Below are 60,948 nucleotides of genomic sequence, written 5' to 3' on the forward strand. Positions count from 1 at the left end.
TCAGAACCAGATATACTCATGTATTTTAAATGTTCAAATGCGTGCAATTTGATTTTTTTTTTCATTTTACACACGGAAAACATTTTACAAACAATTCTGAATATCATAATAAATTATGTCGTTTTTAATTTAAATAAACAAAGATTAAGGAAAGAAAAATTCGAGATGTTCAATACTTCAATTTCGTGGTCAATACTTGAACATGGTATAGTAAAATCAATGATTTTAATAACTTAACCGTAAATGCTCTATTCCTTTTGCTCTTTAAAACTGAATACTTTCATCTGTCCAATTTTACATTCTTACAATGATTTCTTAAGTAGAACAGCTGGAATGGGTCTTGGGTCTTCAAAAAAAAAAAAATACCTAGATTATATCTAGGTCACACTTACCACTTTTGTAATTTTGAGCAAGGCAACGTATTGCACGTATTTTCCATAAGTGATGCATTCCAACGTGGGAAATTCCTACCTTTGAATACTCTTAATGCTGTTAAAAACATCGAAACAAGAACAGATATGATGATTCATATGTGTTATAATATTTAACACTAATAACTTGCCTTGTGCTCTTATTCACAATTATTCAAAACATCTGCAATATTAGAATGTATATTTGTATAAACTTTGTTACGAGATAGCTTTTAGATGAATGCAGACGTGTGGTGGCCAATTAAGCAGATGTAATATTGTAACAGTGTCACTCTGGGTGCGATGCATTTCCCACAATAAAAAAGTGACCCTGACCAAGACATTTTGCACAGCCAGTCAGTACGGTGGCAATGAGATTTGCATACGAACAGAATCCGTTTTATTGCGACTGCCCGGCCACCCGTTTGATGGTTGGCTTCGGAAAAGGCCAACCCGATATTGCCGTGGGCAATGTCGTTTGAAGCAAACGAACAGCAAAGTGTGATGGATTTTGATGAAGAAGGCTCATCCCAACAGGGTAGTAAGCTGTTATCGTCGGAGGAAGTGAGTTCACTTTCGATCATTTCCTAGCATCGATTTTTTTATCTTTTTTCGACGTTTCAAAGCCTTCGAGGGCCAACGAGTTCGGTGTGCACTTTCTGGCAGCGAAAGGTTTGGCTTCGCTTCCGAAAATGGGCTTCTCGGCTTGTCAGGCCTTCCCGTGGTGCTTTTCGACCGCTGGTCGTTAACCTTGCCCACGGGTACGAAAGGCAACATTCGAATATCCGTTCCGTTCCCTTCTGATCGCCGGTCTGGTAGTGGTTTTGTGCGTCTAACATGGCCATTTTTGCGAGCTCGTTCACTCGACGGCTCGTTCCTTTAGCACAGCATCAGATCCGATTCCGATAGTGAACGGGGCAATCTGATCTGATCGGATAGGTATTGGCAGCCATGAAATTATGCTGCCATCAAGTGTCCGTTTGTTTTTGGAGGAAGTGAAAAACAATCTTCAATAAGGTATCGAAACGAAAACAAAAAAAAAAAACAACAGCCAAAACCCGTACCATACGCTTACCGCAGCTAATTAACTAACAGCAGGTGTCGGGGCTGGGACGAACGAGAAAAATGAGTCATGTGACCTACAAATCAAATATTGTAGCCCCAAAAACCAGCCCCTAAGCCGCAGCTAATTTGAATATTTCCCTGTTCGCCAGCAGGGAGAAGGGATCGTGCGGTCAAATCAGTGTTTGGTAATGGCCGTTTTGCTTCCAAAGCGTACTACCGGAAGTTAAACGGTGCGGCACCTTTTGCGTATTCTGAGGAAGTGAAGGAAAAGGTCGCGGCGTCGATTACATAAATTAACGACAGTCGTGTACCGGCCCGGTTCTTCTGTTGTGTCTCGTAGCATAGCATCACCGTCCAGCGGACGCGGCAGCTTCTCGATTAGCACAGCGATCGATCACAGCAATAAGCAGTTAACAAAGTGCGCAACCCTTACTTAGCGCATCATTTTGCGCTTAAGCGTACTCTGCCGTCTTTTCTCCCTGTTTACCAGCTTCGCACATCCCGCACATTGGAGGCGCTTTGAAACGCTTGATGAGGGGTAAGGATCTAACGCATGCTAAACGACTCACGCGATGTACTTCCTTAAACGGTAGAAACAGGGTTAAGTCGTGTCGGTGACATTGGCTGGAGGATTGTCTGAGTCTGCTCATCAGTAGGTCGGCGAGTATGTGGGTTTGCACATTGAAACGAATTGCAATTCAGTGTCTTAATAATATCTTGAATTGTTCGTGTGAAACAAATACATGGAATGGAAACTATATATGACTTACACAACACAACCTTGCTAACGTCCATAATAATTTAAATTTTATATCAATTTTATAGAATTTTTAAAATTTTATACCTTAAACTTATGTTCAATAAATTATAATAAACTTTTATGTAGTAATACGCAATATTACAATTTTGTTCGTTCCGTTCTCTAGAAATATCTCTTTTTATAATCATTTACGTAGATTATTTTGAAGCTCTTGCAATTTTATCGATTAGATTTTAAAAAATACATTAACACTACATATTTAAATAAGATAAAAACTAAAATCAAAATAATTGACGAAGAATTACTTTAAAAGTAGTTAATGTTTTATGCAACAAATATTCTTAGTGGTGTCCGACATGCCGTAAAAATCATAAGGTCATTCAACGGGGACTATTGGGACTAGCATTATTCCTGCTTGCCATAACTAAATTAGCTAATGAAGGTAACAAACACCTCGTCGTATGATGCAACACTGACCAAACAGTTACCATGTAAAACTATGACGCACACACAGCGCATTATTTTTGACCAGCTAATGTGCGCCTGGCAATGTAATGCTCTCTTTTTCCACCCATTGTGCGTTCATTGTCCTTCGGATGATAGGCAGTACCGTTCGAAGGTGGTTTCGAACGCAATGTTGTCCTGCGGGCAGAATGTGCAAGTGATAAGACACGTCGTGCCTAAACGAAATGGTATCGAATTCATTTCCGCGCCAGTGAAACGGGTGTAGATTTTCATCCAATTTAACACACTTGTGATGCAACGCTTAGAAACATCGGTGGAAAGTATTTTGAATACAAAAGTATGCCATTTAAATTTGTCGTTTATAGAAACATTTATCAGTCAGAAAATGAGTTTTGCAAGGAAAATCGCAAGGTGTAAAATAATCATATTACAGGGTGTAACAGTTTCGGAGTTAACAGTTAACGTAGGGAGCTTTAAATCATTATTTATATTCTTCCTGCATTAAGTTTAATTCGTACAAAATGAATCAACAAATTATCAGTGGCCTAGAAATTGATTTGACACGTTCTACACAAACAGCCAAATAATCACGTGCCCCATTTCACGGCATAATGTACCGCAAAAACGTACCGCACACACACACACTTTAGCTCCAATCGAAACCATTCACTTTCTGCCAAACATAAGGTCAAAGTCAACCGGACCACGTTAACTTGTTGGTTGGGTGTACCGGCTTTCTGTGCACCGCCGTTGTGATATTATTTCCTTTTATCTTTTGTTGCCCACCCTTTATAACCTGTGCTTGACAGATGCGGTTTTGAAGCAGTTCGATTCGGACGGTATCCACAATGCCCCATTGACATACTATACAGTGCCCGAGTTACGAAACAAGGGACGCATGCGTAAAACGAGTACTCTCGAGTCGTCTGATTCTTTTTACGTGCGATCAGTGATGTGATCCCTGGACCTGTGAACAGAGGATACAGCAACGGTTCGTTTGTTGGATATTGCAAAACGCATGTCGCCTGAAAAAGCACTTAGCATATAGTTTGATTAATTGTCTTAAAAGGGTTTTTGTACTGTATTGTACTGTAAATTTTCAAACTCCCGACCTTTCTAGCGAATGCTGTCCCAGCTTCCAACACAAATCATTAAATCAGAAGACAGATTTAAAAAGCTCTGTTCTTCTTTTCTGAACGAAGTGTTCGTTTCGGGTGTGACAAGTAGTTCACACGTTTTCCAAATCTCGTCATTAGCAAATATCACGCCCCCCACTCGTGAGCTTGTTTGCCAAAGACTGCGAAGCGGAAATTTGCACCTAGCAATCACAAATTACTACACACATGACCCGCTGCTGAACGGAAGCAATTGAAATTTTGCTGGTTAAATTGCGGGTTAGCGTGAACCTAATAAGTGGTTTCATGAAAATGATCCTTTTAACATGAGTCGTGCGCATAAAGCCAGATGTTCTTAGCGTATGCGCACCATTTATGGTTTAACTATCTTCAGCAGAACAGGAACTCTTCCTTCCTGCAGAGATCTGTACCGAAATCTCATCAAAAACGGCAGAAGGCCATTGTATAAAAACTTTTTCCTTGCAAACATGCTGCCCAACAAAAACAAACGATAGCCTGTGTTCGTCTGCCATGTAGTTCCTTCCAAAAAGGCTCACTGAACTTTCCAGGGTCAGCTGGGTGAAGTGATTGCTTTCAGTGTCACTCGGCGTAGCCTGTTCCGAGACTGGAAGGGGTTCGTACAATAGGGCTCTCTATGTCTCGGCGGAACATAAACAGTAAGAGCGAATTAACGATCGGATCTTTCGCGTGAACTGTTGTTATTTTGAGATCAGATCTTCAAACGCAATCTTAAAACTTCCTTTTACGATGAAGAAGATTGACATTGAAGAACACACTTGTAATTAAACTAGAGACTAGAATTTGCGATAAACTATTCCTACCATCAGCCCAGTTACAGACTTTGATCGTCCTCGACGCGTTCGATACCAATTTGTAGTTTGTTGTATATTTCCCGAAGGAGTTAAGGGATCCTGCAATCCGTACACGTTACACCAAGTTCTAAAGCTTGCTATAGAATAAATGGAGTCAGTAACGTGCGCCAAACGAAACAAACCACAACGCATATGGATACCAGTCAAGTGAATTGACACACTGACCTTCAATAGTCTCCTTATAGAGCGCCCCACTGTAGTATCTGTCTGGTAAGCAAAAGCAGGACGCTTGGCAGCAGTGTTGATGGAGAGCGATCACGTTAAATAAACGAAAAAACGAACAAAGCTAAAGGCGCAATCCTCGAAGCTCCTCTATGGCACGCCTTTCATATGAAACCTCCCATGTACTATGACGATGGTTCGTTAAAGGTTTTCTGGTCACGAAGCTAAGGGATGGAACAGGTACGAAATTAATAGTACGCACACGTTTGGCCCCAACAAACCTTTGATGATCATGAACCCAACCGGTCTCTTGATGACCGACACTGTGGTTATGAAGGAAAAAGGATGAACTAATTTCTTCTCTTCTCTTTCGTCCTTAAGGCGAAATTGTACTGGAAATTGAAGGTAAAAAGAAAACTGTTGCATCAATAATGCACAGTGGGGAGGATTCAATCTTAATGCACGCGGAAAAAAAGCGAAAGGCATGCCAGAATCTGCAACTAGACGCGCGGCTCTAGAACCTACAAACCACTTTTCACTTGTTGCTGATCTTACCAAAGGCTGTTCATTTAAATTCGGCTTGTCATGACCAGACGACCTTTCGGCCAGTAATGTTTGTAGATTGTGTTTTACACTGATACTATCCTTGGCATTTGATCTTGTTAAGTTTTTGCTAGCGACGAATAGTTAGCTGACGTGTTGCCGCACTATAATATGGCATCATACGCAAGGGATAATATTTATTGGTAAAATATGATCATAATTTGTAATTGTTCAAAAATCAGAAACAAACCAAATTCCTCCATTGCATTGCAAAAATCAAATTTAAAAGAAATATTTCGTCTTGACTATGCGAATGTTCATAATGTGAATAGAAAACAAAAAATAAGTAGTTTGCTAAAAGGCTTGTCTTGAATATCAACATTCAGGGTGGAATTTCTGTTCTTAATCGATCGGAAATAATTCAATGAAGGGAGTAAACAATTATGCAGCAACCTTGGGCTAATATACTGTTGGAGTAGGAGGAAAGTCAAAGCCACAACCACTAAATTGTCATCTAGCAGTTATACTCCAACGAAAGTTTATCGTTTAATCGACGAGATACAACATTCTGTTAACAGTAATATTACGTAAGATGCAAATTACAACAAATAAATAAAAAAAAACACACCAGGCAAAGCCTTCAACCTTCAGCTAATTGACACAGTTACACAGTTTGCAATATTATATCCCGAACGGTCTGCTAATTCAATGCCTACTACACGTTTTTTCTCAACGAACTTCCACACTAGCATTTCAATTCACTGTTTTTTTCTCATGTATCTAAACTTAGTTGTCATTTCGTGCTGGATGGAAGGTAGAGTTTTTTGTTTGTTTGTTTGTTTGTTTTGCTCTCTTCAAATCAGCGCAACAGATACCGGTAAAGGTTAATGCTTGAACGTTGCACGTCTAACCACCATTAGGCTCGCATGCCTGTCACGCACGCATGTGCCAAGTTCAAGTGCAAACGTTTCATCAATCAGGGCAAAAGGCATGAGTGGGGTGAGGAGTAAAAAATCAAAACTTTAAAACCACTACGGTACGGTGAATGGCGGTCACGTGCGACTTCGTGGCGGCCCACCACCAGCTGTCAAAGCATCACTTCCGATAGTAAGCGCACCGTGTTGCCTCCCTAATCGACTGACCCCGATTTCGAATCGGCCCCGGGAAGGACTTCCACAACTTCCGGTATTGGTTGATAGGGAAAGATTGATGTAATGGTAATCAGCAGGGAAGTGCCATAAGCTCCACATTCCAAAAACGCTCGCTAACAGCACACGACGTGTGGTGCGTGGGGACACCTCCAGGAAAAGCCTTTAGGGGGCCAATGTCAGACCCCATCCGTTTGGCAGTGTTGGTGGTGAGCAAAAAAGGACAGGGAGCCGAGCGAACGGTTCGCATTCTCGGCGATGACTACTGCGGTGACTATTCGATGGTGAATTAATCCATCCATTGCCACCGCTCGAGGACAGCCGGAATTTGCGACGTGCACATTGCGTGTGCATTTTTTATCTCCCGTGGAAAGGAACGCGGGGCGGGTAGAGATACACACCGATGGGACGGGCGCGGTGTGCGTAAGGGCGCCCATTTGACGTATTCATTATGTCGTCTAGGGGTAAGCAACAACCGCATGCCGGTACACTTGACCGCATTCGAGTCCTTCGAGGAAGTGAGCAGTGAAAGAGCAATAACGGGGCGGAGGGAAGAAAGAACTCTCCACCAGCGACGGTGAAAGAAAAGTGAGTTGCAAGTGTTTTATTTATAGTAGAAAATCAAAGAGCAAAAATGGGCATCACTCTTACGGCTCAAGAGAATGAGATCCGCGAGGACATTTTGATAGGCGAAACAAGGGAAAAGCAACAGCATTTACGGGAAGGGTGGTAGTACTAGATCGGAAGAAACACACCAGTTGCGAACAGATGTTGATCGAGGCTACTACCTCTCACACGTGTTACGTGCTTTGTGGTGGAAACTGTGCGTCGTGTATGTACTACTTCTACCCGGCTACCCGCCAAAGTACTCCAGCGACAGCTGTCAAGTGATGCACCAGTAGATGATCCGACGGTGAGCAATGCCCCATATTAAGTTCCACTCTGGGGGTGGTCTCGTCATCATCACGATCCTCATCGATCGATGCAAACCTTCATGCGGTGCAACATCATTTATCGTTCACGCTCGAATTAGTTTGCAAATCGATTGTGGCCGCGATGAACACCCGCTGTCGTCACCACCAGCCCACCATGGATTGTTGAGATCTCAACGAGTACAACTGCTCCGATCCCCGTCGGCGGGCGAATGATGATTTATTTACATATCGTGCCAAGATTTAGGCGACGAGATGGGAAACGAGCCCCGGATTGTCGTCGTGCAGTGCGTTTGGTGTGATGTGTGAGGTTAGCAGGCGGTTAGCTACGTTTAATGCCCGATTGCTGCAGTGAAACGCATAAGTAAATATTTACCAACTTGGTTCCTTGGCTTGCAGTTCCGCCGTGGGAGCTTCTCGCGCTGGTTTCACTATCTGTGTACGTCGTGCGACGCTGGCCCAGTTTGCTTGCATTGTGCACGGGCACTGCAGAGGCAAATGAGATGCATCATCGTCGATCATCAACCACTAAAGTTGTGCACTGATACCGGCACGCGGAGGTAGGTGACGGTAATTGCCATTTGATGACAGCATTAGTGACATAAATAAATAATTTTGAAGCACCTTGCACTTGCACTTGCTCGCGTCTTGAGCTTCCCTTTCGGCAACACTGTATGCTAAGTGAGTGGCACACGAGCTGGGAGGTCTTACGCTAGTAGGGTTATTCGGCGCACTGCAGTCCGCTAAGCTTAGATTTTACCCACGAGGCCAGATTGGGGTGGTTCAACCTTGTGCCATATTTAACATATATGTTTTACGGCGTGTCCTCCCCGCGATAAGGATGGTACTATGTGCTTCCTGTACCCGACAAAGCAAACTGATTTGAAAGTATCGCTTGGTGCTCAACTTAGCTTAGCGTGTAAGCATAAAACAAGACTGTTTTGAGTACGATCTCTTGGGTAGTTTGACCTGAGATAGATAGTTTTGTAATACATCGTAAGTAATTTTCATATTATGACTATGTAAGTGAGTAATAAAAATTAGGTGCACGTAGCTGGGTAGTTGGTTAACATAGTTTTGATCGTATTGTAACCCTGTAGAATAATAAATCATATAGTTTCAACTTCACATTAATGACTAAGTAACACGTGTTAAAAACTATCTCAAACCATCAATTGCTGGAAACAGATGTCACAATAGTACACGGAGCTTGTCAGAAATTCTAAATCACAACACAACAGCTCTTAACCTCAACTCTCGCCAGCTTACCGTCGTCGTAGAAGTTCAAGGTAAGCGAGGAGGGGAGCTTAGTAAACTGGTCAGTTCCGTCGTTGCTTACCGATCGACTCCTACCAGACGTAAAACCAAACACGAACGATAGAGCTAGCGATAGTCTACGGTGGCAAAGGCTACAGAGATGGGGGCTGGCGTGGCACAAGATGTGATGTTGTCATGCAATCGGTGTGCGGAAGCGACCAGTGAACGCCATCGTGCGACTTCATCTCGCCGAAACAATACTTTGCCGACCGGAGCTCATTGCCACCGGGCGAGAACATTCTAAACATTCCCTGTTGGGTCACGCGGGCTGGCTAGCATCTCGCCGCCACCGATAAGCGGCTGCCAGTGTGACGAGTTTAATGTCCGCAACGGTAACTGTTGCCTAGCCGTTGGAGCGTTCGTGGGGCCTAGAGGAAGTTGTCCTCCAGCAGTGGGTCTTCCCCGTCTAAAGGGGGGAGGAATGTTTTTAGCATAAATCGTTCATTCGCATCGTTTTACCTTGAACTTACGCAGCACAGACGTGGCTTCAGCCTCTTGGTGGAAGCAGGAAGTAGGCATGTCGGTGTCTAAAGATGGATGAAGGTTTCGGCAACCTGTCTGAGACTCAGGTTGCTCCAGAAGTCATGTGCTAAATTATGGCATTTTGACGATCCAATCTGTTAGATGAAGACTCTATTATTGTTTATAGTTTAGCATTTCTAGGTAGGTACAAGTTGTAGTCGAAAATATACAGTGAATAACCCTGCCATCGTTCTTGCTTTTTCCAATATTATTTCTACTCGGATCGCTTAAGTTAGTGCACATTCTGTATGAGTCTTTTTATCCGCTGTATGTAATTTATTTTGCAATGCAGTTTAACATCCAACAAAGCCGACACTAATTGTTTCTGACAGGTGTTGGTCAGCGAGCGTGTCGGGTGTAGCGTGGGTTTTCCCGCATTTCCATTCGATCTGATCTCACTCAGTCAATGTCATGGCCATTCCCGGTGGGAAGTGCACGTGATTCTCTCTATATTAGAAGAATCCTTCGTCCATGAATGAGTAGCATCGCGTCCTTTCCCTCGTTTGGATGCATTTATTTCAGTTTGAACCTGGATGCACAACAGAAAAGAAAGGGTTTTCCTGTACGTGGCACCCCCTTGACATAGATCTCCAATGGCAACCGGCTCGTACATCTCATCCACCCCTTTTCACGGTGGCAAGTGAGCTTAACGTTCACTATCATTCTCTCACACAGCGAGAACATCGTGTCAGGGGTGAGTCATTTTATTGCCCATCGTAAATCAAAAGGTGCGCAAACACTGCACATTCGCCGACAGGTCTCTGCGCTAAGGTCTTTCTCTAAGGTGTCATACGCCAGGCGCCAGGGGGAATTGGTGTGCGCATGTACCATTGTGAATTGTTAGGCAAAGTTGTAAATTTCCCATTCTCCAGGTCCCCGAGAGACAACAGAGAAAGGACATCAGTACAACGTCTTTCAGCCGCTGTTCTTTGTTGTCGCTAGAGGTCAGGGCGAGTCCTGGTTTACCGCTTCCAGTTCCAACTTGAGACTTACGGAAGCTCATCGCGTTGTTTTGTCGGCCCTTTTACATACACCCACTTCCGAGTTTGTAAGGTTGGACAAACTTTTTAGCACCAGCATGCTGATAAACTTCCAAAGCCAGATTTCATTCGGAGGCCATAGTTTGGTTATTCTGATAAAAACGAAAAAAAATAATATACGTTTAGCAGTTCCGATAAGCCAACGAACAGTCAATCAGGTTTAGGAAAGGCAAACGGGGGTGTGCGGTCCGTTCGGGAGGTTGCAACCCTGCTGCTACACACATCACCTGCTGCGATCGATTAGAGGGCTGGGAGAACCTTGGCCAGGGTTACTCACGTGGTGCAGAGGTGACATAAGCGCCGTTCGTGTGTGCATCGTGCCCCTAACTAAGTCGATAGCGGACGGCATCGTTTGGGTGTGCTCTCAGGGTACGATGCTTCACCATACACGCGCTTTTGTATAACCAGACGTTAGAGAACTGCAGTACATTGCGGTTGCAAGGAGGCGCTAGTTTTCATCGCTTTCCTTTTATGGACATTTATTTAATGCAGGTCTATGGCGGATATTCTTCCCCTGGCAGGCTGCTCGAGTTACATTTTAAGGCAAAACACGTGAAAAATTATTATTAGACTTCACACCTTTGCTAAGTCTTTCTAAGTCGCGACTAGCAAATGCAGGGCAGTGTGGTCGGTGTGTGTGTGCAAGGCAAACATAGCTAGTTTCAATTGTATGTATCAATCTTGCCTTTCCTTATTTCGAGAAGTGAGCTGAAAATGACGGCTTTTACTTATGAAATAAAAACAGAAAATTGTGATAAGTAATGTATACGAGGTAGACAAGGTCAAAACACATGACATGCATCATAATTGGAATGATTAGATCGTACACCGTGAATGCAAATCAATCAATAAGCGAACTATAATGATTGACCATCGTCCTCGACATTCACGAGCATGGTGATGAATCGTGACGAAACGTCCAGCGCTTGGGCCCCAAAACGGTGCTCTAGTCCTCTTGATTTTTTAAAGAAAAACTAAATCGACAATTTTTTCACTGAGATACACGCTTTGCTCACTACAACTAGGATACAAACACCGTGAGAGATCAACAAGAGGACAGACTAAAGTAAAAAAACGGGTTTGGGGCTACTAAATATAGATTAAAATATATTATTGTTATGTACAAGAAAAAACAGTTCCACAAAAACATATATTCGTAATATTATTAATTGGATTCATACTTTATAAGTCTAGTATATTTAACTCAGTACTATTAGTTTAAGATTCTTTACATAGTAGAATCTTGAATAAGGCAAATAAAATTAAACTTTCAATAAATGCGGGTATTTAAAATTAAATGATAACAAAATTTCTGAAGTTATTTAAAAATTTCGTTGATAAAAAATATTTAAATAGTCGGTATATTTACTACACAAATACTGTACTACTACTAAAATAACAGCAACCTACTTGATTGTTAGCTATCTAAAAAAAATCATAAATAAATGTTGTAAAACTGTATGCGAATGACAAATTCTTATCTCCCCTCCAATAATCGTTCAGGTGTATCAAATTTAAAAATAGACTGACACACATTAGAACCCAACTTGTTATAAACGCACTGCGATGAACGTCGAAACCGGTTCCATCTAACACCGGATCCAGCTGGACGGAATAGCCGAGCACCCGTTGGGGCAGAAGTCAGGCGAGGGGGTTGTTTTTGTTTACAGTGTTGTCACCCCCACGGAATCTCCACGTGGCTGGACCGTGGTACACGCGTAATCAGCTGTTTACGAAAAAAGGGCAACCCCAAACGGAGGCGAAGGCGCCAAAATTGGGGAGGTTTTTAAGTGTGTGCTTTGGTAGTTGAATGATGCTTTGGCGTGTGTATGTATTTTTATGTAATGCTCCTTCAACTAGAAACATTCTTCACTAATGGCCGGGGGCGAATCATCTCCCCGTGATTCTACGGCGCAGCAGGAAGTTACTGCATGTTTGTACTACATCGATCAGGCATACTTGTTTGACCATGGCGCTTCGCTTTTTTTGTGCTGTATGCGTCAGGCGTCGGGAGTTTGGTTTCGTTTGTTTTTGTTACTTTGGGCCGATTTTCGGCAAAACGTGACTCACCTTGTCGAATGGAGCACATTACTTCCTTTGTAAAGGGAGACACTCCATGGAGTTACGTTGTATGATTATTCCTGTACGTTTTACTCTTAAAAGTTTCCTTCCCTCATACGAGTAAACAAGTTGACGAATAAAAATGTAAAGTTGTTTTCGTGCCGTTTTACGTGGCAGCATATGAAGCGTGCAAAGCAGTTGTTTACTGTCGAGTGGAAAGTTCCCAATTTTAAGAGTTGTTTACGGATATCGCGGCAAAGTGAGATACCATGTGAAAGATACTAGAATACTAAGGGAACATAAGGGTTTGAGAGGATACTAGTTGTAAAATGGAGCTCTGGGGTGTGACATTTTTGCGGTGTTTCAAATGTTTCAATAGTTATCCTATCAAAGGTTTTCTCTGAGAGTTAACGAAGTTCTGTTTGCTGTTTACCATCGAGGTAGAAAGTACCATCACTAATGGGAAATTGAAATTTAATGTTCTCCCTCCCTTAAGTCAACCCTATCGCGACGACATGAGTTAGATGTGTTTCGTAGCTCATTTAAGGCATTTTTTGGTATTGTCGCCTCCATATAGGCAGACGTGCATACACTACATTCCCTTTTTGTCTCGAATCTCGGGCATGATCAGTTTTGAATGTGCGCATTGTTTTTTGTAGGAAGATTGTAGATTATAATGCTCTACCTCTTGACCTAGGTGCAAGAACGAAGCTATGTTGAAGATCATGCAACAATTATTTAACACTATATCATTTTATAGAGTGGATGATTGAATTGGCCCTTAGAAGAATTGATCAGTCTAGTCACCACAGTCCACGTAACAGAGTTCCAATAAAACATTTTCAATAAAACCCACTTTGTGCCTAGGAGTCTCACTCTCATGTAGTCTTTTATTATTTTCAAATTAAAATATCGCTTGTTGGCTTGTTGGTTGTTCGCTTATTTTGCGATAAAACGATATTTGTGTTGCAATTACGAAATCATTGCATGTAATATTGCTTGTGAAAATATGAGAATCATGACTTTTATTAGTTTTAACTTAATAACTAACAACTTAAAATAACATTTAAAGAACAGTGTTTCTTTTTTACGAATAATTATAGCTATTTTCTTTCTCGCGATACACGCATTTTCTTCCCTTGTGTGAGCTTGTTTTATAGAAAACATCGAACGGTTTTGAGTTTTCGTTTCACTTGTGCACTTGCAATGCGCATCTATATGCAGCCATTGTGCTCGGCAGTGCAGCGAGGTGATTTCGGTGAGATTGCCAGCTTGAATCTTACTAAAAGTTTTTGCGATCATCATCCGCTCTCTGTGTGTGCGCGATCGTACACCCATACAATTTGATGCAACGCTGCGCTTTTTTTTCGTTAATGCCCAAAACTTGGGAATTCCACACCAAAATTGGCTTAATTGATTTTAATGTGTATCGCATCGCATTGCACGGTTTCGATGAACGTTAACTGAAACAATGAAGTAACTAACATAAAAATGAACATTGCAAAGAGACAGATAAACAGGTAGAGAGCAAGAAATAAAACAAACTAACGTGCTAGCGGTAACCTGGTACTGGCTTGGGATGGGGATACAAATTTCCACAACTTCACCACGGTTTTTCCACGCTGGGGATTTTTTATGGCCACGCCGGTTGCCGGTGCCATTGACCTCAGCTATTTTGCTGGGAGTTTGACAACCGTTGGTTGGTCGGGGGAGATGGCGATCGCGGAGGTTAGTGAGTTGTTTTTCGCTCAGCTGACTTTTCACGATCTAGCCACGCGATTTCGGGGTAGGATGGTGTATACCCACACACCATCACCCGGTGCACCCGGTGCGTTGCGGCACCGAGCATCCCGAGCTTCTCGAGTGATCGGTCGCAAGTATGTTAGGAAAGTTTGACTTATTTTCTCTCAGCTGACTGAACTGGGGGAAAGGTTCGTTTCTTCCGGATGGTTGCACACCACCAGCAAACAGCACCAGAAACCGCTGACTGACTGACTGACTGCGTTCGGGTGGCCTCTTTCTCGATTCGAATGGACGGAGATTTCGGTGGTAGTGCTTTACGATCGCAATCAATGCGCATTTCTATTTAGGTTTTCAATAATCTCGATTTTCCTCGATTATTATTCATTTTTGTTTTATTTTTCAAATTCAATTTTCAATGAACTATAATCCTACGGTTATCGATTTAATCGTGCCATTTTCCTTCATTTCTTGATCAACCATTTATTTTACGCTTCATTTTCGGGCGCAACTGTCATCTACATTACTAATAGTTTACCGAAAACTTCATGAGATTTGACAAACAGATATTGGAAACATGCAGCTACGGTAGATTTGGTCGGGGTTTGTGGTTTGTTGACAGTAAAGCTGATATGATTCGAGGTTATGCTAGCGTTCGAGATAATTGTACGTTGTTTTATCAGTTGTACGTGTTGAACTCGGACAAGCGATGAGTGAATTATCTTTGGGATCTTGTTTGCACAGTTATAATTAAACTGTTTACAACAAGTCTGGCGTTAAAAAATTAAAGCGTTTGCTTTTGGTAAGTAGTTGAACAACAAATCAACAAATTGTATACATTTGGAAAATTTGTTATCGCACTTATGACACTTTCGTTGTAAGTGACACAAGTTATAGGAAGATAAAAGTGTGTATAACTTTGTTTACTCGGTTACTATGATAAAATTACCCATAGGTTTAAAACGTCATAACATTTATTTAACTAGTAACAACCATTGCATCAGCCAATCAGTACAAAACAAACGCAACCGATCGATAAATCACCATAAGTACGCACTCGTTCTGTTTTCGGTAACGATCAAAGCTGGCCACTTTCTGCGTCCTCTACGTTCCCCATATATCCCCATAACTAGCTTCGGCCTGGTGGGTCATCCAAATGCTTCGCCACTGCATTGTCATCTCTCCCTGCCTTCTTGAGGCCGGTGACATTATGCAAAAATAAACCGATTCACGACGAAGTGTAACAAACAAAATCGAGACGTAAGGCACTTTTTGTAGGGCTTCCCACCGTGAGTGGTCTGACCGAGGCCTAAACCAATCGGAACACCGATGGCACATGCCGCCAAGTCCCAGCTCATGCCTATTAGGGAGCTGGGCTCCTTGGCCGATATTGTTGCACAAGAGCCCGATGCGGATTAGGGACTCAGAAGCGTGATCGATCGGCTCTTTCGGCACCACATCATCAAGCACGGACGAGTGGGCCCGTCCCGCTCGCTAGAGTGTTGCGTACGGTCAGGTGATTTTTCGCAGTACCTCTCGTTGACCATAAATGGACATTGACCGGACGACGCCTGCTGGCTCCGGTGGATAAGCCTACAGTGTGGAAAAGTACCCTTGTCATGTTCCATGGTTTTCCCGCAATGACTAATCGGTGCGTTGGCGTAGTGTCCGATCACTGGCTAGGAGCGAGGCGTAAAAATAAATACGTTTGAATTGTCCCTCCTTACCATTAACAGCAAATCCTTGAGTCGTGTTCGAGTTCGATTTTCACATGGTCGCGGCAGAATATTTTCACCACCGCAGAGTTATACATTTATATTTATAAAACATGCATCGGGAAACGGACACGAGCTGGAGACGTTCATAATTATCGTAGTTTTATGTAACGAGTAGTTTGGAATGCAAACTGGAATGGAATGTCGAAATGATTGTGGGTTAAATTGAATTATATTACATTGATTATCATTTACGTTAAGAACTCAATAATTTCGTTACAAATTTGTACTTAAATTATTTTATGCACCCTTACTACAATGATATACAGTGAAACAAAATACATATGGGCAATATTTTAGTTCACTATCAGATAATGTCTTATTTAAATACATTCAACCAGTAACAGTATAACGAGCTTTATCTATTGATTCTTCTATATCGACCCAAATTCCTCAAGACGTCTAGGCTTACTAATGCTGAATTTTTTTAAATTTTATTTACTCATAGCCGGATAGTCAGTCTGACGTACGGAGGATTGATCCATATGGGATTTTGGACCGATCCTATCGTGTGAAGACCGGCGCCACTAGCAATACACTACCGGACCGTTCAATTGCAGAAGTGAAAAACTAGCTATGTTTGCACTTTATTCCATAAACTTGTTGTGAAACGAAAAATAAAAAGAAATTTTGCTCAAATAATCAATTGTTGCAGAATTAGTTTCATGCATGTGTCATTGATTCGTAGAGCCGCCACACTTTTTTTAGAATGATGAAGAAAATTAAGCAAAGCTTCATGAGCAATCGAAATTCGTAACATGCGTCGCTGTAAGGAGTATTTGAGTAGATTTGATTGAATTGTATTGATAGAATTGACGAATTGAATTGAATTGTATAAGGCATTTAGAGCATAATATTGTAATGGTTTACTGGGTCCCAGTCTGAACTTTAAATCCAGTTTGTTAGTCAAAATTGTGTAACTGTTTATTTGCAGTTCGTTGAGCTGAGCTCATTCCTAGTTCTGTTTATTCACTTTAACCAGTTCATTTATCATTGTAGTTTAATTTCCTAACCGTGTAACTTAACAGTTCAAACGAATGCTAGATTTTCTGCATCATCTCGAGAATAAGCCCTTCAGACAAAAACATTGTCATTCTACAGCTTCGATCCGTTATTCGAAGGACAAAAGGTGGATGGCTTTGCTAGCGCCGTAGCGGTAGATGATTAGCTACCACCGTAAAACACCACCACCAAACAAACCCTCATTAGCCATCAGTTGATTGACCTGTCCGGCAAAGGGCAAGGGCTCGCGATCGCGCACAAGGCTATATTTCATGGCGATTTCATTTCGCGTCGGCAGTGTCACTCGAGACGCACTTAGTGGCGTTGCAGCACGCTCCAGTAGGCGAATGAATGAATGATGTTTACGGAACTGAGCAGCAAAGGAAAACTAATTGTCTCGAATCGAGGTGCCGTTTAGCGCAGAGCAAAAGCACGGTCGGTTGTTATTGTCGAGAGTTTTGGTGAGAAACCGTATACACTCACTGCCTAATGGTTTACAACAAATTAAACAAATTGCTGTTGAAGTTGTACCTTCGTTTCCAATCGTTCAATAACTTGCAATGTTTTATTCAATTTTCCTCAAAGCTTCATCCTGTTTTATTGTAGTCCTCGGATAAAAGTTCAGCAATAGTAGAATATGTTACAGCAGTAATTTGATACGAAACTAAACTCTTCCACCTTTAGCTAACTTTACCACTTTCATGGTGAGCATACCTTCAAACGACTTCCTACGTAGCGCTGTGGCCTTATCCCTTATCCAGCCCACAACTATTGAATGACGAGCGATCAATGCTCCCTCGCTAACTAGGCGTCGCGTGCCGTTTAGTAAATAGGCACATGCAACGGACAGAATGGTTTGTGTGTAGCTCTGCTGCCTGTAAAACTGGCAATTGTATGCTAAGATACGTAGAGAGATTAGCGAGGAATTTTAAAATGAAAATCTGATAATGCATTTTTTCTAAACTGTAAAATAAACTAAAACTGTTTCCTCATCATGAAAATGATTTTCAACAGGTGTAATAGATTTGATACAGTATTTTTTCCGTGCAGAATAATCAATAAAACCAAAAGTTTAAAAAAAACAAATCCAATAGTTACAATCCACAGCAATATTCCGCAGATCGAGCAGCATGACACGAATCGTTTACACATGTGGATTTTTTATAATTACCGTTGCAATTGCACGATCTGGCCGTTGTTTGTGCTCGGACCAGGAAGTAACCGTGCAGTGCGCACAAATCTCACGGCACTACCGCCATGGTATGCAACCTGAAACCGTGAAACTAACTGTGAAACTAGTGCTATGAGCGTCAGCTGTAATGGTTCGGTAGGAAGCGGTGGATGCGGATGGGAGTTCACACATGAGAGGCATGCATGCTCGAGGCACATAGTTGGCCTCTCGGAGATCGCTGACATTGAATTTTTTCCACCAGCTAAACTTGAAGCCGGTACCGAATGGGTCTCCTCCAGTCGAGATGCAAATCTTGACTGGCAGTTTTTCCACCTCATTTTCTTCGGCCATCCATTCGCTAACCCTAGAAGGGGGTGGTATCTGGGGCTCTCCGATACCTTCCAGCAATAGACACAGAGAGGTGTTGCAGAGAGGACGGAAGCTTGCGGAGAATAGTGTCTGTATAGTGTGAAGTCGATTGGTGTGATTGTCCAGCTTCACGGTCAAATCTACCGTTACCGTTAGCCGACCGAGCCACGTGCAATATGGCGCTTGCCGGCGTTACCAGTGGCGCTAACAATTGTTCAAGCATAATTACTGACATTTGGAGCGTTGATTGAAGATTGCAAGAGAAATTAAAGATAAATTAATTATCATCTCACTTAATGTAGAAACTTCTATGTGCAAGTGATATTACATATAATACAACATTTTTGAGATTGACCAATTTGTTTCGGGATTTTTGTTTTAATTCTTTTGTTTATTTTTTTGTATTCTTCGGTGTGTTGTTACAATTTTGTAGTTAAATTTAATTTTTTGATCTTTTACAATGCTCAGCGCATTCTGTCTGCTTCGCAGGTTCAACAATTATTTTAATTGCCTAACTTGAGCTTGGGAGCTTGGAGTTTACTTAAGGGTTGATGCAAATTTAGGTGGGAATCTTGGATAGGCACGGTAGCTCCTTATGTTATATTCACTTATTAGTATAAAAAAGTTATCCAGTATAGATTGCTTGCACAACAACAAGACATATAATTATGCGGTTCACCAAAGGTTACAATAAAAAAAAAAAGATTTTTAGTGGCTTCCTAATAGTACAAAAACTAAGTGTGAAATGAATCACCTAACCCTATGTTCCCTGTTCTTTTACACCTTTCGGGGACGGATTGCTATCTATTGCAAAACCTGGGTATCGTACTTGGGGAGGATGTAGTTTCCGGAGTGTCGGGATGCAAGAATGCAACATCTTCCGTAGAGGACCTGCGTTGATCGATGTTGTGATGTATTGAGGTTGGCTTTTGACGAACGAATGAGAGGCAAGCGACAAAGAATGTACCCTCTTCCGTAGGGGAGAAGTTTTATCAATCGGCGATAATGTCGTCCAGCTCCGCTGATCGGATGATATACAGACGAGAGCTTATCGGATGAGAGCCAAGGAATGTTGATATGATCACAAGTGCAATGTAGTTAAGTAATACATAGGATCGCCAGAAAGCTAGTCTTAAACACTTGGTTAATCGTCATATTCAAATAATTTAAATTACATATGTCATTGTATGTTTCAGTTTTTTTAATAATATGGTTATTAGCGCTATATGCTTTGGATGTAAAATCAGGTCGTAAAAATTGTTATGGTCACAGCTGTCCACCTGTAGCTAGAAAGTAAATTTTGTGAAGAATATACGGTACGTCAATAATTCCTGTACAATTTCAATCTAATAAAATATTTACAAATCGGTGATCATTTTTCCTTCAATGAAGATTGCCTAGAATAAATGGATGTTGCTGAATATGGAAGAGAGCAGTCCTGGACCGAGTTTCCTGAAAACAGATTGCTGGCCTAGCTAGTCCTGTACGGGTGGGCCAAGAAGCAGAAACTATAAGATGAACTGCATAAAAGAAACTTACTTATCCGGTGCAGTAACTTCTTCGCAGTTTTGGATCAACGCGATCGCTTCATCTCAGATTGGACTCTTCGGGCTCCTCAGAACCTGATTCATGAAATTCGATGAACAATGGTGAGCTCATCGTACAGCTCGTAAAGCTCGATAGTGTGGCAGCTTCTCCACTGTCCTTCCACACATTAATCACAAAAATCCTGATCCTCCTAGGAATTTTCCTCTCCAACTAATCAAAAATAGTACAAATTACATCGCCAAAAAACACTTCACAAGATAAGTAATCTGATTTCAGCTTTGCAAATAGAAATTCAATTCTAAGATGCGTTGCATACAGATTTTCCCGAAATTCTTAGAATTTTCAAAGCTCAGAGTCTCTCGATAAATCAACAAACAACGTATAGAATCAAAAAGTAAACAAAATGATTGGCTAACTGTGGCTCGGTAATACATTGTTATTATTTAAGAAGCATTCGGAATTTCAGCACACTGATCTCTCTGCAGTTGTATTCAGCTTCGTAGCATTTAGGCTTGCGTAAAAGTATTAGTAGAGAACTAATTGCCTTTGAGTTTTTGATTTAAAATTTATATTAAGTTTGCCAATTTGTAGTGCAATTAGAAAGCTATAGTAAAGATCATTAAAGTTTATTTCAAATAATGGTGTTATTCCTTCCACATATATGTTTCATTCACAGTTTGCACACTCTCCAATGTTGAATGCATTAAATCGCTATGCGAAGAAATAATATCAAATTTCAAAAAACGAGAAAACATGGCAAACTTGGCAACTCCCCAATAAATTGCTCGTGATCAAGTAATTACCGAACATGATCGTTAATTGTGGATGGAAGTGTGCTTTTTAAAACCTTTTTTTTCTTTTGCTCACCCCTATCGCGTTTCTATGGAAACGTTGTACGGTATGGTGGTTGTCTGCTCACAAAGAGCGAAAACAAACGGTACACGTGTATCGCTGCCCTTTTTGCAAAGTGGACTCCTATATTGCGAATGCCAAACGCTTGTATCAAAACCAAAAACTTCAACATACCGCACGAACCCGAAAAAATCGGAAGCACGCAAAACACAACCATCGACGCGTAACAAGTGAAAAGCCATGCCGGGAGTTTCGTTTTCATTTACGTCTCGCCGGGTGGAGTACTTGGCGGCCCTCTTTTGAAATGGTGCTGCGTTTTATTATTTTGCATTCCCAACCCGCACGGAGACTTAGGTTTTTCGACGATGGATTTGAATGGAGCATTTTTTTTTGCTTTGTTTTGTCTGATGCTCTCTTTGTTGCTTGTCGTTTGCAAAGTTTCCGAAGCAACGGACGAAGAAGAAAGTGTTCGACTAGTTAAGCCGACGTAACACAGGAAAAACTTAAACCAACCTACCATCTCCTGTAGTGTTTCTATCTTTTCTGTTAATGTGTCGATCTATCTTTCCCCTTTTGGCCCACCAATTTAACTGAGGATCTACTGGTTGTCCTTTCTTTTGTGCACATGCACACTCTACGCAGTGAATTGCTCTCTGCCTTCGCAAAGCAAAAGTAAAACAACTAACATTATACGCTGCTAGCTAGTGGAGAGCAATGGCCAGGTCCGGTAATGAACCATTTCGCGCTTCGCTTCGGTTTCGGATTTTCTCGTTCTGTTCCGGTGATTTGTTAGTTAAAACACTATGCTATATCATGAGGGTGATCAGGCGGCTCGGGGTGTTGAATGAATCGGCCGAATTGATGTGTGTTTCGCGCTATTCGACGAGCGGAATTGGCAGTAAAGTTAAGAAAGGAAGAAAGTTATGTACAAACTAGCACACACAAAGTGAGCAACAAAAAAAAACAACGAACGATCCCAGGAAACGGTCCGTCGCTTCTGATGCTCGCAACGTGGCGCTTTACCCTATGTCGACGGTGGCCTAATGTTCGCTTTTATGTTTAACTTTCGCTACTTGTTGTGTTATGCAACCGCCAGCCAGAACTGCTGCATCAAAGTTAATGATCATCAGTCGGCATTTGAGCGGATGATGGATTTATCCCACATTTATCAAACTCATACTGTTTAGCGCACGTAAACAAACCCCCTATGATGGTTACAGTTGTAGTATGTGGTGAGTGCGACATTACTTGCGCAATGGTAAATTGCAAACGACAGCCACATTTCAGCAACGATGCACCAAGAAACGGAGCATACGGGATCATATAGTAGATAGGTTGTTGATACTTTATTTCAGTGTGATAGGTATAATGGTTCGTAGGGGTTATTGCTCCCATTTACAACCCCTTTTTCATAGTGACACCCTTATATTGACAGTGATGTTTAGCAGAGTCTCATCCGGTATTTAATCTCAATATGGTTTTAATAAAGAAATTGAAAATTTTAAACATTTAAAGATTTTTGACAGTCATGTAAAACATTCTTGTATGTTGTGTCGTAGCGACGATGCTGGCCAGATTGGATCACACCAATAACGAAATACTTTTTTGGGCGACAAAATAAAATGATCCCAGCTACGCAACTTTGAAACAACGTCGTCGTTAGAATGGTTAAAGAATTATTATACAGACCCAAAAAACTTCTAGAGATGGTCAAATATTTTTCTATTCGTTACGTAACAATGTTAATCATCATCAACATCAATGCAATCGAGTGGCTTAAGGAACTTGAAACATAATAATTTATCAGTGCAAGAAAAGCGTTAAAATCATGCACTAAAAACTCACGAACGAAATATATTAATTGTTAATTTTATAACATCAAACTAAATCTGAATCTGAAGGTAACAGGTTCTACTACAAAACATTTTAACGACATTAACGGGACTCATCCAGAACCTACCGGAGAAAAGAAAAGACTGGAAAATTATTTAGGGTGGAAGAGACTTATTTTATCGAAGTCTAAGCATTCAAATCTTGACATACTAATTGTAAAACTTGGTTTTATATGGACTGCTAGTAACGATACCGAAGCTGAAACTTGCTGAAATAACAAGCTATCATAAAGCAAGGACGCTTCTAATAACTGAAAATTAAAAAAAAGTAACTTTGGAGAAGATTTATGATTCCTTGTCTCCCACAGTAAATCATAGTTATAAATGCAACATGAATAGCAAAAACAACTATCGTACAACGCCAACAACAGCGGAGAACGTATAGATGTCCTTCGGTGTTGCAAAATCACGTTGCTTAAAGTATCATAATCTCAACGATCACTAAACCACTTCCCCGAGAAAAAAATAGCAAACCCTAAAAAAACAATGCTAAAACCACACAAGGTACGTCACGCAACCAATTCATACGGACGTGGATGGCCTTGCTGTGTCAAAAATTATAAAAAAAGACTTCAAATTTTGTATCCGTTCGTCAGTCACGCGAATTTGAAACTAGTTTGACAGAGCGGAGGAAACGTTCAATATGGGCCGGTCACGTGATGCTGAGGATTCTGCCAAACGAAGCCAGTGTGTCAAAAGGGGCTAGATTGGTGCGTTCTTAAGGGGCGCTCAAACTTGTTCCCAATGATGCAGACACCTGATACAATAGTTAAACCCAGTCGGGGTTTCTGCTTTTTGTAGCGGATGTAACGTGCAATACCATCCCGCTTGTTGCAACTCCTCCATCTTTCACACCTCGACGACAGGATCGATGTGTCAATGCTGTGCGGCGTACGAATGTTTTGGGCACTATGCCAAAATTGTTAGTGGGTGGTGGTGGGCAACGTTTTTAGTCGTTTTTCATGTTTGGTTGCTGCTGTCAGTAGGCTTAGTATCTATTCAGCGCACTATGTGAATAATTTCACTAATAGATTAATTGAAATAAAAGCAAATAAAGGGATTTTTTCATTTAAATGCGTCAGAAGAAATATAATACAGCAAACAGTCGTATTATTGAAATATGCATCTCATAAAACACACTTTAATTTCTTTTTTTTAAATAACTAAATTCAGTAGATTGAATTAATTTAGATAAAATTAATGTTTAATTTTGGTCATTGATCAACATGAGCAAATCATTTCTACATGACAATTTAACTAAACATGATCAGATAATTATAGTGTGGTTAGTTTGCTCGTTGTCAACTTCCGGCCAGGGTATTTAAAATATTTTATTCATATATAATAAAATAAAACATATATTAACTCTAGCATTATTTTAAAACTATCATAATTTTCTAGAGACATTTCCAAAATGTTTCGTATTTTTGATCTTCTACAAGGCGGCAATATTACACAGTACTAAATGTTAGAAAGTACATACTGCACCATGTTCTAACCATGATGCGATTGTGGTTGCCAGCTGAGATTGGCAAATGCGAGCGCACTTTTTTGTCAAGGTAATTCGAACTTGAACTACTTTCAATGTCCCTGAGTATTGCCGGGGCAAGAATTACCAAGTGGGGGAGGTGTTACTGTATGGTTTCCCTTGCATCTCTTCCCATCATCGCCTCCGACGCCAACGAGTGTGGTTTTCTATCATAAGAAGGGTCTCTGCCGGCGGACGGTGTCGCGATTAATTTTGTGACCTAATTTTTTCTTTCGCACTCCATAATTTGCCCCACACCACCACACTGCGCCGACCATTCTTCCCCAACCCAAACGGTAAATGATGATGAGTGGATAAACGCTGCTCGCGAAATACACGTTGGCGAGTGGACGATACCTTTTTCACTTTCGCTGATCGCCTTTGAACGGCTCGTGTCAAAAGGGGACATTATAAATAAATACTGAAAGATGAGCCGGTTGGTGCGAATGAATGTGTTTATTTCGGTGGCATTTATAATTAAGGACGATTATTTTAATTCATGTTGACATTGGTAGAATTAATGAAATGGAAATCAAACAGCATAGAGGAAAAGTGTGCCTCGTTATGTGGATGAATAATTCCTCTGCCGATGCTTGTAAAAAATAATTAATATGCATTATTACGGCTTGTTATAAGGTAAACCGGAAATTAAATCTTAAATTAAACGGTTTGCAACAATTTATTAGGTTGGTAATGCATGTAATTTCATCAATTTCAATCTAGCTGTGCTTTACAAACACAATTATCTTCCTTTAAAACAATCACCACCCCTGAACAGCAGATCGAAAGTGGGTGAAAGAAAATACTCAGCTACACAGGGAGACACCCCCACGATGGTAGCAAATGTCTGTCGCTGTATGAGGCGGGAGTCATAAATAACTATAGACTTATCGCTGTTTGTTATCTGCATGCTCAACCACACGGTCTGAATACCTACACGGTATTCGAATTTATTTCGCCAGCAAAAGGCTATAAGATTTAATGTAAACGATCGACAAACCGTCCGATCACAGTACGTGCTGACTCAATGAACCGGCTTAGTGTCAGCTCGTGTCAGCAGAGGTTAAAGTGGTGGTTCCCAATAAATCCATCGCCCATCGAAGGAAGCTTCAGATCTGCAGCAAAGGTTACTCCTGTTCAGGAGAGTGCAATTAATGCATTTAACGTATCAGCGACCATCGAGCTGGTGAACTCTATTAATTTCGAAGAATAATTTGTTAGGTGTTGTTTATTCAATACCGTTTACAAAAACGAATGCATCATGCGAAGAACATGTTTGTAATAAAAAAATATATATTTTTAAGAATATTGAAGGTACTCATACTAGTAAAAATGCAACAATGTTGTAAGTCTATTTAAATACGTTATTCTCTGAATATTTCCATTTTTTATTTAATGTGATTTACTATAATGAACTCGAAAAAACCAACAACAGATCATGGCAGAAATTCAATGAAGTGCATTTTACAAAGTCCTCATATTAAGTGCAGAAACCTTCGCTATACTGCGATGTGGGGTTTACATTGACAGCGCAGATGCCAATCATACTTATCACTTCAATGCATCCCACCCAGAAATGCTCGCGATCGGCTGGGAAAGGGATAGAAAGGGTATACGCATGTCCATCTATTGGGGCGAAGTGAACACAGGGTACCCGCAGTCAAGGTTGGTTTGACATGCTCTCGCGACCGGAAATGGCGGAAGCTGCAAAGGGCTATCGCGCGTCGAGTCGTGGCGGTCACTGCCGTCTTGGTGTATCAGCACAAGGTTCCCGGCTGTACTTCACCAAACCCGACGCATGGAACACGCCTTATAAAGTGCTGTAACCGCATGCATGCCCCAACGCCGAGACGAGCGATTCAAGCGACACACCAACCTACCGACCTACCGACCCACAGCGGTCTACCCGGCGCGACGCAACCGGCGATCCGCAACCATGCCGATTGGGTGCATGGGACTTGCTGAAGGTGAACTTCCTTCGACCGATGCCATTCGCGTTACCAGTGTCGCCCCGAGGGTTAGGAAGTGCATCGTAGAGCTCGGTCCCGCTCGTATTTGCTTCCTTTATCCTACCCATTCGCTAATCTACGATACCCGTCTTTCCGGTTGGGATGAGGAGAACACTGCTGCCACACTATCGGCTACTACTTCTGACCATTTCAAACTGCTGTAGTCGGCGAAAGACCTTCACGAGGATCAGCACAAGTCTACTCTCGTGACAGACCTTTTCCTTTATGTTTGCGGAATCATGCGAATTGTTTTTTTACTTTCGTGCTGCCCAGACGGTAGCTGAGGACCAGAGACAACCGTTCCTCTCTAATTGGTTGCATAAATCTAAAGAAGCCAGGGAGGGCCAATATTATAACAGGAAAAAATGTCACTACTTGTAATTGGAGAGTGGTTTCCAGATCTTGGGCCACCTTGGGCAACAGTGTTCGGATCAGTGACACTCGTCCTTGACTTCAGATGAGAACATGCCGTAAATTTCTTCCGTTCTCAATCATGTAAGAAAACCGATTTGCCGTGGATAGAAGTTTTAAACTTTATGCACGAACTTTAAACAAAAACTTATAAGATGTATTCCAAGTGAAAAACAAATTAGCGAACTGTATAAAGTAATACGGGATTTAATGGAATATACAATAGTTTTTTACTGGAGCGTTCCGTTGGTTTAGTGCTAGCGATGCCGGTCTTCGCACGACAGGAATGATATCGAATCTCATCCGGATCGCAATATTCGCAACTGAGGATTATCGCCAGAAGAACTTTGAGCAATGTGAGCTACTCTTGTGAAAATTGCACAAACAATTACCTTCAATTTTATTACCTCTAACCGCCATCAAAACTCAACCTTGGTTGAGAGCCACCTACTACCGATATCAAAGCTACATTGGCGTTACTCCTTACCATTGCTGAATGATATTTTGCGGTACATAAATTGTAAAATTTAAACCCTTACGCACTAAAAGCACTCGAATGAAGTCATTACATTTGAAACCGATATCCAAATAGTGGTCGCGATCCTGTTTCCGAACGGACGCCGCCCGAACGTTCAGCATAAAGGGTGGAACGATGGCGGTAGTGCATTAGCTCATTGCGTCCTACGCGAAAGTTTTTGCATTTTCCAAGCGCCACCACATGCGGGCGGTGTGTGTATATGCTCCCCATATGCCGAACGTGGTATGCGGCAGATTGGCCCCCTGTTGACCACCCGTCATCATCGATGCGGACTTACACGCCACAAACGCATTTACGCATAGATGATGAAAACCGGTCGTACTGTTTCAACCTCCATGCCAAACATTTCGTTTTCAAATGTGCGTTTTAAAAGCCAAATAGCTTACGGAGCTAGGGGATTGGCTTTAGGGTGATGTGAAGGGATTGTACATGCAGCCGAAGAATGCGTCGGAATGGTGCAATAGATAAAATAATGTTTGAGGTTTATGTTTTGTAGTTGGTCGTTTAGCATGAGCTTGGCCTATGAAATCTAGCATTCCAATAAAGTAGTAAATTATCGATAGGGCGTTAAATCTATATTGGACATATTGATTCATATTAGCAAATTATGCTAACCAAATATTATCACATCTTAGATTCTTACACTGTGTTGGCAATTTCACATATTAAAGCCATTGCATAAACGCTAATTCTTTGGTGACTTCACGTGATTTCTCGTGCACCCGTAAATACTAATAAAATTATACTGAAATACTAATATTTTAATATACCCCAAAACATAAATACGAGCGAATATACTACTATTTTATTTACATAATTGACAATCCACATGCGCTTCAAGTTACTACTATAGTCATTCATAATTCTTAAACGAAAACTGTGACTGTGTGTGAAACCAAACGAATGTCTCATCCCACCCCGCTTTCACGTATTCATTCAACGAAATCGGGTAGAGATTGCACTTTCTAGTAGATGGCTTCTAGTGTTACACTTTTTCGGGTGCATTTGGTTCGCACTATCCCTAATCGTATTAAAAATGAGTTCATTGCTGACGTCAGCGACGGTGAGTTTCGTGCGTGCAATGTACATCCGGATAATTTTATTAAGCCCTAGCCCTACGAGAATCAAAGCACGGTAACACGTTCTATGTTTGAATGTGAGTTGCATCAGGGACGTGCACAGTATTTTATTCTAGAATAGTACATGCTTTACGCAAATGTAGAAAGCTAATTTGAATTTAGATTACATCACACGTTGAAGTTCAGAATATAAGCTAAGGCATGAAACATAAATGAAGCAAGAAGGTAGCTTAATAGGACGCATCGACGCCTTCACACCACCTCAATTTGGACCTACCACGCTTCCTCTGTCCACGTGGATGACCCAAAAGGACTTTACGGGCTGGGTAGTCCGGTGTCATTCTTATGACGTGACCAGTCCACCGGAGCCTGGCGAGTCTAATCCGCTGTACGACATTTCACTTATTTAGAAAATTCAATTTTTGTTTTATAAGAATGTGTTTTTGTTTTAATCAGTTTGAGCATGACTATTAATTACTCTTAAGGATATTAATTAATTAATGAGACATTGAAAAAGATAGAGACATTGATTTGATTTGATTTGCGAGTAATTTTACATGGTTGTTTTTTTTAAATTCCACACAATTTCACGTTTTTTGGCAATTTTACGCCATTCTGTAGCGAAATAAATTGTTTTCATGAGATTTACGGTCTGACTTTTCTTACGGAAATAAAAAAAACTCGTATTAAAGATGCTTCCAAATATATTAGCATGCTTTGAAGATGTTTTTGTATAGTTGTAAAATGCAGCTATCATGTTTTAATCTTCTTCTTGATAAAACAAACAAATGATAGAATGAATAATGCAATCAACAATACTCTATTACTTATCCATTTATCTTTGCTTGAACTGTTCCAAAGGTTATGAATGTTTAACTGTACTACTTACTGTAGTAGAATAATACTTACAATGCTTAGGAGGGATTAATTTGATCTTCTTTATCTCTGATCAATATTGGTACTGCTTTCAGATTGAGTTATAAGGTGCAAACAGACAGTGGAAAAATGAATTCATTTTTGGTTAAACAATATGTATATATATTTCTCACGTGTTTGAGTTCATTCATGTTCATTCATACACTTCTGCTCGTTCTCGTTCACTTCGTTTTTGCCGTTTTTCTTTCCCTAAGAGCCATTCCGCTGGATTTTGGTTAAACTGATTCAAATCCCTACGAAGCGCTAATTGTTCATACGAAGCATTTGTTCGTTACCCTTATTATCAATGACTTATGCTCCTATGTACGTTAAAAAAACGATTCTCCGGATCTGATGATTAGGTTGTGTGAAGCAAATTGTTAAATGCCGAATAGGACGATTCTAGATCAAAGAGAAGCTGACGGACTTGGGACTCCGTAAGATCGTCGGATGCCTGCATCGTGTTCAGCGTTGCAAGCCAATTGGAGACCTTCTCCTTTCCTTCAAAATTATCCGGAATCAGTGAAAGTCGGTTCATTGTGTCCAGCAAATCGCGTAGCTCCGGTTGCAGATCATCCATCGCGCGGATCTCGAGCCGCAGCTTATCCATTAGCGTAATGAACATTGACACTATGTCAGCAATACATTTGCTCGTGTTGCCCTTGTCGTCCCGGATGGTAATTGGACGATCCTCCCTTATGCGTTCCAGTGCAGCTGGACAGTCGAGTCGAAACTTTTTAACAAACGAATCGATCGTAGGAAACTCATCGCCTTGCACGATCTTGAATGCTACCTTATATTGGACCAGCAGCTTCGAGCAGGCAGCGGTGTACTCCTGAGGCGTAATGCAATCCCGGATGTAAGCTTTCTCGAGGTTTTGCAGCGTGGACACAAGGGCAAACAGATCCGCCATATTATCATACTTTTCACGTTCTCTTGCCTGGCGGTAGAGTTTAACCTCTTCGTAGAGTTCTGGGCGATTATCCTGCATATTTGGTGAAGGTAGTTTCTTCTCTCTACTTGTGTTTTCTTTGTACTTGTTGGCTAGCCTTCAATCACAACAGGATAATTCCTCATTCACGACGAAAACGTCAATGACAAATATAGTTCAGACTGTCTGCGACGGTAAACCATACAACACAACAAATATATTAACTATTAACTTAAGAACAATGAACGAAATTTGTGAATTTCACAGCACTACGGCGATGCTTTTGCCTTGAAATCGCAAATTTGTTTATGGATTTGCATTGACTCATCCTACTGTCACCACGACAGCGGTTTGACGTTTCTTTTTGTAGGGTTGTCAAACACCCAACATGGCACCGGCAATGTTTACATTTTGTTCAGTACGCGATCTTGGTGCGGTCGGCAAACATGGATGGTTTGCAAGCGATTAATTCTAAACTAACGCTGCAATCAGCGGCGGTGCAACTCGAGAAGGTTTTAAAAATATCTCAGAAAACGAATAATCGGGCAGTAAGCGATGGTGAAATTGAACTGTTAAAACAACTCTGCAAATCGAACAACATACGAATATGCCAGCTGGCGAATGAAGCAATATTGCACCTCACCGCGAACGGTCATGTGGAACTTGGCCAAGTAATAGGAATATTGATGACGCTGCTTCCAAACACCAACGATGGACAATTTACCGTACTCAGTGGAACAGTTTATGAATTGCTGTTAATGGATCTACGCCGACGATGCTTAAACACAGGAACCAATAGTAGTTATGTTTGTCAATTCGATATAAGACCACCTCAGCATCCGGTTATTCTTCTCATCGATAAATCCAACGTAGGATGTACGGGAACCATCACCGATCTCATTGTGGAAACATTGAACCATCAGGAGGATGTGATTCGAACAAATAGTATCGAATTTTTGCGCCCCGTGCTGTTGCACATTTTTGTCAACGTGTGCCATTACGCTGAATTCCAAACGTTGTGGAAACTTCTTATTGAAAAATCTTTGCAAGATTCCGAAGCAAAATCGATCGTTTTCGAGATTCTGGCTTGGAGTAGACATTCAACAGCACAACAAACACGTTTCACAGTTAGTCTTCTGACGGATGCCATGGAAATAATCCTGCATGAAAATCGAGGTGACATCAAGCTCCAGCTAGCAATCGTGTTTTACTTAGCGGCAGTCCTTAAGGATTATATACAATACAATTATGACCCAAGCCGATGCTTCGATTTGTTGCAAAAAGTTAGCAATGCTGCCGTGGCATGTGATCCTCCTCCGAAACTTGACGTACTGCTCACGATCGCTGCTGATATGCTATCGATCGTATCTCCACTAAAATTGTACGAACTGTTAAAAATAATCCAAACCATCCTTCCTATTTGCGGAAAAAATAGCAGAATGCTAACCAAAGAGGCCATGATTCAATTATTAGGGCAGCCATCGTACACAATGAAACATCTGGCACTCTGTGACACAATACTAAAACATATTGAAAAAGACCTTTCGCCAGATGAATCCAAAGAGGTAACGAACTTGAAATCCGGTGTCACGGGAATGGTGTTCTTTCATGCCGAATTAGCAAAGTGGACGATTGTTTGCAATTGGTGGAATTCTTCCGAATCAGCCATCGATGAATATCTTCAACGGAACGGACCATCCAGCATTAGATTTTCGCACATTTTAAGTCAACTACACAGGTCGATTTTTATTTCAACTTCTCACGACGAAGACGTTTGGAAAACGAATTTTGAGCATTTGGTAAAACTGATGAAACATAGTGAAGTGCAGGTGGCACAAAGTATGGTTCCGCTTCTATACGCATTAGCTCAACACAAAGACGCTCAGCGAAGATTGCATGTGCTGCAAACTGTCGCATCTATGGGTGCAAAGGAAAATTTGATCGGCATACTGAAAGCTCTTACAAAAGATTTGGATCGTGCCCTTTGTTTAGATTTGTATCTGAGACTGTGGAAAGCGGAACCGCGAACATATCCACTGTTGTACGACCTGCTGAAGGATACCAGCCGTCGGTCTAATGAAGACCGTTGGGAACATACGGTTGCTCGTGCGTATACAATTCGTGAAGTGTGCCTTATAAAGTAAGTTGAAAGTATAAGTTGCTCCTTTTAATCAAAAGCAATAATATATGTTTTTGTTTATATCCTCTTCCAGTCCTCAGCAGCACGGAGAAGATTTGGTAAACCTCTTTTCCGAGGTCCTTAGCAATTCCAACAACAGCGAAAATGAAGTTGCTATCTGTCTATCGCTTGATGCAATCTCAAGTTTGTGCGAAAACCATGTCGTCGACATTGTGTCGACCTGGAAGGTTTTAGGATTTCGTTTCGCAAACGAACGACGTCCAAAGGTCGTTAAAAGCTTGTGTCAGTTTTTTGCTAATGTTCCGCATATAAAAATAACCACACCAGAACAGGAACGATTGGTAAATCACATCATTGGTACACTCTGGCACTACGTCATCGATTACGAAGATCGTGAAATCATAGAAGCAGCCTTGGGTACATTAAAACACTTCCATCCGGAGACGCTAACGTTTCGTCAGATTCCTGAAGCATTTCGACAAGGTATGGAACTTTCAGAACCAAACGAGGATTGCAATTCTATAGCAGATACAGCGGGTTCAGTTCCGCCCGAATGTTGGATCCAGCTTCTTCAGTATACTAATCACTGTGCCATCGAAGCGGTCGGTGATCTTTTAAGCCATTATATCACCCTCGAAATAGAAAGCTACCGTGGTGGAGTCTATCAAACGCCTGCAGGCCGTCCAGAACCGTCCAACTTAAAGTACCTACCGAGGGCGAGCATTTTGTCGACGATCGTAAACCATCTGATATTACAGAGCACCAAATTTACGAAATGCGACAGCACTGCCGAACTAGTATTGGTTCAGATGCTTCGAATTGTTGCAAAACCATATCCCAAGCCTATTCCGCCATTAAATTGGTGTTTTCTGCATGACTATTTCCACCATTGTTTCGAAATGCGTGATGCCTGCCTGCAGATAGCGATCAAACAGATGCCGCTCTCCGGAACTGCGAAGAGGCTGGTGGAAAACTATCTGAATGAATTGTGCGAAACAATTATGCTGGAAGAGGATCTTTTAAAAATCTATACATCAATCGCGGAAATCACCGAAGGTGTAGAAGCAGACATCTATAAGCGATTTGTGCATCTCTCGCTACAATATCTGGCCGAACGTGCAGAGGACAAAGTGTTTGCGGACAATAAACCTTTCATACAAACGATGGCGCTGATTGCAAATGCATTGCAAAGGAAGAAGTATGAAAATGAGGATAATTTTTATCATCTATGCATGACAGTGGGAAACTTTTTCATGCGTTTCGACCTGAGATCGGAGGTAGGTGCACCCATAAGAATTGATGTTTGATTATTACGATTCATTTAACACGTTTCATCAAACGCTTCCTTTTAGGTGTTCAAAAAATATATCGAAGCAGTTGTATTCCTTCCCGAACAACATCTCACCGGCTTGCTTAAACCGAGTACCTGGACTGGAGATATGGATGTAAAGAAGTTGGAAAAATCTGTTTATCTGCAGTTGGCCTTTTACCAGAATAATCCCACCGCAAAATCGTTACATTTTTCAAGTCTTTCCGATATTGTACCTACGGTTGCAAAACATTCCCGAGCGGATAGTTCAATAGGTACATTCTTTTTACAAGAATGGTTCAGCTTTGTCGAACTGTTCGCATGCAACGACGAGGATCAACCGGACGGAAAAGCTTTGATTGGGTTTATCGCTGAATTGATTGGTCTGATCCAATGCACTCTGACGACTACGGGAGATTGTATGGAACATGGTTCCCTTTTTATGCTGGATGTAATGATGACTGCAGTTATTAGTTTCTCTGGTTATGGTGGATTGTACGGAGCAAACATGTTGGCAAACGATAAATGTTTGCGTTTGACACAATTTCCACTAGCATTGATTACCGTATTCGAACAAAATGCTTGGCGTGAAATCGAGATAAAGGTAGGTGACAGTATTTCAAAACTATGACGTACTCCATATTTAACGTTACCATTCTTTTCATTTAAAAGGTCTATGAATTTCTGCATCATTTGTATGGTATTGCGACGCTGCCAAACGACTACGCAGGTTGTCTGAAAGATGCGCTGATATGCTGTAAAAAACAACCGTATTTTCAACAGCCCAAAACTTTGTCCAAATTCATCACTTTAAGACGACTAAAATGAGACGCACATGCTTTGTTTTGTTTTTACACTCCGTTTTAATGATCACCTACCCGTGTATGTTTTGCACTTTTAATAAAATAACGTAACAGAAATAACGTTTGATAGAATAGAGCTACAGGCTTTACACTTGAGGATTGCCTAGAAAAAACATGTTTTTATATTGTAAGCGTTTTTCCTTTTTTTAAATAGCTTTTTAATTCTATATACGTTTTGCAAGCCTTACTTCTCTTACACAACTTTCGTCACAGGTAGGTCATAAACTCCTATTCAAAATGTATGACCTACCAGGGAAGGTGGTTATAGAAGCACGGATGTAGTTTTGGCCATTGAAATGTAGGTAAATACAAGAAATATAAAAATGGAATGTTTCATGATCTATGCATATTAATTGAAATCGAAAAGAAAGAACATAAACAACCAACAGGAAAACATTCTTGTACGTTACAGATTCATAACAACTACATTCAGAGGCATATGAAGCAAAAAGCAGAAGATTCTAAAATAAATAAAAAAGATTAATACAACGATCCTAACTCGCACAGAGTTATGCTTGCAACCGTAAACAAACAAGATGCAAACTACACCGGCCCTCGCGCAAAGGTCGCAATATGTGAAATCAAGAAGTCACGCATACATAACAAAACGGCGAAAGATAATGAACCTGCTGTTAACGCACTACACGGTAATCGGTCTTTCGACAGTCGCAAAGTGGTCTTCAGTCGAGCATTAATTGTAGAACTACGAACGTGCAATGACGAACAGCAAAAACGGAGATATCCTAATAGAAGCCGCACCACAACGACTAGAATCTGTTTATAAGGAAATATTTACTGACGAAGCATTGCAATTTTTGGCGCAGCTTGTATCACAATTTGACCCAGAAGTTGACCAGGTGAGTTAAGCTAAGCGTAATTCTACGAAAGGTAAACACGGCACATACTTATCAGGAATGCTGTGTCATATTTCATATTTTATCCTCCAGTTGTTACAAAATCGTGTGAAGCGTAAATTATTGATTCAAGAGGGCAAATGGACTCCTGAGTTCTGCAACCACAGTGAATCTTTAGAATGGACAATCGATGCTTTGCCAGAACGATTGCGCAATAGAAAACTCGATCTTGGTGATGTGAGTCCAGCCAACACGGTTCACTTTACCGATTGTTTGTACGCGAACGTTCAGGGAATACAGGTAAGGAGAACTGAAACCATTGCGCATTAAACGTATATGTAATGGACATTAATATAGAAATGTTTCTCTTAGGTTGATTTTGACGATGGACACTGTCCTACCTGGCGTAATACGGTGCAAGGTCTATTTAATGTAACGCGAGCAGTACATGGCAAGCTACAGGGTGCCCCAGCAAATGTGCAGGCGTATCCTTTGCTAATGTTGCGCCCAAGGGCACTGAACATGATCGAGCATCACTGTATTGTAAATGGAAAAGAAGTAATTGGCCCACTGTTTGACTTTGCTATGCTCATGTACCACAATGCTCGTGAGATGGCAAACCTTGGTATAGGGCCTTACTTATACCTTTCAAAGGTAATATAAGTAGAAAAGAAAGATTTACTCGCGATGGAAATATGTCCTTTAAAAAATCGATGTGGAAAATCGATTGTTTTAATCTTGCTTATAGATAGAAGATCCGACTGAAACGAAGCTATGGAACAAAATCTTCACCTGGACCGAGAATCAACTAAGCTTGCCAAAGGGAACGATCAAAGCTTGCGTATTGATTGAAAATATTCTCGCAGCGTACTGCATGGAGGACATCCTACACTCGATCAGGGATCATGCGATCGGACTGAACTGTGGAATATGGGACTATAGTGCGAGCATCATTGCTAAGTTTGGTTGGAAAAGCGAATTTCTTCTTCCCGATCGCAACAAATATGTCAACATGGGTCAACCGTTTTTAAGAAAGTACATGCGGTTACTGATCAACATATGCCATAAAAGAGGAGCATTGGCAACCGGTGGTATGGCTGCGAAAATTTTACCAAGAGGAAAGGAAAAATCTGTATTGTGAGTAACAAACTGCAAGTGATGGGTAAAGAATGTAGCCGGCATGTTTTAATTCTTGCTTTTTCAGAACTGATGAAGATATAATAGAAAGCGTTAAAATGGCCAAATCGGTCGAAATTGATACCGGCATAGACGGGTTCATGATTTACGATTTACGGATGGTTGATGCCATCAATGATCTATGGGACAGTAAACTTCACTGCGAGAATCAGCTTAATATTTTGCCCAACATCAACCGCATCACAGCCGATAGTTTGCTACAGATTCCGCAAGGAGGTGTAACGATCGAAGGTTTGAAGTAAGTACACGGGAGTGTCCATTGCCTATTTCCAATTGTGAATCGAGATTTTTTTGTTTTGCAGCAATAATATTACGGTGGCCCTTCTATTCATTTATCATTGGCTGACGGGAAGTGGCGTGTTCTTCTTGAACGGATCAGTAGAAGATTCAGCGACAGCGGAAATTTCACGATCCCAGCTGTGGCAATGGATCCGCATGGGAGCCGCATTGGAGGACCGAGAAAACACTATCGTCACGCGCATGTTAGTTTATCAAATGATGGACAAAATTATCTCAGCAGCTTACCGTGCATGGTGCATTACGCCTGCCGATCGTAAACGATTGCTTTCCGCGAAGTACATGCTGCTGGACATTATTTCTTCGCGACATTACATCGAATACATCACTACGCACCTTAACGATAGTCACAAATTTCGAACACTACACAATAAAAACGACGGTCTGATGGCTAAGTTATGAACACAGAACCATTCGTACAAAAAATGAATCATTACAACCGAGTAGTTGAGAGGCGGTAAAGGAGTTTTAAAAAATCAAAACAAAGCAACGCACAGTTGCACAAGTTGTCAAATCGGATGGCCGGTATTTGTTTATGTGCGTCCTCCGATAGCAAACGTCACCCGCAAGCGTCAAAACTACACCCCTGGGGTTGAAAAGTTATTATTTTTCTATTTTCTTTCGTGTGTGGGCTGGAAATTTGCCGTGCCGTAGCAGGTGTTTGCCATATTTGTGCTATCAGGGGTGAATTTTTCGTGCGTTCTGGACACTCGTGGTACATGTAACCGTGGATGTGATATTTCAGTGTTTAATTTGCGTACAGAGGCTACATAAAGCGTTAAATTTAACGCGCCCATACATGGATGTTCCATAGGTCGGTGATCGCTTTGTTGTGTGTTGTTTGATTGTACGCAGGAAGTGGATAAACGCTGTGGCTAGCTTTCTCCATCGCAAGTAGCTCCGTTTCGATACTGGTGCTTGAAAAGTTTGTAGGTCTTATCGTCACGCTGCTATTGACTGTTTTAACGCAAGAAAATGGAACACATCAACACGCCAAAGGTAAGAATCCATCGCTTTATCAACTGTGGGTGGCGAACCGTGATACGTCCTTGCATTGAGCATTCAGCAAAGTTTGCTTGATACAACGTCTAGATAACAATCCTGTGCACTCCAAATAGTTGGGAGATGAAATAAAAATAGACTCGATCGATCGATATATGTACAGCAGCCCTTGCTGACGTGCTAATTGGCAGGAGAGGCGGAATACACAACGCATGCAAGCTCGTGTGCGTACGTACAGCTGTGGAAAACCTGTTTAAACGTTACTGCTGCACTTTTGTTGCATCGCCGAGCCCAGTTTGTGGTGCAAATTTTCCTGCAGCGCCCACAAGCAAAAAAACCCTCGGCTGTTTACCTTTTCTTTATCGATTGCTTTGCATGCGATTGGCCAACATATGGAGTTACGGCAAGAGTTCAGCTTACTTCAAGGAAATGATTTATTACTTTTCCTATTTTTATTGTAAGTTTCTAATTCAAGTCAATCCTGACAACTGTTGCATGCAATGGGGCAAATAAATCATTTTGAATATATCATTCCTTCGTAAAGATGCATTTGATGTTCCGTTGAATTGCAAATTTTGTTTCAATCTGTGTGTGTGTATGTGTGTAATCTACCGTTCCGTAGATTAGAAACGTACAAAACAAATTGTTTACAATGTAACAGCACCAAGGGCATTGATGTTGAATGTACCTTCTTCTTCATCAGCAGAACAACCTCAGAAGGTCTAGGATCTACCGGTTTAGGCTATCTTTCACTTTATTTATCCGTAGCTGGATGGTGTCTAAGTTCTGCATACAGAGGATTGGTCCGGATTTTGGACTGATCCTGTCGTGTGAACACCGGCACCGCGACCCATACACTACTAGCCCGCCCCTGGATCCACCTTTAATGCAATTATAATATGTGCTATGACTCAAAAGTTTCGAAGTTCAAATGCCAACATGAAGCACTTCGACTATGAGGATCAGGAAATGATGAGTATGCAATTTATGAATGAGCTACACTGTGCATTTGATTCTTATCTCAGAAGATTAAATAAACCAAACAGCAATAATCGCATTTGGGATGCCAGCGTTTTGTTGTTTTTTTTTTGTTTTTTCACATTTCCTGGTCGGGAAGATAACATTTTAATGGCATATAGATATTCTTGTTTGGTGAGGGTTATTGAGATATTAATCGAATTTGACCTTGAGTTGGGAGTCCAAACTCTAAACCCCCTTCGTTATACTACAAACAGTATTTATTTGATTGCTTCATTTATATTTTTCATTACTGTTTAGATAGAGGCTAATATGTCTAAAAAATAAATAAAAAGAAATAATGTTAAAAATGTATCATGAGTCAAATTATTTAAGCTATTGTTTTGATCTACGCGTTTCATAATGATTGTTACGCAAAAATATTATTTTATCGTGCCTCATTGTATGCAGAGCTGGATAACTCCGTTTTCCATGTTTTTTTTTATGTTTCTTGAGTGTTAATATCGTGTCGGTTTAATGATAGTGACGCCAATTGACACACGACTGTACCGGTTTCAAACCTCAACAAGACCAGGCAATCGGATAGACGAAAAGTTCTGAGAAAGTGAAAAATTGTTTGTTTTATTTTTCTTCAATTCAATGCCTTTTGCTTTTGATGCATATTGAATTATGCTATATTTGAATTATCCTCGATAAATGAAAAACTGATATTTTGATAAGTATATTTTGATATGATGTCTAAGTTTAATACTATATTTTTGGAAAATATATCTTCATTCTTCGAATTATAAGGGTTCCTAATTGTTTGGGGTGAAAGTCAACCCCGAAACACTTTTTAGGGACGCTGAATATGATCTAACACTAATCTTGAATCACGCACTTCCTGCAACCTGAATACTAAATGTGTTATGCGGATAGCCTATGCATAGGCGCCAACATTCGGTGTTGAATACCATTAATTTATAGCTAATAATACATCTCCTTATTTCGTAATGAAATACCAACCTATATTCAGATCTTCACCATGCGGAAGGAGCCTTTTATTTCTTTATTGACTTCAAAGCTTAATTTGCGTAACCAGAACGAAACGACGCAATGAGCTTCTTAAGAAGCTGACCAAAATTGTTAGAAACGCCATTTTGCAGATGATCGTAGACGGAAAATTCTCAGGGCCTTCCAGAATCTCGTACTTGATTCCTCAAATTATAAAAATCCGCAGTTTCACAAATCGGTGAGAGGGATCGGCGATTGATTTTCGGAACTTATTCGACCATTATTTCGGGGATAATAGAAAAAAGGCAGTAAATGTTAATGAACGATCGTTATTTTTTATCGATAAGATATCTAAAATTTTTCATGTGCTTATTTTATTTGATGTGACGCGTTTGCACATTCCGGAACAAGCGCGTTCAAGATAGGGATCACTGTTTGGAGCTGTTCGGGACCTGCACCTATATGTAGTTACGGCCTGTAAGACATGGGTTTTTTTTTTCAAAAATGAAGAAATCGAGAGTTCAAGCCCATATGTGTGGATGAATAATGGAGGAATAATGGACCCACAGGTCCAGGCTTTGATGGTCTGGGTATTAGTGATGAGAAATCGAGAATAAATTCTTAAATGTGTAAGCCAACAAATCGGATTCAACTCCGCCAAAATCTAGATTTCACTGGATTCCTGCGGTGTTAACTACGGAGTGAAATTTGGAATTGGAAGGGCAATTAACGCTGAAGACAGCAGTGGATTTGATACCAGAAAGTTTCTGCAGTGTTCCACAGGTTGCCAAACAGTTTTTAAGTTAGTTTTTCTCAGTTTTTTATAGATTTTCTATGAGCTTTCTAAAGATTATAAAACTTTTTTTTTTCGTTTTTAGCATAGGTTTAAAACGAGTTATCCACTATTTTCAGGCCAATGTTTTTAAGAATGTTTCGTGTACACTATTGGGGGTTTTCATAGTATTCTATTGCGGTATTGTGGGTTCTTAGAAGTTTCTAATAGTGCTACATTGTTGTTTCAGAAATTTTCTTTGGGATTTTATTTTGTTTACTTAGAGATTTTTACAGTCTACTAGCAATGGTTTTTATCAGCAAAGTTTTTTTTTTGCTTTATTTTTTGTTTATTTGTTTTATTGACCGCTAGGGTAGTTTTCAATGGGTGTTAGAGGGCGTTTCTTTTAGTTTCTTTGAAGTCTTTATGGTTAGCACAAAATTCAATTTAGCTCAATTCCCAGGGTCAGTCCATCGAAAGTCAAATAAATAAATAATAAAGAAATGGCAGGCATAGACCTCATGATGTCAAGAGTGTGAAGTTTCTTTTATTTTTTTTCTAAATTGGTAAAATAGTTCGGTACAGTTCTTGGGTAATAAGAAAGTATTGAATTAACATTCTTCATTCGTTTCCTTAAACACCTTTACGGTTTTAGCAAAAAAGAAAAAAAAACAAACAATAATAGTAATAAATGCACTACTCCGAGATATAACGAGCAATCGGTTTGTAGAGGTTCTGTGTTACCTGAAGATGATTGTTAATGCTAATAGAAAGGGAATATAATATTTATACTTTCTAAAAATAAAAAATAGACAAATTTCTTTTTTAAGATCGGAAATTCAGCTGTTAGAAGTTCCAACATATTAGGGCTCTCGAAATGGCTGACTTTACTGTTAAGTTGGATTGCATCCTGTTTTCTTTGAAAAATTATGGAATAATCACAGAAACAGATGCTTTTATTGCAACGCATTTTAATGCAAGATGTAAAACTTACATCATAAAAATACAGGTAAGGATAAAAAAATGTTGCTGGAGCTGCAAAAGCAAAACTATCTCAAAACCACATAATATCACCGCAATAAAAAGAAATTCAATTACATAAGCGGCTACTTCTGTGTCGAAACCATGTACCGCAAACATTGCGGCTGGAATGCTGCAATGTTTAAACTCGATTGCCCAGTAACACGTAGTACAGTTGATTTTGTTTTCCTTTGGAGCAATACCAAAGTTTTGTCGGATTTCAAATGCACCGAGAGATGCATTTCGTGTCATAATGTGCAGCCGTGCATGTGCAAGAGAGTCTTCAGATGCAATACGCGAAGAGAAAATATATCCGACCTTGACCTTCTAAAATGGAAACGAAGTTTATGGCACACTCCATTCCAATGTTCTGTCTAGTTGTATACTCACAAGCGGGAATTACTATAGCGATTGCTTTGTTGTTTACAAATGAAAAAAATGTAAGAGCGTACTGTTTTGGACTAGATTGGTTTCAGCTATGTCCAATGCGGCTATAAATCCGTTGACCCATATCTGATCGAGGTGGTCCCGATAGAATCGAACATCGGCAAGGATAAATCGAATCACTGATATTGGATTGTATTCAGCAAACGTTTCCCACGGTATGGCACTAGCCAGGAGTTCAGCACGTGACTGCACGTGGTCGCTCCAGTTCTCAGTCGCTCTCTCACGCTTTGATTGCTCTGTGGGAAAAGCATGCGCCATTTCTGGGAACGTCGTACACCGTTGCTACCGAGAGCTAGGCCAACTACCAATGACTTCCAGCATCTAGCATATTAATGAAGCCTGAGGAAATGTTATGAAAACTAAATAAGATAAGAAATAACAAGATATGAATCTAATATCGTTGCATGTTGAAGAATCTTGTTGCAGGGCTTGTGGCGTGTTAAAGTATTGAAATGTATCTTAATGTAGCTTCATGTGTACTTCATACTCTTGAGTCCGAAATATGTCAATAAATTGTCGTATTACAAACATCATCAGATATTTTTCATTTGATTTTCCCACAGTCAGATAGCAATTTCTAATACCAGTGAGTAAAATGAGATGTCATGTTATATAAGACGCCTAAAAAACGGCTTCATTTCAACTCCTATTTTCTCCAATAACTTAAACTTTGGTGCCCCAATGTTCATTTCAATACACAGAACGTAACATTATCTAATAAGTCTATGAAACTTCAAATATATATAAAAAATGGCTTCTTATGCGTATAACTCATAATAAACATGTGTGTATAAATACAGAGCGAAACACGTGAAAAGGCACCAACAAACACGCGGGTCAATAGTTGAAGAGTGCTCAGCACATCCTGCGGGAACAGCACCACCCAGCATATCCTGATGCCTTCGCGAATGAGCATGAGAGTGGATTGGATCGCAAAGCACGGGAAGCTATTGCGTGAGCGTGAGAGAATCCACAGCAAGAAAGCAATACCCGACAATGTACTGCAGCTGACTATTTGAAGGTCCTGCGGCTTTTCCTCGAATGAAAGCTTTTCAGTGTAGAGTTTTCCAGCGTACGGTTGACGCGAGCGCTTACAATTGCTTCGGGCGAACGGTACACTTGGTGGACCCAGAATCGAGTTGCGGACACGTACATCTAATCATTATAACACGTGTGCAATGTGAGGCACGCCTGAAGCCGTTTCCTTGTGTACGATTTTGGTGGAAACAGATATATCGTTCATTTAAGCATTGCTGGTGGCTGTAAGCAAATTGGCATTGGCTTCCGAAAACCACGACGGTCCGTTGGTGAAGGTTGCCGAGTTCATTCATGAGTATACCATCGAGCGTCCGCTGTATCACTCACGCGCACATCAACTCATTATTTGTCCTAGGACAGTAGCACAGCGATGGTTCGCGTCGATACGGCGTTCGAACCGTTGTACAGTGTTTACATACAGTAAAATCGATTTTGCTGATGGATTAAGCCAGTGAGCTGTTGTTTCTGTAGATAATGAGTTCCTCCTTCGTTATGATGCGCCACACAACGCTCATGGTGACACTGTCAGTGTGAAAAGAGAAATAGTGTAACGGTGTGGTCGGTTCCCTTGCAGGACGTGTTAAAAGTTGCATAAACGCATGAAACTGGGTGAAGAGGGAAGTGGCAACTTATCGCAACCAGTGCTAACATGCCTTGTTTGCCACATCCTTGTGTCAATAGCTTAACAGTACACCCGAAAATAACAAGCAAAGTTTGTGGTTAAAGGTGAACAAATAAACAAACCCAACGCAACTTACAATCTCCAACCCTTGGTGATACCAGTGCGCGCTGGTTGGTTACCGTGGTCGCCATGACGGACGCAGAACCACTGTCACCGTCGGCATCCACGTTCAAGCAGAACTTTGATCTGGTGACGCCCGAATTCGAGGAGGATCCGAAGCTGTTGTGGGGCAGCGTACCGGTACCACCGTTCGTCTCGGACAAGGTGGTTACATGGGTAGAGGAAAACTTTCCCCATCAGCCACCTCCGGCGGTCGAGTTTCGCGGGCAGCATGTTCTTAAGAAGGTAAATAAAGGTGTCCGTATCAAACGTATCTTTGCAAATTGCTATTTGCTGTGAATGGTGGCTCGGTTGAGAAATGAACATCTAACCGATCGAATAAATAGCGAAGCAAAGAAAAGGATTTATAAATAGGTTTGAGAATTGCGTATTGAAAGGTGAAGTTCTTTAAGGCCGAACGAACGTGTGTGTGTGTAGAATATTCTAGCTTCGACTGCAGAACCTCGTACGGGTTTGTGCCGTAAATACCACTGCCAGCGAATGGAAAAAGGAAACCTGAAAATTACTAAAATGGATGAAACATTGCTAGATCCTGCCCTATTTCAAACGTCCGAAGAAGGACATACATAGAGTTTTATCGGTTGTTTTACGGCCACAAATGGTTGGCAGCAAGTTTATGAGGTGCCATTTGAAATTCCGCACCATTAAACCCCTTTCAGTATCGCTAAGATGTGTGTCTCTGTACAGTTTTGTATACTTAAAGTAACACATCAATTCGTAACAGACATGTTTAAGTTACGCAAACAACTCGAGTGACACAATTTTGCGTAAAGGATGTTTCCCAGCAAACCACAATTAGATGAAAATTTTATTCCGAATAACGATGGCAATGCCGTGTATTGTCAATTGAATTACTCACCGCTACTGATAAAGCCACAACACGCACCACTTTCTGTCGCATTTCTGCTTGGTTTCCCCGAAACAAACGAAACTTTATCAGCGTAAAGTATTGTGCGAACGACACATTGGTTTATGCAGTAACCAATGTGCTTTTCGCTGGAAGTGCAAAGTGGAAGTTGTATAAATCATTGCCGTCGGTGGTGACATTCCCACTGGAGCGAGGCGGAGTCGTGCAGCGAGACATATGATGGGTATTGCATTCTATTTCTAAATGGAATGATGTAATAACATTCCCAAGGGCATTTTGCGCTCGCTGTATAAAAGGATAACAAATAAGTTATAATTCATGCTACTTTAGCTTGAAGTAGAGTGGGAGTTTTGTTATTAATATTCCAACACTTGTTCCAACATATCAGAAATTAAGCAATTTCAACGTATGTATGCGACATGCGGGCATTTCGTTTTGTGCTTAGGTCATATATAGAATTATAAATCTTGCGGTTTTTTAGTTTTTATTACTAGTTTGAAAAAGTTAGCTGTTATAATGAAAGTTTGTGTTGGTACTAAGTCTACTACAAAAATAGCTAGATAGTTTCATGAACATGATTCTTATCATTCTAAATATATGCTAAGTCTGAAAGTATTCCACAGTGCATTCTATCTAATTAACCTATTCCCTTTAACAAAAACAACCAATAAGGAATATATTCATTTAATTTTACTTTCTGTTTCTCTTTCTGAGGTTGAAAAATTTTCGGTGAATATAAAAGGTATCCCAAGGTTGCGTTCAGTTACTTACATCGAACATTTGCCTGCAGCCATCTTTTAAAGGTCATCTCGTAATGTCTGGCCCTCAAATTGCTGTGCCATGTTTTACATTCCCATAATTGAAATAATTTCCTTTGATACTACAGGTGGTCGGAAACAAAACGGTCGCCGATAATGGAAGCCCATTTTCCGTGGGATGACTGTCGGAATTCGGAAATGGTGTTGTATTTATTTGTATCTTCTGCAAAGTACCCTTCGAAGTATTGGATTTCGTAGCACTAAACTTTTCCCTGCGGCAAGAAAAACAAAACATCTGGGAAAGTATTATTGCAATTGCGTTATTTCTTTTATTTGGTTTTATATTTGCGAAAAAACAACCATCAACAATGAACGAACGAATTGTTTAAAAAACAAAACTCCTACATTGTGGAGGTTAGTCGTTTTATCATGGAATTCGCCATATTGCCAGAATAATTACGCAATCGAAGGGATCATCTTGCCGAAAAAAGGAGATACCTTTTTTTGAGACTTAATTTAAACAAGGCACTGAGTAATTTAGATCATCTTTTATATGCTTTCGGGCGGCTGTCCTAAATGGAGCAGAAATCGTATTTTTTTAAGGATGACGTTTAAAAATCCATCCCCTTTCAGGTGGGATCAACCGCTTGACGTGTGGCAGCCCATACATATCTGTCTACACTCGCAAGGATTATGTGGATGAAAAGTAGGCTGCGTTACCTCAAAGTACCATTGTCCAAATGGGGAGTTTTGCATTCGTTTAGGAAGAGCTTTTTTCGTTTTGCACTACGTCTTTAGTTCAAGTACACGAGGTGGTGTTGGGTTTTTTTCCGGGAGGCGAAAAGAACAAGCGGACCGTTTTGCTGCATCTGTGCCCGAATTATATTTAGCTTTTGTTGAGCGGTTTATGTTTACAATCCAGCCATTTCTTTTGTTCACACGTTCGGCGTACCTTTTTCCAGTACATCGCTCGCACACCGAGGAACTGTCCACAGAGGGCACCCATTTTTTGGCATTTTATATACCCAAGGAGTTACTTTTCGAGACAAGGTGATTAGAAAAATGTTTCATACTTTTTTGTGCACTGTACAGATTTGGTCATTTTCATCAAAGTTTATTCTTGTGCAACGTCCAACGTCGGATTGCGTATGATGTGAACGGCACATAATGCTCTCCATGGTATAGTTTGAGTTTTATGTTGCGCTACCGGATAAGCTGCCGGACGCAGAGGAAAAGCAAACTTTTTTACTGACTAATAACAGCCCGCAAGATGAAACCCGCGGCTGTGTTTGGCTTCGCGGATAAGCGCCAATCCGAAGCGATTCCTTTTAGCTGCGTTGGTTTTCGCTACCATATTCGGTTCAACTTGCTTTTGCGGATGGTTTTCGGCCCGCTGCGGTCAGAGAAAGAACAACTTACTTTCGCTTGTTAGGTTTTGCGTCATGAAAAATTCACCTCATGTGTGTCGGGAGCTTTGGGTTGGGTTACTGCGTTAATAGCATTGCTTGTTGATCCTTGTCGTAAAGCTTTGATCATAACGGGTCGCGTTGGTGGGGGTTTGAGCAGCTTCCAAATTTGGGATTTGTTGTTCATTTTTGCCGTTCGCCGAGAGTTAGCCGATTTAACATGGCAATCGTTGAATTCATTAAGTTCGAATTTCAATTAAGTGGCATCCTTGCAGAGGCTCGCTGAAATGGAAACTAACTTCACTTTTTTTCACATGTTAGAGCATATTCGTAAGGAACAGGAAATTTGACCGTACGATTAATAGCCGTTAGTAGCTGATAAATTAATATCCTTTCGAATAACCGCACGATTCTTGCGTGTGCGGCCACGTTTTCTTGCGATCGCATGTTCGAAGGTACTCGCACATGCCGCTGTAATGTGGAAAAAAAGAACTGTTTGGTAGCGCTTGCCGACAACGAAAGATGGAAGAGTGCCCATTCTCAATACGCATGTAATAACATTCATCCTGTAGCGACATTCACACAATTGGAGGAAAACGCGCCGCCCGTACGTGTTTACCTGCAATTGCCATTACAGTAACGATACTCGAATGTGTTTCCTTCAAACGCTTTGCCACGGCATTCGCAGTGTGGAAATAAACGCGAGCGGCATTTGCCAGGAGGGTTTGTTTTTGTATTGAACCGGAAAATGGTACACTTTAGACACGTTACTCCCGAGAGTTGCCACATCGGTGCTGAAGAGGATTTATGCCCTTCTGCACACGACAACATTAACTATTAAAGCTGCACTGTATGGCGATTTTTATTGTACGTGTGTGTGTTGTGCAAAGCGCTCTGCATTAGAAGAGGATTGGTAATTTTATAAGCAAAAAGGCATTCATCGTAGCCTTTACTAACTTTAAATTAAGAAATAATTTTATATGCTTTGAATAACCATACTCTTGTAAAGAAGAAATTACATATTCTAAACTTTAAGGAGAAATACACAACATTTTCAAAATACCCAACTATGTATTTATTGCATTTTGTGGAAGTTTTACCATTCACGAAATATTCAAATACTTACAGAAATAAAACAAAAAAATTCAATACACTTACAAATAACAATTTTACAGGGCAAGAAATAAGCTTATTACATTCCCAATACATGATGGTTTGCATTATTCTTGAAACAGAATTTTGTGTAACTGTTTAAGTAAAAAGTTATTGCGAACCGACGTAAAACCTTCATCAGATGCTATTTGTTGTCCGGGTTCCGCCGTGCACCAACCAGCCGCGAAGGTTGCTGGTCTCCCGGTGCCGCCAGACTCCGAGCAACAAGATTGCCCGCCGATTGTCGCCGCTCTACGGTGTCTTCACCGACAGGGTTCGCGCTTCGCAGCGACTGCCTTCCAGCTAGTTGCCCCAAGCTTGCGGGGGCCTATGCGGACGGAAGGGGAACCCTGCCAAATGTCGAACACAGCAGGTCGGAACGCTCGGGACGAGCTCCTTGGTTGCGAAGGAGAGGAGAGTGACCACCGCCTGAACGCCGACTAGTGTCCAAACAAAATTACCTGTGGTAGGGTTTCGTCTGGATTAGAGGGCTTACGAGGATTGCGAAAGATTTCGGTCGAAATAGTTAGCTGCACTCAATTTCTCCTTGCTACTAATTTAAGTTTTATTTTCCAAACTTAGTCATTATTTCTACACATGTTGTTTTAGTGATGTTTATCTTTACATAAAAGGAAAAACATTTTCCGTCCTGTCTTCCTTCTTAATTATTTCATGTCGATTAATTCGGCAAAAATAACTCGTCCTAACTCCTGACAATTACCGGATTTGATCTTGCACATCCCTAGCGCTAAGCTCGCTCGCTTTGTTGTGCCTATGCACTTCCGATGCAGTCGGCTCGCTTAGTAACGTATAGATAGATGCGTGAGTAGTCGTTCGCACCTGTTCCTTTCGCACGCATCCACTCACGCACTCGCGCACTCACGCATCCTTTCTCATGTTCGCTTACATCGTTAAGCCACGCCCTTATGAGTGACGCGCTTAATAGTTAGCCTGAGCGACACTATTTATACAAATCATTAGAACATATTAAGATTTGTGCTGTGCAGTCGCTGTTGGTATTTTGTAGGTAGAAAACTGAAAAATTTGCACTCAATATGGCTCAATAAACGTTAACTATCTACAATTTTATCATGAATTATAAATTTCAAATACCTACCAACAAGTTTTTTTTTCGGAAGGTTTTTTAAAGGAATGGCAGTGGGTAGCATAAACTAGTTCTCCCTTTTTAGACGCTCCTGTATAGAATTGATTTTGGATGTTGTATGAGAGTGTTTTTACAGTCGTCGTCGCTAAATTTTGTCTCTAATGCATGCATTATTGTCTCTTAGTCACCATGTTTTGTCTCATTTTTTTGCATTTAGTTAAATATTATGTAGAAAATTCATGGATAAGCGACAAAATTTGTGACTTGGAGACAAAAATAGATACACATTGTCTAAAATTGGTGACTACGAGACAAAAATGTATGCCCACAGTCGAAAATTGGTGGCTACGAGTAAAAAATTAGCTGCAACGACTGTATTATTATTTAATACACTTCTGATTGTGCAATGTTTTAAAATAGACACTCTTTTCTTCTGCTTTATCGACACAATAAACTCAAGAGGTCTGGTATAGTCAGTCCTGCGTACGGGGTATTGGTCCGGGATTTTGTTCCAGTTCTGTTTAAAAAATGGCGCGGTCCGGAGGTGTATTGGTTGTCCACGGTAAACACGGTAGGGCCGAGGAAAAACCCCATCCGGCTCAAACCCCCTTAGTAAGGATTGACTATTTGGCTACGTGTTAAACATAAGTCGACACGGCTTGGCAGTTCAGACAAAAATTCAAAAAAATAAAATTTCAAAACATTTTCCCATGTTTCTGACTGCATATTTCCTCTAATCGAGAGCGTCAGTTCAAAAAAAAAAAAAAGACAAATGTCAATCAACGTCAAATACGAGTTTAATCGTCGAGTCGTTGAGAAGGGGTAAATTGTAGTAAATAGATGATTTTCCGGTCGGTTGATTTTTGATTATTGATTAGATTTCACGTTTCTATTATTAGCACTTCTACCATAACGTACGCGTGTACCATTGCTTTTCTATTTTTTTACCTTTTACATTGTCGCGCCGTATTTATTACATGTTATCATCAGCTATCAACTGTTTTCATCCACTTTCAGATTGAAAATGTCCGCATGATTGACAGATATAACAGCAAAAACCCAACAGTCGGTGTGCTGTATCTTACGGCCACGCATCTCATATTCGTCGATCCGGATGCCAACAAAGAGACATGGGTAAGTGTTTCCGTCCCGGCACGGCCCCAGCCATTCTTCCACCTTTGCTAGAATCGGTTTTGCATATCACTAGTGCTTGTGCTGTAAGGCAATGATGGTATCGTTGCCTGGTTGGTGCTGGTCGATATGATAGTCAGTATGAATTCCTGTTCATATTAGCTGTCGGATTCCTTTCAAATTGGAATGTGTATGAGTAACGGTCATTCCATTTTTTGTATGCCCTAGAATTTACGGCTGCATTTCATCGTAGGTTTTAGTGACTAGGCGATAGTTATGTTGTCAGTTGAAGATGAGTAATAATACACGATGTTTGCTATATTACACAGCACCTCTCTCGAATTCATGAGCGGGAAGTTATTATTGTTGTTTAAACTGATAAAAAAATAATATAGATAATTAGAATATGTATGAGCGATAGATTACATCTAAAATAATACAAGAATAAATGGTGCACTTTAGTTTTACCTACAATTCGTAAAACGTACTTTGTATTGAGCATTACTTTTCGAGTTGGTATGGGGAGTTGGATTGCATTGCAAAAGCATAATTGTTAAAGTTCGTCTTCATTTTTACGCTTTTTGTTTTGTCTATTTAATGAAACAAATTGCTAAGGATGTTCGTCCACCTCGTTGACTACCATAACGTGCATCTGGTAGGAATAGGTGTTTTGAGTTGTTTGTAACTTATGAAATCTCGTCCAAACACCAGGTCCTGTACATGCACATCGCGAACGTGGAAAAGTTGCCCCTGAGCACAACCGGCTCACCGTTGCTGATACGCTGCAAAACGTTCCTTTCCATCACGTTCGTCATACCGAAGGAACGCGAGTGTCACGACGTCTACACCACACTGACGAAGCTGTATCAGCCGGTGCACATCAAGAATCTGTACTGCTTCCAGTACACTACCGCGGCAAAGGAGCTGCCCAAGGCTACCGGCTGGGACTACTTCAAGCTGGAGCACGAATTCAAGCGGATGCGGGTCCCGAACGACCAGTGGAGTGTCTGTGCGCTCAATCAAAACTATGAACTGTGCGACACGTACCCTCGGCAGATTTACGTGCCCGCCTACGCAAACACGCAAATACTGCTCGGAAGCTCGCGGTTCCGGTCGAAGGGCCGCTTACCTGCGCTTACCTATTTGCATTCGAACAAGGCGTCAATTTGCCGTTGTAGCCAACCACTGTCGGGTTTCAGTGCTCGCTGTCTCGAGGACGAACAAATGCTGGAAACGATACGCAAGACCAACCCCAACTGCAACTTTATGTACGTCGTTGACACGCGGCCAAGGGTAAGAGTGTGCAAACAGTGTTTTTCTTCGGTAGCCGTTTTTATCGCATCTTGTCATGATTTTCTCACTGCAGATTAACGCCATGGCAAACAGGGCGGCCGGCAAGGGCTACGAGAACGAGGCCAACTATGAAAATATCAAATTCCAGTTTCTTGGTATCGAAAACATTCACACGATGCGTGCCAGTCTGCAGAAGCTGATTGAGTGTAAGTGATTTTCGATTTCAATCATATACTGTGGTAGAATCTGCTCACCCTGCAAAGAAACCACTTGCTCGGCAGTGAATCTTGCGGATTCACTTTTAAGCCCGTGCACAAGCCCAGACACTGGAACCGAATGAGATTCGGCGAAGCATTAGTTTCTTGCCGGGTGTGATTTATTGGTTTGTGAGTCGACGTTCCGTGAAGTTTCACGTCTTGGCGGTACTCTGTTGTATTGCAGACAACAAATAATGGATTCCCTGTTTGCGTTCGTTTTAGGCTGCGAACAAAAGTCGCCAACCATGAGTGGATTCTTAAGTGCCCTGGAATCTTCTGGCTGGTTGAAACACATTCGATCGATACTGGATACATCCTGGTAAGTGTGGGAGTATTAAGCGGCGGCAATGTAATTAACGCGGGGAAGTTGACTGAAGCGCGGCATGTGATTCACACGATTATCACACAAACGTGGGGAGAGAGTACATATCGCTTTGGGGTGCTTGTATAGCAGCTTTTATCATTAGCTACCCAAAGCCATTATGCGGTGTCGGCGAAAGTCATCAGTAATTAATTGACGATTAACGTTAGGGAGACGGCAAGAATGTGAATATCACATCATATTACTTGCTAGCATAAAATGTTACATGGAGTTTTTAGTGAGCATTTGTCGGAATAATCATGACAATAGCATCGTTTTATATATGTCGTTTTTCATTCAACTTACAGTTTTATCGCAAACGCTGTCGATAAGGGCATTTCCGTTGTCGTACACTGTTCGGACGGATGGGATCGTACGGCGCAAGTATGTTCGCTTGCTGCGCTTATGCTGGATCCGTACTACAGGACAATTAAAGGATTTCAGGTAATCGTGCTAAATCTACTTCCCTCAACGCCAGAATTATAGTTTTCATACTCTAAAACACCAACAGGGATTGATTGAAAAGGACTGGCTTGCATTCGGTCACAAATTCAGCGACCGGTGCGGACACATTCAAAACGATCCGAAGGAAGTATCTCCCGTGTTTACTCAGTTGCTTGAGTGTACCTGGCAGCTGATGCAGCAGCGTAACGATGCTTTCGAGTTTAATGAAAGATTCTTGCTAATTCTGCACGATCACGTAATGTCCTGCCAGTACGGTACGTTCGTGGGCAACTGTGAGAAGGATCGATTGGACCTACGGCTAGCAGAAAAAACCTTCTCCTTGTGGGGTTACATGTCGAACCATCTGAACGAGTACATAAATCCGCTCTATCGACCGGAGATGGATGAAACGATAAAACCCAATCTTGCCCCGCAAAACATAAAGTTTTGGCGCGGTATGTACAGCCGGTTCGAGAGTGGCGTTCATCCGCGGGAACCGTTGGAAGATTTATTGATCGCTAGCAAGGATCATTGCACTTCGCTGGAAGATCACGTGCAACATCTGACGAAGCGTATCAACAGCTTTAAAAATATGCTTTCCAAGTCGGCCAAACGATTGCAGGGTGGTAGTGCGGCGTTGCAGTCACGATACAACACGGACACTCGGGGCCCTATTGAGGTGAACGATAATCGGTACAATTACGATCGTAAGCTAAGCGAACTGTCGGCGGCGGACGATGATCATCCGCTAAAGACGAGCGATTTTTCTTTCTCCAATCTATCGGTACGTATTATGGCAACATGTAGTAGGATTGTATATACATGATATTGGGCAGCAACTTTTATGTAAACTACATTGATTATTATTGTTTTTCTAAGCGCAACTACTAACACAGATCTGATGATTCTATTTTCTTTCCAGATTTCAGAATATAACAATGAAGTGGATAAAGTGAACGAAGACATCAACACGGTTGCTGTCGAGTGGAAATCTCTCCGATCGGTCGTAAACTGTCCCACTTGCTCTATACCTTTTGACCAAATTACGAAAAAGGTGTGTGCTCTTGTCAATACAATATGGTGTGTTTTTTATAATTATGTTTTATCTACCTCCTCAGAATCACTGTTGGAAATGTGGAGAAGTGTTCTGCAGTAGATGCATCGACAAAACGTTATCACTACCGGGTCACGAAAGTGGCAATCCAGTGCCAGTTTGTCGACAGTGTTTCCGCATAGTACAGCAAGTGAGTCCTTAAAGGAACACGAGCAACAACATTCCTCGATTGATTCGATGTAGCTTGTAAGTAAATATCTATGCTACACTTGTTTTCGACTATTACTGGCAGTATCTTCGGGATGTACAAAATTGTAATGCGTTTGTGAGGCTACCGGGGCTGGTAAAAAGTAACGGTAAAAAGGTGGCCGAAGATATATAACGCTACAAATAAGTGAAAAATCAAATAGTGCAACTTTTTCAGTTGAAATAGACCAAAGTACAGCGGCAAAGTGGTTTAATGATACCAACACATACAAGTGCTTGCAGGACAGTAATGATCGAAAGGCGGAAGGGCTTAGGAGATAAAATCGTTGCGAATGGCTGTCAATCTTAGTTGTTAATTACCATTAGTCGTAAGCTACGTTAACATGAAACATACAAGAAAAAGCATACGCACTCATCGACAAGAAGACAGTGTGACAATGCATTGTTAGAACTATTATATTCATAAGCATAATGTGTAAAATGATTAGTTTAAGTAAAATTAATTTCGAGGGCTGAAAAACAATATTTATCTTACTAAAAACATATGCACGAGCTTTTGCTTGGCTTTGATACACTCTTCGGTATTGAGCTGAAAGAGAGCTTTATCGATGGCTGTAATGAATGAAAATACATTGACAAAAAAGAATTGTTAGCTACATTAACGCACATGATGGCGCGACAAACTGAAATGGTTCCGATGCGCAAAAGAAAATAACACCCTTTTTGCGCATCTTACGCAAAGTTAGTGCTTGATTTCGTTTCACAATCATGTCATGGAGGCTGTAGAAGTTTTTCACGGTTGCACACCTCAGTTTCTCGTTTGTGGGTGTATGAAGTATGCACCTTGTTTGACAGTATTTACATCGATTGCAATTGAATTCTTGAGAGATAGATCGTGAAACAGCGAAAGATTGTCGGCTACCGTTGTATGCTTGTCACAGGAAAATTTTTCATTTGCGACCCAAAAAAGCAGGCACCGAAAATATCTTCAGGCATATAGCTATCTATATATGTAAACTGTATAAGTAATCTGAGGTAGCAAAGTCATACAAAACAAAAAAGTCACAAATCTGTTGCTCTCAAGTAAAATAAAGGTATTTAATATACAAGGTATAATATAAAACTAGATATTGCAGATTTACTTGCTGCCAAAAATAAGCTCGATGACTTTATTATTGCTGGATTTATATGATTATACTAGAATAAGCTAGTATCTAATGGCTTTTCGTTTTCATCTTCCATATTCTCCAGTCTGTTTTTCGTTTGCTAATAACTCTCGTATTTATCGAGCGCTAGAGCTGCTACTCGGTTTGGTGTGCTGAAGGAGCGCCGTCGTTAACCATTCCATAATCGCGCTTGTGTCGTCCGGTTTCCCGAGTTTGGCGAGTCTAATTCACTGTACGATCCATCCACCATCACCTGACATTGGTCATTGTCATTCGTACTAATCTGGTAAGGTTGGCCGTTGTAGTAATATTAAGTAGATCGTACTTAATTCTACACGATTGATGGTAAAACATAACTTCAGATTGTAGTATGAAAGTGTTTTTTTTACCAATTCGAGGTCCTTATTTTTTTCAAAATACTTCCCCTCACACCCAACCAAGGGCCTGCTCGATAAAGGTTTCTCTCTTGCTTATTAAATTCATGATTCAGAAACCCCTCCTATTTTTGTTTGAAGCATTATCAGGCGGTATTTCCACCTCTTCGTTCTATTTTCTCTTCTCCGACGCCTCACAACCAGACCTCTCATTTGACGCCTATGATATATACATTAACGCCCCGACCGTATATCCTCGCCCGGGAATCATACTAGTAAGAGACCTGGTGTCGGAGAGCAAACCAGGCTGAGTACGCCGATCTCCTCGCTTTCGATGGCCTCCAGTATCCGGCTGCACCGCTCGCCGTCTCAAGCTCTCGATCACCCTGGGCCTCCGTAGCATGGTATGAAGGTGATTGATGACCTTCAACGTTGTAGATATCTTGGAAAATTTTTCATCTTGGAAAAATCTTCAAATTTATTTTCTATTGAAACTATTGATATATCCATTATTTCTTACCATCCAGTTCTCTCGTCATATTTATTCGTTCTTGCTACATTTGTTACTATTTGCAGCTGGATCATCTGGAAATATTTGTGTCCTGCTTGATATATTTGTTTATTTGTTACATTTCCATGATCTTATGATTCGTCCTATTCTGGGTGTTCTGATTTTATGGTTCTTATCCTTGTGCACATTTCTATCTCATTTATATCGCTTAGTTTATGAGTTATTAGTAGTTGTTAATAGTAGTAGTAGTTATTAGCCGTTTTCTTGTATTTGGTCTATTCTCATTGATTGGTTATTTTAAGATTTTGGTTAAATTTAGCCATTTTTAGTTTCCTGTGTTCTGTGCTCAATAATTTGATTGTTTTGCGGTTTCTTTTCATCGATTTGTATTGGAACGAAAATAAATCACAAGTTTGTATGTGTGTGTATTTTTATACATATAACAATACATATTGGAAATCGCTTATTGTTCTGGACATGAAGCTCGCTAAGATTTCCTACATTCCAACCATTTGCATCGCGCTTATCTCCTTGTAGGAAATTTCCGAGTAGTTAACGGTAGAGTTTATGCCAGTTATACTTATCATTTATTACTGTTATTATTGTGGTAGCGGCGCCGGTCTCCACAAGAAAGGATCGGACCAAAATCCCATCCGAACCAATCCCCAATAGCAAGGACTAACTATCTGGCTAAGTGGTAAAATAAGTGTAGTAAAGCAGAAATGGCAGGCATGACCTAGTAGCTCATTACGCCAAGAACGGTATATCGTATGTCAACGGTATGTGTTCAGTACGGTAAAGAATACGGAAAAAGGACGGTAATAACTGAAATAAGTGATCAAGTATCCATTGTGTTTTGTTAACTATACAGATTGGTACTACCGAACCATCTTCCTCCAAAGTCATCAACCGCAATCAACGCACAATGTATTGCGCATGATAACGTTTCTTCGCATAACACTATTAACACAACTGATGGAATGCAATCGGGTTTACATAATGCAACGTTTGAAATCACCCTACATTACGAACACCCTCCAGTTAATTGTGTTGTGTTTTTGGTGTTATTGGAGGGGTAACGGGTGCGTTCGGAATTTAAGATAAAACTCGCGACCCGTGTACCATTCGCAGCAGACATTTGTTAAATCGACCCTCGAGAGGAGCTATAGTCCCGGTTTAAATTAATCTAGCGTTTTACTGTTGTGCTTGAACATGATTACGGTAAGCGGATCGTTTGTTGAATGTACTTTTATATAATGTACATTATGGAGAATTTAATTAAAATTGAATTTCGTTTATATTAATGGATTCATTTTAGCTATCTCACATATTACTGCTCAATGTACTGGTAGTCTTACTTTACCCCGCTGCTCGTACAGAAGAAACGATCCCATCGTCCTTGCCTGCGGTGAATGTGGCTCAAAGTGCTGGCGCCGGGCAGAAGCTTAGTCCAGCATCGGATACTGATCTACTCGGGCGCAAAATATTCATACCGGTGTTTCGCTACAAAAAGAAGCAGTCCAGCAAACGGATTCGTGTGCAAAACGGGGCATAAGCACGAGCATGTGGCTGTCTCAAACAGATGGAAGAACGACGCTCGTGGCGAACCAGTTAGAACATAGCTGCGAATTAATCATCGAACTACCATTGTGGCGGGGTTTTCATACGATACGATCATTGATTGTTCAACGTTGTACAGATGTCGTTCAAAAGGCGTGTTATTTAATGTTAGTTTTTGTTACACAATGTGGAATTGTGCATTGGAGTTCGCTGCACGTGATGAAATGCGAAGATAGTTGTATTTGGAATAGATTATATTTTTTGCAGACTTTTAAGATTAAGCGATAATTATGAATTAATTAGGGAACATAGTTAAGTAACCGGACGGATCTGTAGAATGTTTTGTCTTATCTAGTAAAATAGGATAAAATTTCTTATCAACTGCATAAGTCTTTGGAAACAAGTACGACACGGGCCGTTCTTACAGGAATAATAAAAATTTCTTTGTAATAATTATTTCAAGTTATTAACGAAATAATTGTCCCAAATTCCTAGCCCAGGTGATAATTCGTTAGTGCATTATCAGTGGTTGTGTTTACTGTTCGCAATTCTATTACGCATTCCAAAATCACGAATGTTTGCATAGCTCGGTAGGTGTATTTTTGAACACAGTGATATCGTTTCGTGGTTCTATTTTCACATTTCAACGTGTCAATAAACGGCGGCTGTAAAACCAAACCTTCTGTTTGTAAACATTTGTAACGCCAGTCACCTGAATTCTCACCTGGGTTGTGGTGCTATTAGCGTCTGCATCAATCGTTTCATAGAATTCGGTGGTGCGCAAAGAAAATTTGTTTGCGTACGGCTGGCGCGTGTTCGGTAGAACTCGTGTTTAGCCCGTTTATTTAAACTTTGTTGCTAAACGCTGTGTCGTGGGTTTTGAAAAATGGATTGCCCTTTTCTCATCAACCCGCAATGAATGATAATCAAATGCTCTGTGCAAATGAACCTCGTCCTACTAGCGGCAGCTTACAAGTTCTACACAAAGCTACGATTTTTTTTTCTCGGAAATGGTTTTATTTGACATGACCATAATTTGTAACTCACGTGTTACACGAGTACGGGCGCTATCGTATGTATGCATAATTTCAATATTATAGGCAATTTGGAGTATTCCAATGAAGTTAAAAAAAGTAGAATGTGTGTAGTATAAAGTATAAATAAGTATAAAGTATGAATAATTGTTTATTTTAAATTTTTCACAGCTAACTTGATCTCCAGTTTGTTGTTTTTACTGATTGAAGTTCTGGGAAAAAGCTCATTACTCAGCATACTTTGATTGCTGCGGTAAATAGATGCAGATAGGTTCCACAAAAGCAGAATGCGCAAATCGCTCATTACCGTCGCACAGTGTCCTCTAATGTACCTGACCTATGCCATCGGTTTTCTTTACTCTATTCGAAAGCATCCCTTCGCACACTCCCGGCCTTTTTGTGCCATTGGTGACGACATTGGAAATGCTCGTGCCTCAATGAATTCTTTTCGCACCAGTACAAAAAAAAACCAGTTCCAACCAGTATCTATCGTCGTCAATCGCTCCTACCACGGACTTACCCTGGTATGGGGTGCCTGGTTTTAGGTTCGTGCAATATTTGCCATAGCATTTACGCGGCTCTCCTATTGGGGACGATCCCGATCTCGAGGTGTCGATCGACGTCATAGATTCAGTTACACCTCCCGTCGGCGTGTTGACGGCGATGATGGTGTGCGATAGAATTATCTACAATGGGGTGGCCGGGAGACTCGTCCCAGTAAAGGGGGAAGTCATATAAATGGCAGCGTTTATCAAACACCGCACAACAGAAAGGTGTGAAGTTTGAACCAGCACGGAAGGTGTGCCAAGACCAAGATCTTTATTATTGAAAGTATCGTTGCCGTGGGTGGTGTGTGGAAGCGACTTATTCCAATTGAAGTGCGAGTTGAGTGTGCATCATCAGATCGTATAAAAATGAAGATGGTAAGAATTATGAAATGGAATGTTAAGAACGATTTTACTCATTATGTTTGCCATTATGTGTCTATCTTCTTAGGTTTCGGTAGCGCTGGTACTGATACTGTTCGGCACTGTCTACAGCAGCTCCGGAATCGAGTGCATGGATGTGTGGGATGAAGAGAGTATTACTGAAATGATCGAGGATAACAGACGTTACGAAGAATCACTCCAAGCTGGTCATGATCAGCACGAGGAAGACGAAGATGACGAGCATCCCGTTGACAATGAAGACGATACCCTAGCAGGCTCGCACGAAGAGGATGAAGCTGGAGATGATCATGCACATGACCACCATGATGAATCAAATGTAAAACATTCGGAACAAACGCAGCGCCATAAGCGTGAATCTCCACTGGCAGGGCAGGTGATCGTCCCAGAAGCAACGAATGAAGAAACACCAGACTTAGAGACCGCTGAAACGCATCTCTTCCGACCGGTGTTTCGATACAAGTCGCAGTACACGGAAAGACGACGAGTGAGAACATCGAATGGGGATGTCAACTTTGCACCCGCACAATAGTTGAAAATGCGAAAAGATTCGCCAACCTTCCAGCTCGTCTACTTATCATTACACTCGTTCCACGAGCATGTGTTGCATTGTGTGTTATTTTTAGTGTTCATCTGTAAATTACTCATTCTCCTGCCCTTCATCATCGCTCCATATGCCCGTGCAGTCGTGCAGTCACGCTCTATGAGTGTAATAAATAGGAGGCGTAATTTTTAATGGGTGTATCTTCATGCATCACGTTTTGTAACCCGCTTGTGCGCTTGCAATTGCGGCTTTGAGAACATTGTTGCTGGTTCTCTGTGTATGTGTGTGATTTAAGTACGAGAAAATCACATAGAGGTGCGAATTTTAGGTGATGTACAGTGTTACCTGAAGGTAAACGGGATGTTTACGGCAGCTGACTTTTCAGGTATTCGCTGTTTGTGTATAAACTGTTTTATTTTCGCACAGTGTTATTGTAGCCCAAGAAAATTATGTCCTTTGAAAGCCCGGGAAATAATATCATTAGGAATAGGACATCAGGCGAGAATGCTATAAAACAACTAAATTGAAAACATCGCAGCACATTATCACTAGCGCAATATGGAAACCAAAGGTGGCTGAGAGGTAAGGTAAGCTTGATATGCCTGTCCGAGAGCTCCACACGAGTTTATCGCACTGCGGTGCTGGAAACAGTTATGGATAGGCGAGATGAAGGCGATACATTTTGTATTAATTGTAAAGATGGAGCTAACTTTGTGAATTATATTTGTCTTAATTCAATCGATTTTGCCGTGCGTACGTGTTGTATTACGCTCCTGCATTGTCTGGAAGCGTAAACTACCAGGCGTCTCCACTTTCCGAGGGAAATATTTTCCCGAGCGGATTGTGAGGATGCGAGGATGCGAGGATGTGA

The 60,948-nt window shown here is 40.9% G+C and overlaps 5 protein-coding genes across 5 annotated transcripts; 4 read left to right on the plus strand and 1 right to left on the minus strand.

Annotated features, from left to right (window-relative positions):
• Window positions 1-29,428: 29,428 nt before the first annotated feature.
• Window positions 29,429-30,515, minus strand: LOC128305839 (vacuolar protein sorting-associated protein 28 homolog). The gene has a single exon (XM_053043457.1). It carries the CDS (start codon window positions 30,251-30,253, stop codon window positions 29,621-29,623), a length of 633 nt encoding a protein of 210 aa, XP_052899417.1. The 5' UTR covers window positions 30,254-30,515; the 3' UTR covers window positions 29,429-29,620.
• A 78-nt stretch (window positions 30,516-30,593) lies between these two features.
• Window positions 30,594-34,825, plus strand: LOC128305838 (focadhesin). The gene is given in 5 exon segments (XM_053043456.1): window positions 30,594-30,631; window positions 30,633-32,333; window positions 32,407-33,610; window positions 33,686-34,246; window positions 34,315-34,825. Coding segments are annotated over 5 exon segments (3,660 nt in total). The 3' UTR covers window positions 34,471-34,825.
• Window positions 34,826-35,118: 293 nt separating this feature from the next.
• On the plus strand, window positions 35,119-37,255 carry LOC128303860 (malate synthase A-like). Its single transcript, XM_053040937.1, has 6 exons — window positions 35,119-35,362; window positions 35,453-35,659; window positions 35,732-36,013; window positions 36,108-36,496; window positions 36,564-36,794; window positions 36,859-37,255. Exons 1-6 carry the CDS (start codon window positions 35,222-35,224, stop codon window positions 37,253-37,255), a joined length of 1,647 nt encoding a protein of 548 aa, XP_052896897.1. The 5' UTR covers window positions 35,119-35,221.
• Window positions 37,256-37,515: 260 nt separating this feature from the next.
• On the plus strand, window positions 37,516-55,057 carry LOC128300766 (myotubularin-related protein 8). Its single transcript, XM_053036955.1, has 9 exons — window positions 37,516-37,852; window positions 50,212-50,328; window positions 51,037-51,618; window positions 51,692-51,824; window positions 52,098-52,194; window positions 52,545-52,680; window positions 52,748-53,464; window positions 53,603-53,734; window positions 53,799-55,057. The coding sequence occupies exons 1-9, from the start codon at window positions 37,829-37,831 to the stop codon at window positions 53,934-53,936; spliced, it is 2,076 nt and encodes a 691-aa protein (XP_052892915.1). The 5' UTR covers window positions 37,516-37,828; the 3' UTR covers window positions 53,937-55,057.
• Window positions 55,058-59,434: 4,377 nt separating this feature from the next.
• LOC128304410 (uncharacterized) lies at window positions 59,435-60,447 on the plus strand. Its single transcript, XM_053041598.1, has 2 exons — window positions 59,435-59,509; window positions 59,583-60,447. Exons 1-2 carry the CDS (start codon window positions 59,501-59,503, stop codon window positions 60,063-60,065), a joined length of 492 nt encoding a protein of 163 aa, XP_052897558.1. The 5' UTR covers window positions 59,435-59,500; the 3' UTR covers window positions 60,066-60,447.
• The last annotated feature ends 501 nt before the right edge of the window (window positions 60,448-60,948 follow it).

The sequence above is a fragment of the Anopheles moucheti genome, chromosome 3 (assembly GCF_943734755.1).
Source record: "Anopheles moucheti chromosome 3, idAnoMoucSN_F20_07, whole genome shotgun sequence".
Taxonomy (NCBI): domain Eukaryota; kingdom Metazoa; phylum Arthropoda; class Insecta; order Diptera; family Culicidae; genus Anopheles; species Anopheles moucheti.

Excerpts from the sequence above, each read along its gene's own strand:
- LOC128303860 (XM_053040937.1), top strand. The coding sequence starts at position 35,222 with ATGACGAACAGCAAAAACGGAGATATCCTAATAGAAGCCGCACCACAA. Across the intron at positions 35,363-35,452 it reads TTGACCCAGAAGTTGACCAG|TTGTTACAAAATCGTGTGAA; the intron begins GTGAGTTAAGCT and ends TTTATCCTCCAG. Across the intron at positions 35,660-35,731 it reads CGAACGTTCAGGGAATACAG|GTTGATTTTGACGATGGACA; the intron begins GTAAGGAGAACT and ends TGTTTCTCTTAG.
- LOC128305839 (XM_053043457.1), bottom strand. The coding sequence starts at position 30,253 with ATGCAGGATAATCGCCCAGAACTCTACGAAGAGGTTAAACTCTACCGC.
- LOC128300766 (XM_053036955.1), top strand. The coding sequence starts at position 37,829 with ATGGAACACATCAACACGCCAAAG. Across the intron at positions 50,329-51,036 it reads ATGCCAACAAAGAGACATGG|GTCCTGTACATGCACATCGC; the intron begins GTAAGTGTTTCC and ends TCCAAACACCAG. Across the intron at positions 52,681-52,747 it reads GGACAATTAAAGGATTTCAG|GGATTGATTGAAAAGGACTG; the intron begins GTAATCGTGCTA and ends AAACACCAACAG.